At 39.6% G+C, this 72,089-nt stretch overlaps 1 protein-coding gene across 1 annotated transcript; it reads right to left on the bottom strand.

Annotated features, from left to right (window-relative positions):
• Positions 1-5,328: 5,328 nt before the first annotated feature.
• NXPE2 (neurexophilin and PC-esterase domain family member 2) lies at positions 5,329-43,773 on the bottom strand. The gene is made up of 6 exons (XM_027563675.1): positions 43,667-43,773; positions 42,522-42,627; positions 12,575-13,308; positions 9,343-9,404; positions 6,674-6,889; positions 5,329-6,292 (listed from the first exon to the last, which is right to left on the bottom strand). The coding sequence occupies exons 1-6, from the start codon at positions 43,756-43,758 to the stop codon at positions 5,757-5,759; spliced, it is 1,746 nt and encodes a 581-aa protein (XP_027419476.1). The 5' UTR covers positions 43,759-43,773; the 3' UTR covers positions 5,329-5,756.
• Positions 43,774-72,089: the final 28,316 nt, after the last annotated feature.

A 72,089-nucleotide genomic window follows, 5' to 3' on the forward strand; every position in this document is an offset into this window, starting at 1 on the left:
TTTAGAACAAGTGAACAGACCCTTACTATTCAATGCTGATTAATCACATTTAAATTAGAGCATTGACTTTGTTGAAGTGAGAGATGGGGTAGAACACATGTTGTAGAATGACACAGACACAGTTCAGTGCAATCAGAGAAGAGTAATCATAATAAAAGTGTAAACTCTATCACCTCAGAATTAGGTTAGAGGGACTTAAGATAACTTTGTTGGTAGGACAATGATAACTCATATAAGCATTTAAGAGTGCAATGATTGGAAGAACAGATAGATTTATTTTGAAAGCTTTCTATGTGATGATTTACAACCAAAGGAAAAGACTTCTAATATGTTTCTCTTATTTAGAGAAGCCTGATTCTAAGCTGTATGGATTGACATTCATACTGATGTTACAGCACTATAATTTCACTTCCTCTCCCTAAGAAAGACAGTACAAAAAAGAAATCACCCTGGAGTAACAACATTTCCACTCTTGTAACTTCAAGTGATCTTCATAGAACCATTCAATTCCAGTTTCTTCAGCATTACTGGTTGGGGCATAGACTTGGATTGCTGTGATACTGAATGGTTTGCCTTGGAAACGAACAGAGATCATTCTGTCATTTTTGAGATTGCACCCAAATACTGCATTTCATACTCTTTTGTTGACTATGAGGGCTACTCCATTTATTCTAAGGGATTCTTGCCCACAGGAGTAGATATAATGGTCATCTGAATTAAATTCAACCATTCCAGTCCATTTTAGTTCACTGATTCCTAAAATGTCAATGTTTACTTGTGCCATCTCCTGTTTGACCACTTCTAATTTACCTTCATTCATGGACCTAACATTCCGGGTTCCTATGCAATATTGCTCTTTTACAGCATCGGACTTTACTTCCATCACCTGTCACATCCACACCTGGGTGTTGTTTTTGCTTTGGCTCCATCTCTTCGTTCCTTCTGGAGTTATTTCTCCAATCTTTTCCAGTAGCATATTGGGCACCTACCAGCCTGGGGAGTTCATCTTTCAGTGTCCTATCTTTTTGATTTTTCATACTGTTCATGGGATTCTCAAGGCAAGACTACTGAAATGTTTTGCCATTCCCTTCTCCAGTGGACCACATTTTGTCAGAACTCTCCACCATGACCCGTCCAGCTTGGGTGGCCCTACATGGCATGGCTCATGGTTTCATTGAGCTAGACAAGGCTGTGGTCCATGTGATCAGTTTGGTTAGTTTTCTATGATTGTGGTTTTCATTCTGTCTTCCCTCTGAAGGATAAGAATAAGAGGCTTATGGAAGCTTCCTGATGGGAGAGACTGACTGTCGGGGAAACTGGGTATTGTTCTGATGGGTGGGGCCATGCTCAGTAACTCTTTAATCCAATTTTCTGTTGATGGGTGGGGTTGTGTTCCCTCCCTGCTGTTTGACCTGAGACCAAACTATGGTGGAGGTAATGAAGATAATGGCGACCTCCTTCAAAAGGCCCCATGCATGCACTGCTGCACTCAGTGCCCTGGACCCTGCAGCAGGTGACCACCAGCCCATGCCTCTGCTGGAGACTCCGGACACTCACAGGCAAGTCTGGGTCAGTCTCTTGTGGGGGTCACTGCTCCTTTCACCTTGGTCCCAGTGCACACAGGTTTTGTTTGTGCCCTGCAAGAGTCCATTTCCCCAGTCCTGTGTAAGTTCTATAATCAAATCCCACTGGCCTCCAAAGTTAAATGCCCTGGGGGTTCTCAGTCCCTTTGCCAGATCCCAAGGTTGGGAAATCTGTTGTGGGTCCTAGAACTTTCTTAACAGTGCAATAATTTCTTTGGTATAATTGTTCTGCAGTTTGTGGGTCATCTGCTCTGCATCTCTGTGGTGGGGTTAATGGCGACCTCCAAGAGGGCTTATGCCACAGGCTATGTGACCAGGCAGCTGCACCCAGAGCCCCTGCCCCTGTGGCAGGCCACTGCTGACCCATACCTCCACAGGAGACTCAAACACAGGTCTGACTCAGTCTTCTGTGAATGATGTCCTTTTCATCATAGGGAAATAGAATGCAAAAGTAGGAAGTCAAGAGATATCTGGACTAACAGGCAAATTTGGCCTTGGAGTACAAAATGGAGCAGGGCAAAGGCTAATAGAGTTTTCCTAAGAGAGCACACACTGATCATAGAAACACCCTCTTCCAACAACACAAGAGAAGACTCTACACATGGACATCACCAGATGGTCAACACTGAAATCAGATTGATTATATTCTTTGCAGCCAAAGATGGAGAAGCTCTATACAGTCAGCAAAAACAAGACCAGGAGCTGACTGTGGCTCAGACCATGAACTCCTTATTTCCAAATTCAGACTGAAATTGAAGAAAGTAGGGAAAACCACTAGGTCATTCAGGTATGACCTAAATCAAATCCCTTATGATTATTCAGTGGCAGTGACAAATAGACTCAAGGGATTAAATCTGATAGACAGAGTGCCTGAAGAACTATGGATGGAGGTTTGTGACATTGTACAGGAGACAGGGATCAAGACCATCCCCAAGAAAAAGAAATGCAAAAAGGCAAAATGGTTGTCTGACAAGGCCTTACAAATAACTGAAAAAAGAAGAGATGCTTAAGGCAAAGGAGAAGAGGAAAGACATACCCATTTTAATGCAGAGTTCCAAAGAATAGCAAGGAGAGATAAGAAAGCCTTCCTCAGTGATCAATGAAAGAAATAGAGGATAACAGTAGAATGGGAAAGACTAGAGATATCTTCAAGAAAATTAGAGATTAAAGGGAACGTTTCATGCAAAGATGGGCACAATAAAGGACAGAAATGGCATGGACCTAACAGAAGCAGAAGATATTAAGAAGAGGTGGCAAGAATATACAGAAGAACTGTACAAAAAAGATCTTCACAACCCAGATAATTACGATGATGTGATCACCAACCTAGAGCCAGACATTCTAGAATGTGAAGTCAAGTGGGCTTTAGGAAGCATCACTACGAACAAAGCTAGTGGAGGTAATGGAATTCCAGTTGAGCTATTCCAAATCCTGAAAGATGATGCTGTGAAAGTGCTGCACTCAATACGCCAGCAATCCTGGAAAACTCAGCAGTGGTCACAGGACTGGAAAAGTCAGTTTTCATTCCAATCCCAAAGAAGGACAATGCCAAAGAATGTTAAAACTATCGCACGATTACATTCATTTCACATGCTCGCAAAGTAATGCTCAAAATTCTCCAAGCCAGGCTTCAACAGTATGTGAACCAAGAACTTCCAGATGTTCAAGCTGGTTTTAGAAAAGGCAGAGGAACCAGAGATCAAATTGCCAACATCTGTTGGATCATTAAAAAAGGAAGAGAGGTCCAGAAAAACATCTACTTTTGCTTTGTTGATCATACCAAAGGCTTTGACTGTGTAGATCACAACAAACTGTGGAAAATTCTTAAAGAGATGGGAATACCAGACCATCTTACCTGCTTCCTGAGAAATCTGAATGCAGGTCAAGAAGCAACAGTTAGAACCAGACATGGAACAACAGACTGGCTCAAAATCAGGAAAGTAGTATGTCAAGGCTGTATATTGTCAATCTGCTTATTTAACTTCTATGCAGAGTACATCATGTGAAATGCCAGGCTGGATGAAGTTCAAGCTGAAATCAAGATTGCTGGGAGAAATATCAATAACCTCAGATATGCAGATGACACCACCCTTACGGCAGAAAGTGTAGAACTAAAGAGCCTCTTGATGAAAGTGAGAGAGGAGAGTGAAAAAGTTGGCTTAAAATTCAACATTAAAAAAACTAAGATCATAGCATCTGGTCCCATCACTCCATGACAAGTAGGTGGAGAAAGACTGGAAACAGTGACAGACTTTATTTTCTTGGGCTCCAAAATCACTGCAGATGTTGACTGCAGCCATGAAATTAAAAGACACCTGCTCCTTGGAAGAAAAGCTGTGACCAACCTAGACAGCATATTAAAAGCAGAGACATTACTTTGCTGACAAAGGTCCATCTAGTCAAAGCTATGATTTTTCCAGTAGTCATATATGGATGTGAGTGCTGGACCATAAAGAAAGCTGAGTGCCGAAGAATTGATGCTTTTGAACTGTGGTGTTGGAGAAGACTCTTGGAGAGTCCCTTGGACTGCAAGGAGATCCAACCAGTCCATCCTAAAGAAAATCAGTCCTGAAAATTCATTGGAAGGCCTGAAGCTGAGACTCCAATACTTTGGCCACCTGATGTGAAGAACTGATGACTCATTGGAAAAGACTCTGATGCTGGGAAAGATTGAAGGCAGGAGGAGAAGGAGATGACAGAGGATTAAATGTTTGGATGGCATCACCAACTCTATGAACATGAGTTTGAGTAAACTCCAGGAGTTGGTGGTGGACAGGGAGGCCTGGCGTACTGCAGTCCATGGGGTCCACTAAGCCCACAACTGAGTGGCTGAACTGACTGAACCTCAAGTATATTAATAGAAAGGGAGGATAATTTTATTTTGAGAGGACAATCTAGAGAAAATCTTATAAAGTCATTTGAAGTCGTCTCAAGGAGACCTCCTCTCATACTTTTAGGATCAGCAAGAACCAGGATTGTAGGGTCTGTACATTGACATAATAATAGTAGCTGGTTTTCTCAACATGTTTGCAGGTTTGGGCTGTGATTCCTGATTCTTACTGAAATCTAGAGAACAACTGGTTAACAAATTTCAAATAATTATCTTAAGTACAAAGACTGCTATTATGATTCCACTAGGTTTTCTTCTATATTTCACATTTTCTCTAAACTTCTCTAAACTTTAATCATTTAGACTGCTCATTTCCAGGCCTTATATTTCCTAAAATTAAACTATGAATGATGACCTTTTGCTGTTCTGTCATCACACTCAGCACTGGAAACAATCCTTTAAGTTTTATTTCCTCTTCATAGCAGTATTATTCACAATATCCAAAAGATGGAAACAACCCAAATATCCCCATCAATAGATGCCTGGAAAGACAAAATGTGTATAGACATAATACAATGGAATTTTTCATCTGCAAAAATGGAAGGAAATTCTGACACATGCTACAACATGTCTGAAACTCAAAAGACATTATACTGAGAAAAATAAGCCAGAACAATGGAAAAATACTGTATAATTCCACTTGTATGAACACCCGCCTCTGCTAAGTTGCTTCAGTCGTGTCCGACTCTGTGCAACCCCACAGACAGCAGCCCACCAGGCTCCCCCGTCCCTGGGATTCTCCAGGCAAGAGCACTGGAGTGGGTTGCCATTTCTTTCTTCAATGCATGAAAGTGAAAAGTGAAAGTGAAGTTGCTCAGTTGTGTCCAACTCTTTGAGACCCCATGGACTGCAACCTACCAGGCTCCTCTGCCCATGGGATTTTCCAGGCAAGAGTATTGGAGTGAGGTGCCATTTCCTTCTCTGATATGAGCTACCTAGAATGGTTTAATTCATAGAGACAGAAAGTAGAATGGTTGTTATCTGGGGGTAAGAGCAGTTGGGGAATTATTAGTCAATGGATACAAGTTTCTGTTCGGGATGATAAAAAATATCTGGAGATCATGATGGTGGTTGCACAATATGGTGAATGCAATTAATGCCATGGAATTGTACACATAAAATGGCTTAGGTTTTAAATTTTATATTATGTTTATTTTAACAGTAACTTTTCAATTTTGTTTCCTCCTACCTTGGATTGTATTAAACCACCCTTGCAGTATAAGTGAGGTCATCTATATAGAATGGCTAGCACAGGGTATTTTTGTTATTGCTATATTTTTCCTCTAGCAAATGTAGTTTAAGAACATGTTAATCTGATTTTCAATCACATAATCAGGTGGATGGATATTATTGGTGCTATCAGCAATAGTCATGTCCCAGGCATCAATAATACCCACATTGAGATCCATGAAAATATCCCTCATGATAAGATTCTGAATATAACCATGAAAATCACTAAACATCTCTGCATTATCAAACATCCTCCTAGTGTTTTCAGTTTTCAGGATCACCTTGGTTTCTGGGCTTCGCAAGAATAGCCGTTCTATGGCCTTTTGAACATTGATGGCCCTACGGATAAAAATTTTTATGGGGAAGGGTCTCAAGTGCTGACCAAGAGTGATAACAATGGCGGTGTCCTTGTCTCCTGCTATCCGGTCAATTTCCCGTGGGATATAATTATCATCCTTTACCGAGAACAGACTTTGAGTAACAAATGGATGACCATGCTTTTTCCACTGAATCAAAGTATGTCTTTCAGCATCCAGAAGCATATGTGTTTTAAAGGGCCCAACTCCATGAAGATCAAAATCTTTTAAGGCTGATGGGTAAAAAAAAATCAATAACTCTTTTAACAAAAGGAAAATAATGATATAATTTTTAGATGTACATATTTATAAAATTCTGACCAAGATCACTTCTAACTATAAAAACATTGCTGCCTATGGGAAGAATAGAACTTTACCAAATGCATTAAAATCTTAACAAAATTGTGAAATTATTACCAGCATAGAGACAGAGGAATAAAATGTTGATATTTGAGAACGAAAAGATAAAATTTAACTTTTGATTAAAAGCCCAAATCTAAATGTTTGATGCGTTTTAAAAAATAATTAACATTAGAAAAGGAAAATGAAGACTTCTATTATAAAAATAGCCTCTGAAGGCAACTATAATTTCAAAATAAAAATAAGACACGTACTTTTTACCATTTTTGGTAAATATTGAATCCACTGACGCAGTGTTGAATCTCCCATTAGGTAAATAAGTTTTCTCTTCAAGCAGTCATTTATAGTTTTTGTTTCATTTAATTCTATCTGTTTACAAAATGCTGCAATCCACTTTCTTTTCACAGTATAACCACTGGGGAAAGGACTCTTCATGCCGAGCCGACATTTTGCTTCTATGTTCTTACTCTCTGGTGATAAGAATTCCCACAATCAGCAATTTTTATTATCACAAATTATTTCAAAGACAGTTTCCTCATTTTCTTCCTCTTTTTCCCCTTTTCCCTCCACCCTTCTCTATTGCTTTGTCTTCTTCCTAAATATTTACTTAACAAGATCATGTTAAAGGGATGACTTAAAACTTATCACTTTTGAATAATCTCAGTAATGCATGGTATTCCCTAGAATGGGGTTGAGGCTCCCCAGGTGGCACAGTGGTAAAGAATCTGCCTGCCAGTGCAGGAGATACAAGACACACAGGTTTGACCCCTGGGTTTGGAAGATCCTCTTGAGTAGAAAATGGCAATCCACTTCAGTATTCTTGCCTGGAATAGCTAATGGACAGCGGAGCCTTGAGGGCTACAATCCATAGGGTCGCAAAGAATTAGACATGACTGGATGACTGAGCATGCACACACACAGAGGGGGGTTAGATTTTTCCCTTGTGAATTTTCAGTGTTTCCCAGGGCTTCATGTTATTCCTAAGGCCATGCAGTTGTGAGACAGCTAGCCAAAATTGAGGGAGAAATGCGTGGTGGTAAAAAGCAGCAATCAGTAGCCCAACTGAATATCATTTCCATGACCCTGGCCAGGCAGGACTGGACATCTCTTCCTCAAACTACTTACTCATGGAGAAAGTTTGAACACATTTACGAAATGACTGCTGCTTCTTATTCTGTATATATCAGAGCCATGTTTTCTAGTTCACAGGAAAACTCCTTCAGTGTTTCTTCCTTGTGCCCAAAACTGAACTTAATATGCTGTGTGGTCTGATTAGTGCAGAAAAAGAGAAGAACAATATCTGCTTTTTCTGAATATTCTGCTTTGCAGTGCTTAGTCGCTCAGTCATGTCCGACTCTGTCCTCTGTCAGGCTCCTCTGTCCATGGAGATTCTCCAGGCAAGGATACTGGTGTGGGTTGCCATGCCCTCCTCCAGGGTATTTTCCCAACCCAGAGATCGAACCCAGGTCTCCTGCATTGCTGGTGGATCCTTTATCATCTGAGCCACCAGAGAAGCCCGACTATTCCACTTTAAAAGTGGCCTAAGCTGAACTCACTGACTCATATCAAAATCTTTCCATCCATGTGTAACTCAGCTATTTTTATCTTTTGCCACTTTAAAACCAATCTTGGCATACATCAACATGAATCAGCCACATCACAATATTGTAATTATCCTCCAACTAAAATAAATAAATAAGTTAAAAAGAAAAAATCTTGGGACTTCTCTGGTGGTCCAGTGGTTAAGAATCCACCTGCCAATGAGGTGACGGTAGTTCAGTCTCTGGCCCGAGAAGATGCCACGTGCCACGGAGCAACTAAGCCCAAGAGCCACAGCTACTGATTTCTTGAGCCTATAGACTGTACTCTGCAACAAGAGAAGCCACCGCAGTGAGAAGCCCATGAACTACAAGGAATAGTAGCCCCTATTCACCACAACTGGAGAAAGCCCATGCGCAGCAACGAAGACCAGTGCAGCCAATAAATAAATAAATACACAATTTTTTTAAAGCCACATCTTTTTGTTATCTACCTACATCGCTCAGATTTGGGATATATGTTCAGGAACACACCATCTTATAAGACTTTACTAGAAATTACTATCTAGGCAAGAGGGAAACCAAGGAGGGGTGTTACACATTAATTGGCCTCAAGAGTCAAAGAACTTTCATTGGTGTAAAAGTGATGGATGGATGATGGTTGCCATGGCAGGGAAGGAATGTATCTTTCACCCATAGCCTGTGAGCTTTAGATCTGGGTTTCTGGTTTATTTATATCCCCACAGGGTTTAGCAAAGTTCTTTGCCTATAGTAGGTCCTCAATAAACATTTCTGAATACATGAGAAAAGGGCAGTGGGTAGATGTATACCCTATTGACTGTTAAAATGGAAGTAATCTGCTTCTTTGAAGTTCACTTTAATTTCAGTATAGCAGAAACATCACTTTGATAACTGAGATGGCTTTGAATTGACCACTGAAGTTTATGTGATAAAACTGAAAGAAATCCACAGGAATTTTCATTTATAGAACTTTAACTGAGATGGTTTGGCTGAAAGAGAGATTAGAAACCATCAAAGAAATTTCCAAGCTCTGTAGTTCATTTGAGACATTTTCACCAGTACCCAATTACTGGTTTTTCAGGAACAAATCCCAAGATGAAATACAAATACAAATAACCTGTACATTTTGAGAGAAGGCAGCTGAAATGAAGGGTTGCCTAGCCTTTTATAGCGGACTCAAGATGAAAATTGGTTTAAATTTATAAGAAAATAATTTCCAAGAATAAAACCCCTTCTGCAAAGCCCAAGATAATTAATACTATTTATCCCAGGAAATGAAAAATTGAAATGGTTAATATTCAATAAATATCTCTTAAAGTAAGGATGTCCATTAAATGGATAAATTTTGAACACAATAGACTTACTGCCACATGCTAAGACCTTGATGGAGGCAAAGTTCTTCATCATTTCAACCCCCACGTTGGACCTCCAAGAAACGAGAAAATAAATTAGCCTGATAACTGTTGAGACATTAAAGTAAGAATAAATCATGGGGGACTTAGAACAATCAAACCACTCTCAACTCTCTGTAAATACGTTTTTTCTTTATTTTGATATATTTTAGATATTATACAGAAAAGAAACAGGCCAGGATTCTGTAAAACTGTTCTCCTGCTAATGATAGGAATCCAGAGATCCAGAGAGTCACTCACCTTGTATGTGCAATTAATCAAGTATAAATCTCTTCGATTTTACCATCCAAATTATTTTTGACCACATTCTACCACATTTAGCACGCATAGTAATTTAGTCCTTCATGGATATTTTCTTAGGCGAGTACTTCTCTAATTCGAGTTTGCATCAGAATCATCTAGAGTGCTTGTTATAACTCAGATCACTGGGCTTCATCTTCAGAGCTTCTGATGTAAGAGTTCTGCAAACTTGAAGAGATATCTGTAGTTCTGTGGTCATAGCAGCATTATTGGCAATAGCCATGATATGGGAACAAGCTAAGTGTCTATCAATGGGTAAATAGATAAAAAAAAATATGGTTTATATGTACAATGGAATATTTCTCAGCCTTAAGAAAGTCCTGCCATTTGCAACAATATGGATGATTCTAGAGACCATTTTGCTAAATAAAATAAGCCAGATATGGAGAAGGAAATGGCAGCCCAGTATTCGTGCCTGGGAAACCATGGACAGAGGAGCCTGGTGGGCTATAGTCTATGGGGTCACACAGAGTCAGACACGACTGAAGTGACTTAGCAGCAGCAGTGTGAACTCTACTACTCATATCTCTACTTCCATGCATTGATGGACAGGGGAGGGGGGAGGGGTGTGGGGTAAGGGAGGGAGGGATAAATGGTTTGAATAGAGCAGGGTATGGAGGAAGTAAATGTGTCTTTGGGGAAGTAAAATGGAGTCGGGCAGATTATTGTCATGAACATAGCTCACTTGAGAAGCATCAGATCAGATCAGTCGCTCAGTCGTGTCCGACTCTTTGCAACCCCATGAATCGCAGCACGCCAGGCCTCCCTGTACATCAACAACTCCCGGAGTTCACTTAGACTCACATCCATCGAGTCAGTGATGCCATCCAGCCATCTCATCCTCTGTCGTCCCCTTCTCCTCCTGCCCCCAATCCCTCCAAGCATCAGAGTCTTTTCCAGTGAGTCAACTCACTGGATAGATATTCCAGCTACCTACTTGCTGGAGCTCCTTTTTCCTTCATTCACTGCATTCCAGCCTCAATGGTCCCCTTCATGTTCCTGGAAGATTCCAGTATGCTGTTGCTTCAGGTTCTAGTCCCCTTCTTGAAATAGTGTTCCCCTTAAATGCACATGGCTCACTTCCTCACTTCATTCAGGTTGCTGTTCAAGTAACCCATTCTCAGTTTGCTGCTCAAGATACTTACCTGACCATGCTTTTCATTTCGATATTTGGCAAAACTAATACAATATTGTAAAGTTTAAAAATAAAATAAAATTTTAAAAAAAGAGAGGAAAAAGAATATCATAGATGACTCCAAGAGCACAGGAGCATGCATATGAAAAATAAATAAATAAATAAAATAACATTCACTATCACATTCCGATCTTATTCTGATGACTCTATGTTACAAATCTCTTTGTTGTCTTTCTACCCCAGCCCAGAATGTTAAATTCTCAACACCTACAGCTGTGTCTGGAATATAGAAAGTGAGAACTATTTACAAATTGAATGAATGAATGTTGAAAAAAATTTGATTGGCCAAAAGGTTCGTTTGGGTTTTTCCATAAGATGTTATAGAAAAACCCAAAAGAACGTTTTAGCCAACCCAATCGTCACAGTTATTGGGTCACAGAGCTTACAGCTTGGCAGAGGATACAAAATGTTTATCTGAAATTTAATAGTGTAATGAGTATTTTGATTGGGGGAGAATAGAATACAATGGAAGGCTACGGGACTAGCAGTTTACCAAACAAAACGGAAATGATGTTAAGATGCAGGCTTGTGAAATGCCAGAGCTGAGAGAGAGCATGGTCCTTTTGTATAATTAAAGGAGTTCAATTTGAGTGACAGAGAGCAAGGTAGCTGAAAGGTGAGATAAGGGGCTTCAGAGAGAGACAAGCCCTTGTAAACATACTAAAGAGTTTAGATGTCATCCTTAGAGGAATGGGATCATATTAAGGATTTTAGGCAAGGAAAAGTAAAACACTGGTCTGAATGCACTATGGATAGGAAGGAAACCAGGCTGTGAGCAAGGAAACATCTCTGGAGATCGTTGCAATAATCTGAGGCAAGATGATAGTTTATACAAGGACAGAGGGAACAGCCATGGAATGAAATGGCTGGGTTCAGGAAATATTTGAAAGGTACAATTCATGGGATTTGGTGAGTCATTTGATGTCAAGGGTGAGGTAGACCAAATAATGACAACATTCACTCCCTGTGGGTTTTTTGTTGCTTTGTTTGTGGTTTTTTTTTTTGTCATTGTTGTTCTGTTTTTGTTTTTGCATAGCATCTATTAACACTCTGTAGGATTGGCATCCCATGGAATATATTATAGAAAATGTTGGTCTCCAGAAAATTACTGAATGTAAAAGTGTGACAAGCCATGGAAAACTATCAGATCAGACCAGATCAGTCGTTCAGTCGTGTCCGACTCTTTGCGACCCCATGAATCACAGCACACCAGGCCTCCCTATCCATTACCAACTCCCGGAGTTCACTCAGACTCACGTCCATCGAGTCAGTGATGCCATCCAACCATCTCATCCTCTGTCGTCCCCTTCTCCTCCTGCCCCCAACCCCTCCCAGCATCAGAGTCTTTTCCAATGAGTCAACTCTTCGCATGAGGTGGCCAAAGTACTGGAGTTTCAGCTTTAGCATCATTCCTTCCAAAAAAATCCCAGGGCTGATCTCCTTCAACCTATAGAAATTGCTTCATGGATTATACTCATTTTACAAATAGTCAGGATGACTAAAAGCACAGTTGAGAAGGGGACCTGTATGGGGCTCTGCTAATATATTACCATCCCAACTGACTCTAATTATAACCTAGTCAACATTATTGACTTAAGGGAGCTTGATTATGAAAAGTTATTAAGCAGAGTTGGTCTGAACCTAAGTCTCCCTCTTTGTATCAATAATAGTATTTGAAGGCCCATTTACCTGTGGAAAAGGGCCCATTCTTTCTGTCTAATATAGGAAATATTTGCACTCCTGGTGGTCACATGGGTCAGCGCCTCACAGGGAACACGGGGAGGCTTCAAGCAGTAGAAGGCTTCCTGGTCGCGATCGTCCAGGTACTCGCACAGTTCAGCACTGGTGTGAAGGGTCAGGCCACATTTAGAGAAGACCCGGGAGGGGCCGTTAGCAAACTGGCCTGTAAAGTTCACCCTGTCGTAGCCTTGGTTCCTGGCCCTCCAGAGAGCCGACACCCCTTCACTGGGGTGGATGAGCAGGACGGACAGGGACACCTGGCCCTCCCAGAACAGGGTGAAGCTCACAAGGTAGGTGCCGTTGTTGAAGTCTGTCACCTTTCCTGAAGCACCCGCCTTCAGGCCTGGGGAAAATATCCTGGCCCTGAGGAAATCCCCGCCATATTCCTTCCTGCGTCCCAGGTGGTCCCTCATCTCCAGCAGGACGTCCAGCCGGTCCCCCCTGCAGTACGTGTCCCGAGGGCTGAGGACGGTGGCTCTGCTGTGTGTGGCGCTGGTGGTGGAGCTCACGTTGGTGAAGGGTCTGGGTGGGACCAGCTGGTCTAGCTTCTCCATGATCCTCTGTATCCTCAGCTCAGTCTCAGTTGGTGAAATTTCTGGATTTGGTGGGGCTTCCAGGTAGGTGGAATTTCTGAATATGTTCCAATGATTGAGAGAAATAGAATTTCTCAAGCTGAACAAGAACTGAAGTATTGAGGGAAAAAGGATATATTATCAGCAAATAATATGGCTTGCTTTTCAAAATAAACTATTATGGGTTAGTTATATACATCTCGATTGATATAATCACACAGATAAAAAATGGATTCTAACTAGTTTTCAGTTTTGGAATCACAGGACTAATTTCCATGAAATGTAACTTCCTTAGTTACCAGCTGATGATTTCTGTTAGAAGTCATTGGCTTAAAAATTAAATATATGAAATAATTTTATACTACCAAATGATTGGCTGGTTAAGTGTTTTCCTTCACCAACTCTTCACTTGGCTTACTTTTCTTTATGAAAATCATATAGCCATATTATAGGCAATAGGGAAAACACCATGTTTTAAAAATATGATCTTACCTAAGCTTTGCTCTTTATGGTGTTTTTGAATTGTTATGTCCACTCCTTCTTTTTCCTTCCATGCATATAATTCATTTAGTTGTAACCATACTAAATATATAGTACTAACACATATTTGCAGATAATACCATGGATTTTAAACATTTTAATATTGTTAGATAATTTTCATGATCAGTTTTAATGGTTGCATGATACTCTGTCAAGAGGATGTAAAATGAATTCTGTGGCCAGTGACACTAGACAATTGGATTATAGTTATTCACTTCCATCTGACATTACATTTGGATAGTTTCCAACTTTCCAAACATAAGATACTTCTTTGAAGGATTCCTAGGGATGGGCATATCAGATCATATATTATTGAATTATCTGTCAACTAAAGAATATAAACATTTCTATCCTTAACTGTCAAATATATATCCTCAAGATAAGAGTTTTCATTGCCACCAGCAATATGTAAGACTAGCTGGCGTGCCACACTGCAGCAAAGTATGAGTTAAGTACAATGCTCCATTACAAGGGTACTGAAAGACATCTTTAATCAACTCAGAAGTTTATTTAGCTGACAAGGAATGCATGTTTTCTGCGGGACAATGAGGTAATTGGAGGAAACATCACCACCAGTTTAAAGTCTGTTCAGGTCCCAGGAATCTCTCAGGCCTCAAGGAAGTACATTTAGCTGTAGCCTAAAATGACATGAGTAAAGCCAGGGTTGGAAACAACTCCTGTTTGTTTCTTAATTGTCGTGTTTGTGGTTTGTTCTACTTTGTTTTGCTTTTTAAGTCAATTGCTGTTTAATACTTATACAGAAAGGCTTGAAGCTCAGATGTCTTATTTCCTCTGTCATAAAGATGCAATGCAGGATATGCAAGAGACGTGGGTTCGATTGCGGGGTCAGGAAAACCCCTTGGAGTAAGAAATGGCAACCTGCTCCAGTATTCTTGCTTGGAAAACTCCACGGAGGAGCCTGTCAGGCTACAGTCCATGGGGTTGCAAAGAATCAGACATGATTGAGCGACTAAGCAGCACTGCAGCTATAGTCAAAGATTTTTCTAGAACAAGATATTTAGTTATGCCAAAACAATATATAACATCACATATATCATATTCTGCCTCCCAGTTGGCACTAGTGGTAAAGAACCTGCCTGCCAAAGCAGGAGGCATAAGAGATGTGGGTTTAATCCCTGGGTTGGGAAGATCTCCTAAATGAGGGCATGGCAACTCCATTCTCCTGGCAAGAATACTGGAGAATCCCATGGACAGAGGAGTCTGGTGGACTACAGCCCATGGGGTTGCAAAAAGTCAAACACAAATGAAGCAGCTTAGCACACATGCATCCATTTCATATTCTAATAATTGGACTGTGGGCTGACTAAGAGAGTCATATAAAATCTGTCTTCTGACTGAGAAGTTTGGATAGCTTTCTGCTCACCGAGAGAAAGGAGTTGGATATCTCAGTTAATTAAGTTTCCCTTACAAAATTCATCATTTTAAATACTGTTGGTGAAATTACAAAACGTTGTCATTAAAACTATTTGCAAAGTTGACAGGTAAAAATGGAGACTTACTATTGTTTTAAATTACATTTATTTTAATACTAGTATGTTTCAACTTTATTTTCTCTCAAATATTGTATAAGAAATAGTGTTTTCTTCTCTTCCATATAGTTTATTTCATTTGTTCAATTTTTTATTCTGATTTCATTGATTTCAATGCTTTTTAATTTCTTGGTACATCAGTACTTTATATAACAAACATTTTAACATTTCATCTCTCAGTTTTTCAGAAAAAACTTTTTACCTGCAAATGTCACTTCTTGACATTTTTAGAAGTATTTAATGTTTACTGTAAAAGTGCTGAAAAATCCCTTTGTGATATACTTCTATTGCTTCTAATCTTAGACTGTTCCCCACACTTTCATTTTCTAAATATTCAATTCTATTTTTTAAACAAAATAAAATGTTTATTTAGTGAATAAAAATACCCGCTCAGTAGAGAGCAAAATTTTGAGAAAGTATTTGTTCTATAGGAATTAGCACTATTGGAAAATCATGAAAAATATGTCATTTCAAATTATAAACAAGTACCTTTGTACTAAGTCTATCAGGTACTAAGTCAAAGAAAAAAATCAACTATTTTATTAAGGAAAAACCTAGTCAGCCAAACTAGATCCTTTAGACTACCCATAATCATTCTAATTAGATTTAGTTAAATTAGCAGATTACCTGTTTTGAATTTATTCACTTTATTGCATTATTTTCATTCCTTTTTATTACCATATATGATCGTAATTTCACAATCTGGTAAATAATCACTCTCCCCAATTTTTAATCTTAAATTGGATAACAACTTTATTACTTCTTATTAAGATTATAGCACTTTTTAAATATTTACTTTGTTTATTTATTTATTTGGCTGCATTGGGTCTTAGTTGCAGCACACAGGATCTAATTTCCTGGCCAGGGATTGAACTCATGTCTCCTGCATTGGGAGCTGTAGTCTCAGCCACTGGACCACCAAGGAAGTCTCAATTGTAGCACTTTTTAAAAAAAGAAATTTTTTTTATTTTGTACTGGGGTCTAGTCAATTAATGTTGTGATCGTTTCGGTGAAGAGCGAAAGAACTCAGCCATGAATAAACATGTATCCACTCTCCCCAAACAGCCCTCCCCTCCAAGCTGCCAGGTAACATATAGCACTTTCAAATTAACAAATTTAACATCTAATGGCTTGGGCAATATCTACCCATAGAAAAAAACTTTTTAATACCTGGGTTGCCAGTGTCCTTGATGAACTGAGTGACTTCAGGGCTGATGAAGCAGATGTGGTCAGAGCAGTCATGAAGTTGACTGTTGACAAAGTGCTCAAAGGCAGACCCAGTAATACAGTCATTGAGCCAGCTTCGAGGATCCAGTAGTGAGATGTCTGACAGCCTCAGTAGACTATACATATAACTCAAGACTACCGGAACTATCTGGTACTGACTAGAGCCACTCAGAAATTCCAGAAGCTGCCTTGGGCCTACCACCCCAACCAACCTGAAAGCTGAAGATGAGTCTCAAGGTAAATAAGTCTAAAAGCTAAACTTCGAATTAGCCTGTGTACATGAATTTATGCTTCATTCTGTGTTTTCCCTCATACCTTTCAGTGTATGTGTACAAACCAAATGGATTAAATGTTTTAAAATATTTGGATACATTTTTTGTTTATTTTTTGGAGGACAATTGCTCTACAATATTGAGTTGGCCTCTGCCACACATCAACATAAATGAGCCACAGGTGAAAACAAATCTATAATGTATTCAAACAACTGTGATTGTACATATATATCAAAAGTATTAAATAAATAGATTTAGATAAAGAACAATCAAGTTACCTGTGAAATTATTAAGAGAGTTTTACTCCAAATCATGAAACCATGCCATACTATTATTGGTTTTCTGCTCCTGACTAAACATTTTCACTTCTTTTACTCCTTATTTTCTCTCCTTTCCTCTCTTCTCCCACATCTCTTCTCTCCTCTCCTCTCCTCTCCTCCTCCTTTTCCTTCCTTCTCTTCCTCCCTACTTCATTTCTCTTTTTTCCTTCTCTCCCCTTCCTTCTTCCATAAAATACATAGTGAGTCCATGCTATGCACCCAACCTTGGGTTAACTATGGAGACATGTGGAAACATAAGCAAGACGCACCTGATCTCCCCTGAATTTTTAAGTTGGAAGACTTAGATGGAAAATTAGAAAACAAAGTAAGAAATCACAACAGTATTAAATAACATTAATAATAATAATAATAAGCAAGCATTTTCTATGAGTCGATGCTGTTCTAATTGTTTTAATTGGATTTTCTAATGTAGCCCCATGACAATCCTTTGACACTAGTAGAACTGCTTCCCCTCTTCTACAGAAAGTGAAACTGAAGCCCTGAGAAAGTTAAATAACTTGGCCAGAGATGCAGAGCTAGTAAGTGATGGGAAGTATGATTCAAATGCAGGAAGGCAGACTCTAGAACCTGTAGTCTTAACCACTAAATTGTACTACACGCTGAAGAAGTTCTTTGGTCGACAATAAGGGAATAAATTAAAAAGCTTAGTTGGTTTATTTTTTACCATGAAGTCTTTTTTTTAATATATATGTATTTTGTGCTTTTTATAAACAATTTTGACCTACTTTAGCAGTGAACATTTCATCTTGATGTGGTTACTGTGAGTTGTCTTACTAAGTTTTAGTTCATGTTTATCTTTTAGGATATAGAATCTGGTTCTGTTTTAAAATACGCTCCAAATTTTGATTACAGGACTAGAAGATATTTTGGCTACAAACTAGATTGATCAAATAAATGTTCCAAATAAATGGCTTTTCAAATGGGTTTGGCAAAGGATATAAGTGTAGTGAAGATAAATTTCATGTTTAAGCAATGGTAGAGTGTTCCCTTAGGAGAAGATGTTTAATATTGCACAACTAGCATCTCCTGTGGCAATTTTGAGATAAATAAGAGGATCTTTCAGTTTGGAAACGGATGTGCTATCTACAGCTACAGCTTTATCTAAGGTTCATATTTCAAATTCTAAAGATGACGCTTCAGATACTCTGTGTGTGTATTACATATGTTTCAAGTGGTTTCTAATTTTTTCACGTGTAAATGTGCCAAATAATCCTAGAGGGGAAAAAAGGGTTCTTTGTATATTTTTGATAACATTTATTTATCAGATGTGTCTTATGCAAATATTTTCTGTCTGCAGCTTGTCTTCTCATTCTCTTGCCTTTCATAGGGCACAAGTTTACTTTTAAAGAGGTTCAGTTTATGAATTATTTCCTTTATAGATTGTGCCTTTGGTATGATATCTAAAATGTCATCTCCATACCCAAAGTCAGTATCATTTTCTCCTGTTATCTCTTGAAATTTTATAGTTTTACATTTTACATTTAGGTCAGTGATTCATTTTTAGAAAAGTTGTCTAGGTTTTTTTTGTTTTTTGTTTTTAAACATGTTCCAGTACCATTTATTGAAAAGACTGTCTTTCCTCCATTGTCAACCATTAGTTGACTTTATATATGTGGGTCTGTTTCTGGAGTCTCTACTCTGCTCCACTGATTTGTTCATCATTCTTTCACTAATATCATTCTGTCTTGATTACTGTACTATAGTAAGTATAGTAAGCTTTATAGTAAGTCTTGAAGTCAGTCTTCTGACTCTGTTCTTTACTCTTGATTTGGTTACCCTGGGGGTTTTGCCTCTCCACACAAACTTTAGAATCAGTTTTTTCATATTTTGTATGACTGGATTTTTAAATTCTTTTGTCTATATAGAATTCAAATAAGTGGATAGAAAGATCTACTCCACTGGCTCTTTTTTTCAATTGGAAGATAATTTCTATACAATATTGTGTTGATTTCTGTCTACTGGTTCTTATGGTATAGATATTCTTAGCCTTTACTGATCTCAATAATAATAATTTTAATTTAATTAATTATTTCTGACTAATTATGAGAGGATATGATTGTATATCCAGAAAAACCAACCTAGTGAAAAGAATGAATATACAAACTTATTATTAAAAAAAGAATAATTTGAAAGACATGTTAAGTAGAACTGCAAGGGCATTTCAAAGAGATTGTTGCAAACTTGGCCCCAGACTGCTAAAAATGGCTTTCTGAGGGGGAAATGGGAATTGGGGTTTAGTGGTCACAGAGTTTCTATTTGGAGTAATAAAAATGTTTTAGAAATAGACAGTGGTGATGGTTACACAATATTATAAATATTATTAATGTCATTGTGTTATAACATTAAAATTGTTAAAATAAAGTTTTATGTTATATTTGATCACAGTTTTTACAATTAATAATTATAAAACCAATTGTAACCCCAAAGTATTGAATTATATATTTTAAATGAGTGAGTAGTATGTTATATGAGTTATACCCCAATAAAATTTTTTGCCCTCTTGAAGAATGAATGGCTTCACAGAGCTGATGACATATAGTTCTCAAAAGATAAGAGGAAGGTTACCAGATAGAAAAAAGAAAAAAAGGCTTTTTAAGGAGAGCTATTTCTTGCACTGAGATTTTTATCTTTACAGAAAAGGACTGTCTTTACTACCTGTCTCTAAACTGTGGCCATAAGTCCAGAACCATTAACCTTTCATCAAGAACAATTCTTTGGAGGGGGGAGGAGCCAAGATGGCGGAGGAGTAGGACGGGGAGAACACTTTCTCCCCCACAAATTCATCAAAAGAGCATTTAAACGTCGAGTAAATTCCACAAAACAACTTCTGAATGCCGGCAGAGGACATCAGGCACCCAGAAAAGCAATCCAACTCTTCAAAAGGAGGTAGGAAAAAATATAAAAGACAAAAAAAGAGACAAAAGAGGGAGGGACGGAGTCCCGGGAAGGGAGTCTTAAAAAGAGAGAAGTTTCCAAACACCAGGAAACCTTCTCACTGCCGAATCTGTGCCGAGCTTTGGAAGCACAGAGGGCAACATAACAGGGAGAAAAAATAAATAAACAATTAAAACTCGAAGATTGCGAGTCCTACGGTAACTCCCCCAGCGGAGAAGCAGCGCAGACACCTGCACGCGCCATTAGCAAGCTGGGGCTGGGCAGGGAGACGCAGCGCGGGCTGCATCGCTTAGAGTAAGAATCTGGCCTGAATACCCTGAGCGCTATCTGAGCGAAATAATTTGGGCTAGCAAACCAGACTGTGGGATATCTACCAAGCGAAAAGCCAGCCCCAACCTAAGACACCGCCAGGCCTGCGCACGGAACAAAGAATTGAACAGAGATAGCTGGCTGCAGACCTTCCCCCTCCGGTGATAGGCAGCCAGAGCCGGAAGGGGGCAATCGCAGCCCCAGAGAGACATTATCTATAAACCTGTAAGCAGGCTTCTTTGCTAACTAAAACTTCTTGGGGGTCTGGACGGTTCACATCTGCCTGAGAAGGTACGCCGGTTTTACACCCAGATAACCAAGTGGCGGGGAGGCGATAAGTCGCAGCACTGGCGCTCGCCAAACACCTCATCACTTGAGCTGCTCGGACCTGGGAAGAGCAACAAAACTCAGGCCCAACTGAGTCTGCGCCTCTGAGGACTACCCGAGTGCCTGAACCTGAGCGGCTTGGACCTGGGAGGTACATGCAACCCAGAGCCAGCCTCGGATTGTTCCCAGCAGAACAACCTAGAGCCCGAGCAGTGTGGGCATGGAGGCTACACGCGCCGTGAGCGGGGGCAGACTCAGTGTGGCTGAGGCAGTGCGAGCGCATGCCAGTGTTATTTGTTTGCAGCATCCCTCCCTCCCTCCCCATAGCGCAACTGAACAAAGAGAAGAAATACAGCTACACCCATCAGAACACCGACACAAGCTTCCCTAACCAGGAAACCTTGACAAGCCACCTGTACAAACCCACACACAGCGAGGAAAAGCCACAATAAAGAGAACTTCACAAACTGCCAGAATACAGAAAGGACACCCCAAACTCAGCAATTTAAACAAGATGAAGAGACAGAGGAATAGCCAGCAGATAAAGGAACAGGATAAATGCCCACCAAACCAAACAAAAGAGGAAGAGATAGGGAAACTACCTGATAAAGAATTCCAAATAATGATAGTGAAATTGATCCAAAATCTTGAAATTAAAATGGAATCACAGATAAATAGCTTGGAGACAAGGATTGAGAAGATACAAGAAAGGTTTAACAAGGACCTAGAAGAAATAAAAAAGAGTCAATATATAATGAATAATGCAATAAATGAAATTAAAAACACTCTGGAGGCAGCAAATAGTAGAATAACAGAGGCAGAAGATAGGATTAGTGAATTAGAAGATAGAATGGTAGAAATAAATGAATCAGAGAGAATAAAAGAAAAACGAATTAAAAGAAATGAGGACAATCTCAGAGACCTCCAGGACAATATTAAACGCTACAACATTCGAATCATAGGGGTTCCAGAAGAAGAAGACAAAAAGAAAGACCATGAGAAAATACTTGAGGAAATAGTTGAAAACTTCCCTAAACTGGGGAAGGAAATAATCACCCAAGTCCAAGAAACCCAGAGAATCCCAAACAGGATAAACCCAAGGCGAAACACCCCAAGACACATATTAATCAAATTAACAAAGATCAAACACAAAGAACAAATATTAAAAGCAGCAAGGGAAAAACAACAAATAACACACAAGGGAATTCCCATAAGGATAACAGCTGATCTTTCAATAGAAACTCTTCAAGCCAGGAGGGAATGGCAAGACATACTTAAAGTGATGAAAGAAAATAACCTACAGCCCAGATTATTGTACCCAGCAAGGATTTCATTCAAGTATGAAGGAGAAATCAAAAGCTTTTCAGACAAGCAAAAGCTGAGAGAATTCTGCACCACCAAACCAGCTCTCCAACAAATACTAAAGGATATTCTCTAGACAGGAAACACAAAAATGGTGTATAAATTCGAACCCCAAACAATAAAGTAAATGGCAATGGGATCATACTTATCAGTAATTACCTTAAACGTAAATGGGTTGAATGCCCCAACCAAAAGACAAAGACTGGCTGAATGGATACAAAAACAAGACCCCTACATATGTTGTCTACAGGAGACCCACCTCAAAACAGGGGACACATACAGACTGAAAGTGAAGGGTTGGAAAAAGATTTTCCATGCAAATAGGGACCAAAAGAAAGCAGGAGTAGCAATACTCATATCAGATAAAATAGACTTTAAAACAAAGGCTGTGAAAAGAGACAAAGAAGGTCACTACATAATGATCAAAGGATCAATCCAAGAAGAAGATATAACAATTATAAATATATATGCACCCAACACAGGAGCACCGCAGTATGTAAGACAATTGCTAACAAGTATGAAAGGAGAAATTAATAATAACACAATAATAGTGGGAGACTTTAATACCCCACTCACACCTATGGATAGATCAACTAAACAGAAAATTAACAAGGAAACACAAACTTTAAACAGTACAATAGACCAGTTAGACCTAATTGATATCTATAGGACATTTCATCCCAAAACAATGAATTTCACCTTTTTCTCAAGTGCACATGGAACCTTCTCCAGGATAGATCACATCCTGGGCCATAAAGCTAGCCTTGGTAAACTCCAAAAAATAGAAATCATTCCAAGCATCTTTTCTGACCACAATGCAGTAAGATTAGATCTCAATTACAGGAGAAAAACTATTAAGAATTCCAACATATGGAGGCTGAACAACACGCTGCTGAATAACCAACAAATCACAAAAGAAATCAAAAAAGAAATCAAAATTTGCATAGAAACGAATGAAAATGAAAACACAACAACCCAAAACCTGTGGGACACAGTAAAAGCAGTCCTAAGGGGAAAGTTCATAGCAATACAGGCACACCTCAAGAAACAAGAAAAAAGTCAAATAAATAACCTAACTCTACACCTAAAACAACTAGAAAAGGAAGAAATGAAGAACCCCAGGGTTAGTAGAAGGAAAGAAATCTTAAAAATTAGAGCAGAAATAAATGCAAAAGAAACAAAAGAGACCATAGCAAAAATCAACAAAGCCAAAAGCTGGTTCTTTGAAAGGATAAATAAAATTGACAAACCATTAGCCAGACTCATCAAGAAACAAAGGGAGAAAAATCAAATCAATAAAATTAGAAACGAAAATGGAGAGATCACAACAGACAACACAGAAATACAAAGGATCATAAGAGACTACTATCAGCAATTATATGCCAATAAAATGGACAACGAGGAAGAAATGGACAAATTCTTAGAAAAGTACAACTTTCCAAAACTCGACCAGGAAGAAATAGAAAACCTTAACAGACCCATCACAAGCACGGAAATTGAAACTGTAATCAAAAATCTTCCAGCAAACAAAAGCCCCGGTCCAGATGGCTTCACAGCTGAATTCTACCAAAAATTTAGAGAAGAGCTAACACCTATCCTGCTCAAACTCTTCCAGAAAATTGCAGAGGAAGGTAAACTTCCAAACTCATTCTATGAGGCCACCATCACCCTAATACCAAAACCTGACAAAGATCCCACAAAAAAAGAAAACTACAGGCCAATATCACTGATGAACATAGATGCAAAAATCCTTAACAAAATTCTAGCAATCCGAATCCATAAACACATTAAAAAGATCATACACAATGACCAAGTGGGCTTTATCCCAGGGATGCAAGGATTCTTCAATATCCGCAAATCAATCAATGTAATACACCACATTAACAAATTGAAAAATAAAAACCATATGATTATCTCAATAGATGCAAAGAAAGCCTTTGACAAAATTCAACACCCATTTATGATAAAAACTCTCCAGAAAGCAGGAATAGAAGGAACATACCTCAACATAATAAAAGCTATATATGACAAACCCACAGCAAACATTATCCTCAATGGTGAAAAATTGAAAGCATTTCCTCTAAAGTCAGGAACAAGACAAGGGTGCCCACTTTCACCATTACTATTCAACATAGTTTTGGAAGTTTTGGCCACAGCAATCAGAGCAGAAAAAGAAATAAAAGGAATCCAAATTGGAAAAGAAGAAGTAAAACTCTCACTATTTGCAGATGACATGATCCTCTACATAGAAAACCCTAAAGACTCCACTAGAAAATTACTAGAACTAATCAATGATTATAGTAAAGTTGCAGGATACAAAATCAACACACAGAAATCCCTTGCATTCCTATACACTAATAATGAGAAAACAGAAAGAGAAATTAAGGAAACAATTCCATTCACCATTGCAACGAAAAGAATAAAATACTTAGGAATATATCTACCTAAAGAAACTAAAGACCTATATATAGAAAACTATAAAACACTGGTGAAAGAAATCAAAGAGGACACTAATAGATGGAGAAATATACCATGTTCATGGATTGGAAGAATCAATACTGTGAAAATGAGTATACTACCCAAAGCAATTTATAGATTCAATGCAATCCCTATCAAGCTACCAACAGTATTCTTCACAGAGCTAGAACAAATAATTTCACAATTTGTATGGAAATACAAAAAACCTCGAATAGCCAAAGCGATCTTGAGAAAGAAAAATGGAACTGGAGGAATCAACCTACATGACTTCAGGCTCTACTACAAAGCCACAGTTATCAGGACAGTATGGTACTGGCACAAAGACAGAAATATAGATCAATGGAACAAAATAGAAAGCCCAGAGATAAATCCACGCACATATGGACACCTTATCTTTGACAAAGGAGGCAAGAATATACAATGGATTAAAGACAATCTCTTTAACAAGCGGTGCTGGGAAATCTGGTCAACCACTTGTAAAAGAATGAAACTAGAACACTTTCTAACACCATATACAAAAATAAACTCAAAATGGATTAAAGATCTCAACGTAAGACCAGAAACTATAAAACTCCTAGAGGAGAACATAGGCAAAACACTCTCTGACATACATCACAGCAGGATCCTCTATGACCCACCTCCCAGAATATCGGAAATAAAAGCAAAAATAAACAAATGGGACCTAATTAAACTTAAAAGCTTCTGCACATCAAAGGAAACTATTAGCAAGGTGAAAAGACAGCCTTCAGAATGGGAGAAAATAATAGCAAATGAAGCAACCGACAAACAACTAATCTCAAAAATATACAAGCAACTCCTACAGCTCAACTCCAGAAAAATAAATGACCCAATCAAAAAATGGGCCAAAGATCTAAATAGACATTTCTCCAAAGAAGACATACAGAGGGCTAACAAACACATGAAAAGATGCTCAACATCACTCATAATCAGAGAAATGCAAATCAAAACCACTATGAGGTACCATTTCACACCAGTCAGAATGGCTGCGATCCAAAAGTCTACAAATAATAAATGCTGGAGAGGGTGTGGAGAAAAGGGAACCCTCTTACACTGTTGGTGGGAATGCAAACTAGTACAGCCACTATGGAGAACAGTGTGGAGATTCCTTAAAAACCTGGAAATAGAACTGCCTTATGTTCCAGCAATCCCACTGCTGGGCATACACACTGAGGAAACCAGAAGGGAAAGAGACACGTGTACCCCAATGTTCATCGCAGCACTGTTTATAATAGCCAGGACATGGAAGCAACCTAGATGTCCATCAGCAGATGAATGGATAAGAAAGCTATGGTACCTATACACAATGGAGTATTACTCAGCCATTAAAAAGAATACATTTGAATCAGTTCTAATGAGGTGGATGAAACTGGAGCCTATTATACAGAGTGAAGTAAGCCAGAAGGAAAAACACCAATACAGTATACTAACACATATATATGGAATTTAGAAAGATGGTAACGATAACCCTGTATACGAGACAGCAAAAGAGACACTGATGTATAGAACAGTCTTATGGACTCTGTGGGAGAGGGAGAGGGTTGGAAGATTTGGGAGAATGGCATTGAATTATTAATAAAATTTAAAAAAAAATAAAAATAAAAATAAAAACAACCCCAAAAAATAAATAAATATATAAAGTTATTACAAAAAAAAAAAAAGAACAATTCTTTGAGTCAAGAAGGCAATTAGTGTCAAAAAAGAAAAGAAAAAAAACCAAAAATTCTAACCTAAATATTTAAAGGACTTGGAGGAGCTCAGGGGAACAAACTAATAAGGAGAATCAGCCATCTTGGTTTCCTTCTTTCTGACAATCAGTTCAGTTCAGTCGCTCAGTCGTGTCCAACTCTTTGCACCCCCATGAATCGCAGCACGCCAGGCCTCCCTGTCCATCACCAACTCCTGGAGTTCACTGAGACTCACGTCCATTGAGTCAGTGATGCCATCCAGCCATCTCATCCTCTGTCGTCCCCTTCTCCTCCTGCCCCCAATCCCTCCCAGCATCAGAGTCTTTTCCAATGAGTCAACTCTTCACATGAGGTGGCCAAAGTACTGGAGTTTCAGCTTTAGCATCATTCTTTCCAAAGAAATCCCAGGGCTGATCTTCAGAATGGACTGGTTGGATCTCCTGGCAGTCCAAGGGACTCTCAAGAGTCTTCTCCAACAACCACAGTTCAAAAGCATCAATTCTTCGGTGCTCAGCCTTCTTCACAGTCCAACTCTCACATCCATACATGACCACAGGAAAAACCATAGCCTTGACTAGACGGACCTTTGTTGGCAAAGTAATGTCTCTGCTTTTCAATATGATATCTAGGTTGGTCATAACTTTCCTTCCAAGGAGTAAGCATCTTTTAATTTCATGGCTGCAGTCACCATCTGCAGTGATTTTGGAGCCAAAAAGAAATAAAGTCTGACACTGTTTCCCCATCTATTTCCCATGAAGTGATGGGACCAGATGTCATGATCTTCATTTTCTGAATATTGAGCTTTAAGCCAACTTTTTCACTCTCCTCTATCACTTTCATCAATGGTCTTCATTAATTTTAACTATGCAATCATGCTTCCTGATTTCTTTACAAAAACAAATATCCAATAGTTCTTATGATATAAAGATCCCAATAACAACTAAATAAAAGAAGAGTCTAGGCTAATAAATGATAAAGGTATTGTGGAAGATTTTGAAGAATTGGAACTAACTCTTCTTGGGACTTCCAGAGTGGACTTTCCATTGATTACTCAGGGTCAAGTTGTGTTTATTCATGGTTTTATTGGTGATGGCCTTTCTGATCAGTGTGGGGTAATAACTCATAGTTTTGATTTGCATTTCTCAGCTAATTAGTGATGCTGAGCATCTTTTTCATGGTGCTTTTCTGAATGTCTCTGAGGGACATTGTCACAACTGAAGCAGTGTTGGGGGGTGAGGAGGCTGAAATGTTGCTGCTAACATCTAGTGGGTAGAGGTCAAGGTGTGTCTTCTGACAATGCACAGGACAGCCCCCAACAACAAATAATTACTGGCCCAGTTGAGAGTTCTACAATTGAGAGACCTGCCCCACAAAAAAATACCTAAGAGTAGGAATTATAAAGGTGTATGGTAAGTGCATCTTTAACTTTACCAGAAACAACCAAATTGTTTTCTAGAACATGTGTATTTTTGACATTCTCACCAGCAATGAAAGTGCCATGTCTTTACCAGCAGTTGAAATTGCAGAGTTTTCATTTTTTGTATTTTTTTTTTTTTTTTGCCATTCTAGTAGGTACATAGGATCAGCTCATCAGAGTTTTAATTTGGATGTCTTTAGTGCCAAATCACATGGATTATATATTTTTATTTTGCTTACTTGCCATCCATTATATCTTTTTGGTGAAGGATCTATTCAAGTTTGGGGGCCTAATTTTTAATTGAATTATTTGCTTTCTTACTGTTGAATTTTGAGAGTTCTTTTTATACAATTGTCCCATGGACAATGTGGAGGTTGGGGGACCAACTCTCCACACAGTCAAAAATCCGAGTATAACTTACAGTCAGCTCTACTTACACTATGTGTCAGGTATACTAGAAGTATAACTCATAGTCATTTACAAACAGTAAATGCAACTCCTCCATACACTTGATTCCACATCCATGGATTCAATCAGCGGCAGATCCTGTAGAACTGGCATGTTTATTGTTGAAAACAATCCACATGTAAGTGGACCTGTGCTGTTCAAACTCATGTTAATCAAGTGTTCACTGTATTTTATAGATACAAGTGCTTTGTTGAATGTATAATTTGCAAATATTTTCTCCCATTCCTTTCCTTGTCATTTCATTCTCTCAACAGTATCTTTTGGAAAGAAAAATGTTTTAACTTTGATGAAGTCCCATATTATTATTTTTTTAATTTTATGGATCATGTTTTTAGCATTGTATCTAAGAAATCTGACTAACCACAGGAGGTTAAGATAATTTGCTTCCTTAAAACTTTTATGGGTTTAACACTTTATGATCCACTTGAGTTAATTTTTGTATAATTTGTGAGGTTTAGGTTGATATTCATTTTATTACCATACAGATGGCTGATGATTCTAACCACATTATAAAACTATCATTTTTCCATTGAACTTCCTTTCTACATTCCTCAAAAGTCAGGTCACCTTATTTGTGTGGCTACATTCCTGGACTTTCTATTCTGTTTTACTCACCTTTGTGTCTATTCCTTCATTAATTCTGTACTGTGTCAACTACTGTATCTTTATAATGAGTCTTGAATTATTTTAGTGTGGCTTCCAACTCTATTCTTCTTTTTAAAACTTGCTTTGTCTGTGCTACTTCCTTTGCTTTTCCATATAAATTTTAGAATTATCTTATCTAGATCAACAAAAATTCCTGTGAAGATTTTGTTTCAAATCATGTTAAATCTATAGTTTGATGACAGTTATATTGAGTCTTCCAATCCATGAACACTGTATGTGTTCAACACTGTATGAACATTTTTATGTATATAATATTTTTTTCAGTATTTTAAAGTTTCAGACTATAAATTCTGCCTTATTTGGTTGGGATTTTATCTCAGGATTTCATTTTTTAATCGCTTGTAAATGGCATTATGTAGATTGATGCTTTTGAACTGTGGTGTTGGAGAAGACTCTTGAGAGTCCCTTGGACTGCAAGGAGATCCAACCAGTCCATCCTAAAGGAGATCAGTCCGGAATATTCATTGGAGGGACTGATGCTGAAGCTGAAACTAATACTTTGGCCACCTGATGCAAAGAGCTGACTCATTTGAAAAGACCCTGATGCTGGGAAAGATTGAAGGCAGGAGGAGAAAGGGACGACAGAGGATGAGATGGTTGGATGGCATCCCGACTCAATGGACGTGGTTTGGGTGGACTCCAGGAGTTGGCGATGGACAGGGAGGCCTGGCGTGCTGCGGTTCATGGGGTCACAAAGAGTCTGACACGACTGAGCGACTGAACTGAACTGAAATAGCATTATGTGGGTTTTTATATCTGATTTTTCACTGCTAAAATTATGGTGTACAGAAAAAAACTGAATTTTGTGTTACCCTTATAGCCTATGACCTTGATAAAATTACGTAATAGTTCTGGGAGCATTTTTGTCGGCTCTTCAGGATTTTCTATGTGGCCGATCAAGTCACCTGGGACAAATAGAGCAAATAGGTTCGGTTTTATCCCCTCATTTCCAGTGTATGTGCTTTACTTCCTCTTTCTTCTCTTGCTACAATGGCCAGCCCTTCCAGTATGATGTTAAACAGAAGTGGTGAAAATGGACATCCTTGCCTTCTTTACAGTCTCGGGGATTAAGAATCCTTTTCACCATTAAGAATTATGTTAGCTCTATATTTGCTATGGATGTACTTTAATGGGTTAAAGAGGTTCTCTTTCATTCCTAGCTTGCTAAAGGTTTTGTCATAAATGACATGTGAATCTTATCAAATGTTTTCTGTATAAATTGATATGATCAAGTATTTTTTTCTTCTGTAGCCTGTTGACATGGTTGAATATTTTGATTGATTTTTAAAAACATTAAACCAGCAATTGTATTCCTGGGATAAAATCCAGTTAGTTATGGTCTATTAGTCTTGTTCTATATTGCTAGGTTTGATTTGTTAATATTTTGTTGAGGATGTTTGCGCCTATGTTCATAAAGCATATTGGTCTGTTATTTTATTTCCTTGTACTCTTTGGGCATCAGTATAATGTTGGCCTAATAACATAATTTAGGGATTTTCCTTTCTCTTCTATCCTTTAGAAAAAGAGACTGCGTAAAATTAGTGTTCTTTATTTTTTAAGTATGTGATAGAATTTTACCATGTAAAATGACTATCTGGGCCTAGATGTTTCTATTTTGGAAGAGTTTTAACTATTCAGAACATCTATTTATTCTTGGTGACTTTTGGTAGTTTATGTCATTAAGGTATTCATCCATTTTATCTAAGTTGCCAAATTTACATTCATAGAGTAGCTTGTGGTTTTCCATTATTATCTTTAATGTCTGTAATTTCCTTAATAATGTCTCTTTTGCCAATGCTAATATTGGTTATTTATACCTACTCTTTCTTTTTTCAATATCAGTTTGGCTAAAGTTTGATCAATTCTATTAATCATTTTAAAGAACCAACTTTTGTTCTATTGATTTTCTCCATTGTATTTGTTTCCAATTTTAATGATTTCTACTGTAATATTCATTATTTCCTTATTTCTGCTTTCTCTTCTTGTTCTTTAAGGTGGAAATTAGATTATTGATTTTGTACCTTTCTTCTTTTTTAAAATAACCACTTAATTTATAAATGAGTTATACATGAAAGAAAAAAAGAACAAATTCAAAAGTATAGTTGTTGACTCCTGCATTGCTCTTCTTTCACTTATAAATTTCACTCTACTACCTTAGCTGTACTGGAAACACAACAAATATTAATGTTATATTGCCATTTTTGTTTAGTTCAAAATGTTCTCTCATGTCCCTTGAAGCTTATTCTTTGATTCATGGATTATGGAGAATTGTGTCACTTAATTTCCAAATGCTGAGAGATTTACCAGTTATTGTTCTGTTACTGATTTCCAGTATAATTTCATTATGGTCAGAGAACAAACTTTGTGTAATTTCAGTCACTTTAAAGTCTATTAAGGTTTATTTTATGACTTTAGATATGTTCTATCTTGGTGAATGTTTTATGTGCACTGAAAATATATATTCTGCTATTGCTGGGTGAAATGTTCTGTAAATGTCAAACAGATTCAGTTAATTGTATTCTTTAGTTCTTCTATATTTTTGCTGACTGTTTTAGATTCCTAGGGCTGCCATTACAAATTGTCACTAATTTGGTGGCTTAAAACAACATAAATGTATTCTCTCACAGTTATGAAGGCCAGAATTCTAAAATCAAGATGTCAACAGATACGATTCCTTCTGGGGGTTCTGAAGGAGCGTATACTCCATGCCTCTCTCCTAGCTTCTGGTGGATGCTGGCAGTCCTTGGTATTCTTGGCCTACAGAAGCATCACTGCCATCTCTGCCATCAGATTCACCTTCCCCTTGTGCATCCTCTCCCTTCTTCTCTTTTAAAAGGACACTTGTCATGGGCTTTAGGGTCCACCCAGGATGATTGCATCTCAAGATTAAAATCAAAGATGCAATTAAAGTTGCTAATCAGCTGACCTTAAAATAGGGAATACTGCATTATATTGAATTACCTAGGTGGGCCAAATGTAACAAGGGTCCTCAAAAGTAAAACAGGGGAAAAAAAAAAAAAAAAAGGAGGAAGGCAAAGGAGGGAGGACCAGACAGCCGGCTAAGAAGAACTTGGCCCAAAGTTGCTGGCTTTCACTGATGGAGGAGCCAAGAAAAGCAGACAAATTCTAGAAGCTAGAAAAGGCAAGGGCATGTACTCTCCCACAGAGTGTCCAGAAAGGTGTACATACTGTCAACACCTTGACTTTAGCCCAGTTGAACCTCATTCTGGAATTTTGACCTCAAGAAACCTAACATAAAATACATTTGTATGGTGTAAGCCACCAAGTTGGTGATAATATGTCACAGCAGTGGTTATAATACAGTTATAACTACTGTCTTAAAGTTTTTGATGACTTCAACAGCTATGTGTCTAAGAGTTAGTAACTTTGCTTATTCTCCTGAAAGTTACAGTTTTCCGGGTTCCTCATATGCTAAATCGTTTTGGCTCAGATACTGGATATTTTAACTATTGTGCTATGAGGTTCGGGTCTTGTTAAACCCTAAAGATAATGTTGATTTTTTTTTTAACCAGGCAATCAAACCTAGTTAGGGTAAACCCATAACTTCCAACCTACTTTTTACAAGCCCTAGTTTCAAGGTCTGTTCAGTTCTGTAAGCCTTTGCCTGTACTGTTTGAATCTGTCCCATGCATCTAACATCCAGTGGCCACCCTGGGACCTGGGCAATGTCCAGCCTGTAGTTCAATTCCCCCAAGCCTTTAGCATGCTATTTAGGGTAAGAGTGACACGGGCTAACCTCCGCTTTGTGGGATAACCCTTTTGAGCTTTGTCTTCTCTGCCCACTCTATGGAATCCCTACTTTTGGCCCTTCAGCCAGGCAAATGGGGCAAGAAGAAGGTTTCGTAGCCTGCATGAGAAACTTAACATGTTTCCCTATAACTCCTGTAGCACCTGAATCAGGCAGGAGCATTTGAACAAGGCCCAGGTGGCTCAGTGGTAAAGAATCTGCCTGACAGGCAGGAGACGTGGGTTTGATCCCTGAGTCTGGGACATCTCCTGGAGTAGGAAAATGGCACTCCAGCATTTTTGCCTGGGAAATCCCACGGACAAAGGAGCCTTGGGGGGCTACCGTCCATGGACTCACAAAGAACTGGGCACATCTTAGCTACTAAACAACAACAATAACTGATAAAGGCAATCTAAGTACCTCATGAGGATCTACTCTTAAGGGATATGCACTTCGGGCAAGATTCAGGTTGCAATGAGATGTTTAATCTGAACAGTAGTATAGCAGTGAGCGAACAAAAACTATTTTTAGACAACTGTAAATTCACACATATATAAAAATAACAATAGAATAAAGTAAATACAAAAAAATAAGAATAACAGAGAGACCTCATGTATCCTTTACCCAGTTTCAACAATAGCACCTTGTAAAACTGTAGTAAAATGTCACAACCAGCATATTGACACTGAATATAATCAAGATGGGGCTCCCCTGGTGGCTCAGATATTAAAGAACCTGCCTGCAATACAGGAGACCTAGGTTGGATCCCAGGTCAGGAAGATCCCCTGGAGAAGGGAATGGCTAACAACTCCAGTATTCTTGCCTGGAGAATTGATGGACAGAGGAGCCTGTCAGGCTACAGTCATAGGGTCACAAAGAGTAGGACATGACTGAGAGACTAACACTCAGATAATCAAGATACAGAATATTTCCATCACCATCTGCCTCCTTCATATAGCCCTTTTTAGTCACACTTAGTCCCTCCCATTCCCACCCCTTCTTAATCCATTATCCTTTATTCTCCCTTCCTCCATTGTTTGAAGAATATTGTGTAGTGAAATCACATAATATATGAGCCATAAATATGAGCTAGGGAAAACAATTTTGTGCCTGACCCTTAAAATGAGTCATAGAAAGGGGAATGTCTCTTTAAGATAGATAGTAGTAGTAGGGCGGGGATCAGGATTCAGCACTCAATTTCTCCTACCCAGTTGCCTCATTCCTTTGACAACCTGTTTCAAAGATACTTATTTCAAATATAAATATTAAGGATATATATTTTTTTTCAAGTGTATATTAGAGATAAATATAGAGTAAATACAAATGCATATTAAATATAAATACTTAATTTAAATGCATTTATATTTCCCATATATAGGCCCTAATATATACTGTATTTTTCAGAAGACTCTAAGATCTTCTGAAAGATTTTAGAGTCTTCTAAGATATGTCTAACCAAATTTCACTAATATCACTACATAATCCTCCTATCATCCATCATGTTCTAATGATTGGTAGCTTCTATTCAACTCATTGACTGAAAATTTTGAAGAAATTGGCTTATATAGTCTTCATCATTAAAAATCCTGATAACCTCCAAGCAGCCCTCAACATCCAGGAGGCAACTCCTCCAATAACTGAATTTTTTTGTTCCTAAACTTTAAAAATCTAAAAAAGTCGTCAGGGACTTCCTGGTGGTCTAGAGGCTAAGACTCCTTTCTCCCAATGCAGGGGCGTGGGTTCGATTCCTGGTCAGGGAACTAAATCCAAGATCCTGCATACCACAACGAAGACTTGGTACAGCCAAATAAATAAATTTTTTTTTTTAATTCTTATTTTAAAAAAAAAGATCCAGTGCTTCCCTGGTGGCTCAGTGGTAAAGAATCCACCCGCCAATGCAGGAGACATGTTTGATCCCTGTTCCAGGAAGATCCCACATGCCGCAGGGCAGCTTAGCCCATGCGCCACAACTAAGCCTGTGCCCTAGAGCCCAGGGACCTGCAGCTACTGAGCCCTGAAATCCACATGTCCCAGAGCCCATGCTCAGCAAGAAGAGAAGCCACCATGATGAGAAGCCCATGTACTGCAACTAGAGAGCAGCCACCGCTCACCTCAGACAGAGAAAAGCCCACACAGTAACAAAAACCCAGTACAGCCAAAAATAAATTAATTAATTAAAAAAAATTTTAATCCAAATAAATTTTTTTAAGTAGTCATATAGCAATTCAACTTTCTGTTACCCTTCCCTACTTAATTTTTTTTCCCCACATTTTTTTCCTCTACTTCCTATTTACTTCTGTTAACTTCTTTCCATAGGAATTTAAATGTATTCACGTATCTCCCATATTATACAAAGAACTGCTATACTAAAACTTTTGCTTATTCCCTAAACCTACCCAGTTAAACTTCTCGGGAGTTCTTGTCAGTCTCTTTCTCTCCTCCCACTCACTTCACAGACCAGTGCTCTTTTTGTTCCTTGGGGCAATAGCTTTAGCAACATTTTTTTTTTCTTTTCTTAAATTTGTATTGCGGTATAGTAGATTTACATTGTGTTAGTTTCAGGTGTACAGCAAAGTGAATCAGTTATACATATACATATATCCAGAGCTGACTCATTTGAAAAGACCCTGATGCTGGGAAAGATTGAGGGCGGGAGGAGAAGGGGACGACAAAGGATGAGATGGCTGGATGGCATCACCGACTCAATGGACATGAGTTTGGGTAAACTCCGGGAGTTGGTGATGGACAGGGAGGCCTGGCATGCTGCGGTTCATGGGGTTGCAAAGAGTCGGACATGACTGAGCGACTGAACTGAACTGAACTGTTTCTTAGGTTCTTTTCCCATATAGACCATTACAGAGTACTGAGTAGAGTTTCTTGTGCTGTATAGTAGGCCCTTTCCTTTTCACTCTGTAGCTCACCCAAGGAATTGTCACCCACATCAATAAGCTAAGCTGCCATTTATATTCTGCTGCTGCTGCTAAGTCGCTTCAATCGTGTCCAACTCTGTGCGACCCCATAGACAGCAGCCCATCAGGCTCCCCCGTCCCTGGGATTCTCCAGGCAAGAGCACTGCAGTGGGTTGCCATTTCCTTCTCCAAAGCATGAAAGTGAAAAGTGAAAGTGAAGTTGCTCAGTCGTGTCTGATTCTTAGCGACCCCATGGACTGCAGCCTACCAGGCTCCTCCATCCATGGGATTTGCCAGGCAAGAGTACTGGAGTGGGGTGCCACTAAATCCATTTTTCTAAACAACATCTTTCTTAGCTTCAGCTTTGTATATTCAAGTCTACTGAAGCAACTTCTCCCTTTAGATGACCTAAAAGCACCTCCAACATAGACTGTTCATATCTAAACTTGTCTTTTTTCTTCCAAAACTATTTCTCTTACTCTATTCTATACTTCAACGAATGGCATCACCAGCTGGGCAGTTGTTATCTGGAATAATTCCTACTTAATTCCACATCCTCACCCTTGCCCCACAGTCAATTTATTCCTGTCAATTCTAACTCAAATTCCTTGACTTTTTTCCATCCTCATTGTTATACCTTATTTCAGGTCACCATTATATCTCACCAAGACCACTGAGCAGTCCTCATTTTGTAATTTAAAGAAATTTATTTGTTAAGCACCTACTATGTGCCAACCACTGTTCTGGGCACTTGGGATATACCAACAAATAAATAATGATAAAAATCCTTCTCTTATGGAGGTCACCTTACAGCAGGCCAAGAGAGACAATAATCAATGAACAGAGTAAATAAATAAATTATATAGTATTTTAGAAAGTGAAAAGTATTATCGTTATTTTTTAAAGTCAGAGTAAGGGAAATGCTAAGTGGTGGGGTGGGGGTCATTTCTAGTGCTAAATAAAGATGACATTTGAGCAAAGACCTGAAGGCAGAGCACTAGCTACATGAAAACTTGGAGGAAGAATAAGCAGAGGAATTGGCCAGTGCAAGAATACCTAGATCCTTTTTTATGAAAGGTCCTAAATCCTTTCATAAAAAACCCTGACTAAGACACTGAGCCAGGAAGTCTGAACCCCGCCATGTTTCCCCTGAAGTTGGGAGCATGGCATTTTTCTTTTAGAAATACAATCTCAGGATCTTGAACACAAAGATTATGTCCTATATTTCTGTATCCCTAATACCCAGTTCAGCCCTGACACACAATCTATACCCAACAAAGGTTTGTTGAATGAATGATTGGATCAGGCTGAGACTGGAGGCAGGGAAATTAATGAGGGGACTATTTCAACACCATAGATGAGAAATGACAAAGGACTTGACTAAATCAAGACTCTGGGGATGGAGATAAAAGGATAGATACAAGAGAAACAGGAGGTAGAATTTAGGAGATTCGTGACTGATTGCTTGTGCAGAGAGAATTGGTTTAGTTGACTAATGGGCTGAGGCAACACAGGAGACATAGGAGAAAGCACAGAGAATTTGTTTCCATATGATTCTGTTTTGCCAAGGAGGGAGGCAAGGAAGAAGATAACCTCTGTGTGCTTTTCTCTGTGTTGGTAACACTAGTGAAACTGAGGTGCAGATAACCAAGGAATGAATTCAAGAGTGAGGCACAGAAAAGATCTCAGATCTGGAAATACAAAGGCAGTGATTCTCAAACTTCAGTGAGTGTGAGAATCAGCTGGGGGACTTGTTGAAACTTTATCATTCTGTTCATTTTTATTGGGGTACAGTTGTCTTCTGGTCTAAAGTAAAGTTATTCATTTATATATATATATATATATATATATATATATATATATATATATATATTCTTTTTCAGATTCTTTTTCATTATAGGTTATTACAAGATATTGAATAAAGTTCCCTGTTCTATATAGTAGGTCCTGCTGTTTTTCTATTTGGCGGGGGGGCTGTGCTGCACAGCATGTGCTATCTTTAGCTCCCCAAGCAGAAATCAGTTCCCTGTTGTGGAATCAGAGTCTGAACCACTGGATCACCAAGGTCCCTCTATTTTGTATACAGTAGTGTGTATCTGTTAATCCTAAACTCCTAATTTACCCCTCCCCCATCCCTACTTTCCCTTTAGTAACCATAAGATTGTTTTCCAAGTCTGTGAGTCTATTTCTGTTCTGAAAATAACCTCACTTGTATCATTTATTATATTCCACAAATAAGTGATATCATACAACATTTGTCTTTCTCTGACTTGCTGAAGTGAACTTAGTATGATAAACTCTAGCTCCATCCATGTTGCTGCAAATGGCCTTATTTCATTCTTTTATATGGCTGGGTAATATCCCACTGAGTATGTATTCCACATCTTCTTTATCCATTCCTCTGTTGATGGACACTTAGGTTGCTTCCATGTCTTGGCTGTTGTAGACAGTGCTGTTATGAACATTGGTGTACTTGTATCTTTTCTGATTAGATTTTTCAAAACTTCATTTTAGGCTCAAGTCCAGAGATTTGTTTTTAGCAACTTTGGAGTAGGGCTCAGGAATCTGCATTTTACACACACATGCACAAACATGGGCATTTCAGTGTAGATTGTCCAGGCCTCACTTTAAGAAACACAAATATTTGTGGATGGGACCTGAGCATATGAATTAAAGAGTACAAGCATGAACAAGAAGAAGATTGATGGAAGAAATCTAGAAGACACATATTTACAGAGAGGGTTCACAGAGAGATGGAAGAAATCTAGAAGACACATATTTACAGACAGGGTTCACAGAGAGGAAGTTTCTGAGCTGTGGTTTGAGAGCTCTACAGTTTACCAGTTTCCATCATTGTCTGAACATCCTAGATTTGTGGTCCTTCTCATTTGGAGGTGAGGGTCTGTATTAGACCAAGGTGGAATAGATAACTTTGAAAAGAAGCTCGGCTCAAATTTAGAAGACGCTTGAATGGTTAAGGAGTTGATCTCTTCAGCACTACCCTCTGAAAGCCATTGGTGAAAGTTTTTGATCAGGACAAGAAGATGATGAAAACAGAATTTTTGAAAGATCAGATTTGTACTGAATGGTTGAGAAGAGGAAAAAGTAAAGCAAAATCAGTTCTTAAAAAGACTGAGGAAAAGGAAAATCAAGAAACATGAACTGAACTATGTAAAGAATTGCAACAGACCACGCAGAAGTGCCGCGGAGAGGAGCTACCCCACGCCCAAGGTCAGGGGTGGCGACCGAGAGTGCCAGGCTGTGTGCGTGTAGGAGGGCCGAGAGGAACTACTCCACGTTCAAGGTCAGGAGGGGCAACATCATCCAAAGTAAAGAGCAGCTATGAAGAGACACCCCACGTCCAAGGTAAGAGAAACCCAAGTAAGACGGTAGGTTTTGCAAGAGGGCATCAGAGGGCAGACCTGAAACCATACTCACAGAAAACTAGCCAATCTAATCACACAGACCACAGCCTTGTCTAACTCAATGAAACCAAGCCGTGCCGTCTGGGGCCACTCAAGACGGAGGGGTCATGGTGGAGAGGTCTGACAGAATGTGGTCCACTGGAGAAGGGAATGGCAAACCACTTCAGTATTCTTGCCTTGAGAACCCCATGAACAGTATGAAAAGGCAAAATGATAGGATACTGAAAGAGGAACTCCCCAGGTCAGTAGGTGCCCAATATGCTACTGGATATCAATGGAGAAATAACTCCAGAAAGAATGAAGGGATGGAGCCAAAGCAAAAACAATACCCAGTTGTGAATGTGACTGGTGATAGAAGCAAGGTCCAATGCTGTAAAGAGCAATATTGCATAGGAACCTGGAATGTTAGGTCCATGAGTCAAGGCAAATTGGAAGTGGTCAAACAAGAGATGACAAGAGTGAATGTCGACATTCTAGGAATCAGTGGCTAAATGGACTGGAACGGGTGAATTTAACTCAGATGACCATTATATCTACTACTGCAGGCAGGAATCCCTCAGAAGAAATGGAGTGGCCATCATGCTCAACAAAAGAGTCCGAAATGCAGTATTTGGATGCAATCTCAAAAACAACAGAATGATCTCTGTTCATTTCCAAGGCAAACCATTCAATATCATGATGATCCAAGCCTATGCCCCAAGCAGTAAGGCTGAAAAACCTGAAGTTGAACGGTTCTGTGAAGACCTACAAGACCTTTTAGAACTAACATCCAAAAAAGATGTCCTTTTCATTATAGGGGACTGGAATGCAAAAGTAGGAAGTCAAGAAACACCTGGAGTAACAGGCAAATTTGGCCTTGGAGTACGGAATGAAGCAGGGCAAAGGATAACAGACTTTTGCCAAGAGAATGCACTGGTCATAGTAAACACCCTCTTCCAACAACACAAGAGAAGATTCTACATATGGATATCACCAGATGGTCAACACCGAAATCAGATTGATTATGTTCTTTGCAGCCAAAGATGGAGAAGCTCTATACAGTCAGCAAAAACAAGACTGGGAGCTGACTGTGGCTCAGATCATGAACTTATTGCCAAATTCAGACTGAAATTGAAGAAAGTAGGGAAAAGTAAAGTAGGTCATTCAGGTATGACCTAAATCAAATCCCTTATGATTATACAGTGGAAGTGAGAAATAGGTTTAAGGGACTAGATCTGATAGACAGAGTACCTGAAGAACTACGGACAGAGGTTCGTGACATTGTACAGAAGACAGGGATCAAGACCATCCCCATGGAAAAGAAATGCAAAAAAGAAAATGGCTGTCTGAGGAGGCCTTACAAATAGCTGTGAAAAGAAGAGAAGTGAAAAGCAAAGGAGAAAAGAAAAAATATAAACATCTGAATGCAGAGTTCCAAAGAATAGCAAGGATAGATAAGAAAGCCTTCCTCAGCAATCAGTGCAAAGAAATAGAGGAAAACAATAGAATGGGAAAGACTAGAGACCTCTTCAAGAAAATTAGAGATACCAAGGGAACATTTCATGCAAAGATAGGCTCAATAAAGGACAGAAATGGTATGGACTTAACAGAAGCAGAAGATATTAAGAAGAGATGGCAAGAATACATAGAAGAACTGTACAAAAAAGATCTTCACGACCCAGATAATCATGACGATGTGATCACTTACCTAGAGCCAGACATCCTGGAATGTGAAGTCAAGTGGCCTTAAAAGCATCACTATGAACAAAGCTAGTGGAGGTAAGGAATTCCAGTTGAGCTATTTCAAATCCTGAAAAATGATGTGAAAGTGCTACACTCAATATGCCAGCAAATTTGGAAAACTCAGCAGTGGCCACAGGACTAGAAAAGGTCAGTTTTCATTCCAATCCCAAAGAAAGGCAATGCCAAAGAATGTTCAAACTACCGCACAATTGCACTCATCTCACACGCTAGTAAAGTAATGCTCAAAATTCTCCAAGCCAGGCTTCAGCAATATGTGAACCGTGAACTTCCAGATGTTCAAGCTGGAATTTAGATAAGGCAGAGGGACCAGAGATCAAATTGCCAACATCCACTGGATCATCGAAAAAGCAAGAGAGTTCCAAAAAACATCTATTTCTGCTTTATTAACTATGCCAAAGCCTTTGACTGTGTGGATCATAATAAACTGAGGAAAATTCTGAAAGAGATGGGAATACCAGATCACCTGACCTTCCTCTTGAGAAACCTATATGCAAGTCAGGAAGCAACAGTTAGAACTGGACATGGAACAACAGACTGGTTTCAAATAGGAAAAAGAGTACGTCAAAGCTGTATATTATCACCCTGCTTATTTAACTTATATGCAGAGTACATCATGAGAAACGCTGGGCTGGAAGAAGCACAAGCTGGAATCAAGGTTGCCAGGAGAAATATCAATAACCTCAGATATGCAGATGACACCACCCTTATGGCAGAAAGTGAAGAGGAACTCAAAAGCCTCTTGAAGAAAGTGAAAGAGGAGAGTGAAAAAATTGGCTTAAAGCTCAACATTCAGAAAACTAAAACCATGGCATCTGGTCCCATCACTTCATGGGAAATAGATAGGGAAACAGTGGAAACAATGTCAGATTTTATTTTTGGGGCTCCAAAATCACTGCAGATGGTGACTGCAGCCATGAAATTAAAAGACGCTTACTCCTTGGAAGGAAAGTTATGACCAATCTAGATGTCATATTCAAAAGCAGAGACATTACTTTGCTAACAAAGGTCCATCTAGGCAAGGCTATGGTTTTTCCAGTAGTCACATATGGATATGAGAGTTGGACTGTGAAGAAAGCTGAGCGCTGAAGAATTGATGCTTTTGAACTGTGGTGTTGGAGAAGACTTTTGAGTCCCTTGGACTGCAAGGAGATCCAACCAGTCCATTCTAAAGGAGATCAGTCCTGGGTGTTCTTTGGAAGGAATGATGCTAAAGCTGAAACTCCAGTACTTTGGCCACCTCATGTGAAGAGTTGATTCATTGGAAAAGACCCTGAGGCTGGGAGGGATTGTGGGCAGGAGGAAAAGGGGACGACAGAGGATGAGATGGCTGGATGGCATCACCGACTCGATGCACATGAGTTTGGATGAATTCTGGGAGTTGGTGATGGACAAGGAGGTCTGGCGTGCTGTGATTCATGGGATTGGAAAGAGTCGGACACAACTGAGTGACTGAACTGAACTGATGTAAAGAATTGGGGGGAAAAAAAACTGAAAAAGGCAAGGACTGACATGGAGATAATTGGATTGGAGGCTCAGAGGCCAAGGTTGGAGAAAATGCTTAGGCAGAATGGTTAGCAGTGCCAAACACTACATAGGGGCTGCAATCTACCTGTCACTCAAAAAATAAGAATAATAGAATGCATATTGTTAAAGGAATTACTGCTTAACAAAGGATGACCTTGAGATGGTACAGGGAGGGAGGTGGCGGGGGGTGGGTTCAGGATGGGGAACATGTGTACGCCCGTGGTGGATTCACGTTGATGTGTGGCAGAACCAATACAATATTGTAAAGTAAAAAAAAAAAAAAAAAGGATCCTCTCACCCACATCTATTGCTAAGATTACATGCTTTTAACATTTAATTCTTGCGTTAATCCCAGTGAACATTCCAACATTCCATTGTGACCTTTTCTGAAATGCTGAAAAAGGAAACAATACCTACCTTTGTATGGTCTTTGAGAGAGAAGGAAATGACCCAGAAAGCTAATATGAACATCCACATCAGCAGTAATTTATGAGCTATGGCATTTGGAAACAAAGCGAGGAGCCTATAAGAGAGGACAGGAAAAACAGTCACATGTTGAATCAAATAAACATGACATTGCTCTGCATACCTAGCTTCCTCCTCAGTACTTTTCCAGAATAGCTTATGTTCTAGACAGCTGCCCTTTTCTGGGTTTCCAGGATGTTCCATCGTAGGTTCTATTAGAAATCAGAAACAACTGTCCTCCCCAAAGAAAAGAACTGAACTAGGTGAAGCAGGATAGAACTCCTGGTTCCTAACTCTCAGATGAATTTTTCATTTGAGTCATATCAGGGATCTCGCATTAATGGCTTAGCAGTTGTTGCAGCAGCAGCAGCAGGTGTAGTGAGGTTTTACAGCTGTTTACCCTAAGAAACAGGTTTTTTTTTCTGATGCCCTCTAATGAATTCTGGTCTCTAAATCTCTCTCAGACACACACACACACACACACACACACACACACACACACGCATGCACGCACACACACACGCATATATGCATTATCTGGTATCCTGTCTCCCTGAAGCAGGTGAGGCTTCCTTCTAAATCTCCCTTTTGCTTTCTTAGGCAGCTTATTCCACCTCAGGTTTTTAATCGCCTCATGTTGAAGTAGTTTAGAAACATTGCCATAAAGGGCAAGAGTATATTCTTTAGAGAAGGTCACTGTTGAGTGGCCAGAATTTTAGTTTGTTTTGCAAACATAGAATGCCAAAAGTATGTGGCAAAGAGCTAAATTATGGCAACACTTCCCAAACTTCTTTTGCCTGAGACACACAGTAAGATCATATTAAATCTCATTTCAGGGCACACACACACATGTATACACACACATATCACAAGTTTCATAAACAATGCTTATTTGTACTGCATCCATTGTACTATGATATTTTCTAGTTATTATATTTATTCTATGTGACTATTTCATTTTAAAAGTATTTTTTTCATGCCCCAATAAAACTCATTTTCATCCCCTACGGGGTGGCACCATTTGAAAATCCCTGATGGGTCTATGGTTCTCCCTCCTGTTTCTGCCATTATACCTACAAATAAGAGTTGGACAGTACCTATGAATGAATGTCTTCTCCATCATATTCTCATATTCTCTCACAGGAATTACAGCCGTCCAGACTTTCTTCAGATAAAGCAGTCTTTGCATTTATTTCGGGACTGGACTTTGCCTATAAGCTTCATTGATCAAAAGCTGAAATGCCATTGGTGGCTCAAGTGTGACTCATAGGATCACAGCCCTGCCCCTGCTCACTTCACAGAACCAGAGAAAGAAGCCAGGAGGAGGAGGAAATTCATTTTAGAAAACAGACACATCTAATCCCAGCCCATGGTCACCTCTTACTGCAGTCTTACACTTTTTACGTATTTACATAATGAATTTCCCTTGCTTATGCCCTCATTTCCCTGTCACGTGGAATTAGTTACTTACACAATAGCAGAAGTATCTGAAAAACTGGAAAGAAGGAAAATAGCCTTTGACCACAGTTGCTGAATGACTAAGATTTGATTTGACTGGTTCTTCTCAACATTCAGGTTGTATTCTTTGTAAAGTCTTCCCCTTGCTCTAAGCAACTACATCGATTGAGCAATCCAACAATGATGATCTAGATTAAATCTCAGGCTGTAAAAGGAGGAGGCATAGGTCTTAATCACACCGTAGCCTGCCTCTGTAACAGGATAGGGGAGCATCCAAAAGAGAAAATTCTATGGACAGAGCCCATAGAATGGACTCCATGCTAAAATTCTATTGGCAAAGATTCAGACACGTCTGAGCGACTGAGTATGCATGCACACTTGCATAACGATAACTACAGAGATGAATATCTAGGTAGAGATGTGTATATAGGTGTTGTTCTTTAGGCACTAAGTTATGTCTGACTCTGCAACCCTATGGACTGTAGCCCATCAGGATCCTCTGTCCATGGATTTCCTGGACAAGAATACTAGAGTGGCTTGCCATTTCCTTCTCCAAAAGATCTTCCCAAGCCAGGAGTTGAACCCAGGTCTCCTGCGTTTGCAGGTGGATTCTTTACCAGTGAACCACCAGGGAAGCCCATATATAGATAGACATATGTTTATTTCACATACATACTATGATGTACACATAACATTTGTGTGTTTGCATCTGTATTAATCTATACATATAACTGTATGGCTATCAGGACTGTGATCACAGCATGTAGGAGACTGGCACAGAGATTGAGTAGATAATTTCTAAAGGAATATATTGAAAGAAAAGAGTTCTAGATCCTGCCAATCCTTCCCTGCCCCTTCTAAGGCATATTTCTGTCTATTGCCTTGTACTACTCAAATTCTGACAATGATAATAGTGCATCCAGGATTCTTAAAGTAAACCCTAACAGCCTTCTCTCATGTAGAAATAAGTGAAAACACTTGGCTCCCTAAATTTTTGATGATAAATGTATGCTCCGAGCCACAGCATAATTCCCACAGTCCCTTAGATAATAGCATAGTAAACAGACAAATGCTTTGTACCCCTAAAATATGTAATTAACTCATTTTGTTTATATAAGAGTTGCTGAGCTAGTTGGGATAGTTACTACCACCCTGAGACACAGAGAGGATCTACAAAACTGGCCTGAGGTCACCGCGTCAGCAACTGAGCTGCAGTTAGAGCTGAGGTGAGGCTAACTGAGGCTAGCCTCTGAGCTGAGGCTAGAGCTCCCAGCCCTGGACTTGTGCAAGCCCGCACTCCACAGGAATGGGTGTGGTGGGTTCAGCGTGTGTCTCCACATCACAGAGACCAATTTGAAAGGAAAGAAGTGTAATGAAGGAGAACTATTTTTGGTTGATATAACAAAGCCTTGGCTTTTGCTTCTCAAATTAAAATTACTTTGCTCAATGGCAGGGATGGTATGAAGCCACATTCGAGGGGAAGAGGGTACTTATATACTTCAAAAGTACACTTTTCCTATAGTGTTAATTTTACTCAATGATTTGGTGGGTGAGGGGGGATTAAAAATATTTAATTGGAAAATAACTTAGACAATTTTGTCAATTTAAACTTTAGCATACCCCAAGGGAAATGCAACACTGGCATAAAAAGAAAAGATGGCCAAGGAATCTTACCCCCTTAGTGGGGTCTTTTTCACTCACATCCAGAAGTCCTGGAAGCTTAAATTCCCTTCTAGTCTGCTTTTGGAATACATTCACAGAGAAATTTGAGCTAAATGCAGAAAAACTCCCCTGGCACACACTCAGGAAACTATGACAATGTGTCAGCGTGTTGCCAGCACTCTGGTGGGAGAGGCGGCCTTGACCTCATAAACATAAACATCCAGTCTGGCAACAGTGGGAGAAGGGGATGAACATTTGCCCTCGCCAGAACATTAAGAACCCATTCCTGATATTTCCATCCATTTGGACAGACCTTAATGATTTTTTATAAAAAGGTACCCAGTCTCCTCAACTTCTTCCTGTTCGAGAAGGCCTGGCTTGGTGTGGTGCTGCCTAGACAACGTAGGTAAGCTTCTCTGATTCTGGGGTTCAGTATTAGAAAGGCCACTTACCTACAGATATAAGCCACCTTCTCCAATGCCAGATTTCTTATAAGTAACAGTGAATTTTGGGGTGGGGCAATGTTTTCCATTTGCTTTTTTCTAATTCCTCAACTGTGTGCCGTCAATTACATGATGCTGATACATCTTCTCAGTTAATTCTTTTTTTTAATATTTATTTATTTCCTTGGCTGCACAGAGTTTTCACTGAGGCACACCAGATCTTCCATCTTTGTTGCAGTATATGAGATCTTTTTTAGTTGTGGCATGAGGGATCTTTAGCTGTGGCATGTGAACTCTCATTTGAGGCATGTGGGATCTCGTTCCCTGATCAGAGATCAAACCCAGATCCCCTGAACTGGGAGAATGGAGTTTTAGCCACTGCACCACCAGCAAAGTTCCTTCATTTCATTCTTATAAACTTGGAGAGTTAGAAAGCATCATCCCCAATACATAGACAGAGAAACAAGGCTCAGAAAAATTAAATAACTTGCATTTTCTTGCATAAGCCCATGTCTAGGTCTGAGTCTAAACTCGAGGGAGGAGTATAAACTGTGGTCATGGATCATATCTGATCTGTGGCCTGTTTTTGTAAGTAAAGTGTTCCTTGGAAGACAGCCATTCCTATTTGCTTACATATTGTCTAGGACTGCTTTTCCTCTGAAACAGCAGATTTGAATAATTGTGATAGAGAGCATGTGATCCAAAAGGCTAAAATTTTTGCTATCTGGCCATTGACAGGAAAATTTGCCTTCGATATTGTGTCTAAGCAGTCTAATAACTTATTAGATTAGTAAGAGTGAAAAATCCAGGAGGCTACAGGAAGAAAAGGAGGGTGTACTCACTAAGAGGAGCAGTGAGGTGGCAGAGAAATTACAGCTAATGACAAGCTGTAATGTATGCCCATGGGTCTGATTCTCTAAAGTGGTGAAAAGGGGAAGAAGATCACTGGATTGAAAAGGCAAGAAACTATGAGGGTTTAGATGTCAGATGTGTCATCCAGATGACTATTGAAAACACGTGGAATGAAAGCAAAATTTAGGGTGGAAAGAAGGTCATGAACTCAATACTAAACTCAATTACAATGTAAGGGAAAGATTGATACATGGCAAATAAAGGAGGGTGTGATGGGTATTAGCAGAAGAGAATGATCCTCAAAAATTAGGGGGAATTCTACAGAAGAAAATGGAGATTTAATTGTTTGAAAGCAGCTCTGTTGATGGCAGCCCTCGCTTTCTACTGGCTCCTTGCCACTTACACAGATATATCTAGTACCCAGTAATCACCTAAGGCCATCACAGATCATAGTGATCTACTGGCTGACATGTCCTTTTGTATCACTAACAAATTTCTGTATGTGTGTGGGTAGTCACTCAGTTGTATCCAACTGTTTGCAATCCTTTGGACTGCAGCCCACCAGACTCTTTTGTCCATGGGATTCTCCAGGCAAGAATACTGGAGTGGGTTGCCATGACCTCCTCCAGGGGATCTTCCTGATCCAGGAATCGAACCCATGTCTCCTGTGTCTCCTGCATTGCAGGTGGACTCTTTACCTGCTAAGTCATCAGGGAAACCTTATAAATTTCTAGGCATTTTTATTTGAATTGCTGTTAAAGGCTGCTTGCATATCTTGGCTATTGTAAATAGTGCTATAATTTTGAAGCGACACCTACAGGAAGATTCTTTACCACTGAGCCACCAGGGAAGCCCTATAGTGGAATATTACTCGGCTATAAATAATGAATTTACAGCCACATGGATAGACCTAGATATTATCATACTGAGAAAAGTAAGGCAGAAAAAGACAAATATCAAATTATATCACTCATATGTGGAATATAATTTTTTAAATGATACAAATGAACTTATTTATAAAACAGAATCAGACTTACAGATGTAAAAAACAAGCTTATGGTTCCCAAAGGGAAACAGGTGGGGAGGGATAAATCAGGAGCTTAGGATGAACATACATACTACCATCTACAACATTCAGAAAACGAAGCTCATGGCATCCGGTCCCATCACTTCATGGCAAATAGATGGGGAAACAGTGGAAACAGTGTCAGACTTTATTTTTTTGGGCTCCAAAATCACTGCAGATGGTGACTGCATGAAATTCAAAGGCGCTTACTCCTTGGAAGAAAATTTATGACCAACCGAGATAACATATTCAAAAGCAGAGACATTACTTTGCCAACAAAGGTTTGTCTAGTCAAGGCTATGGTTTTTCCTGTGGTCATGTATGGATGTGAGGGTTGGACTGTAAAGAAAGCTGAGAGCCAAAGAATTGATGCTTTTGAACTGTGGTTGTTGGAGAAGACTCTTGAGAGTCCCTTGGACTGCAAGGAGATCCAACCAGTCCATTCTAAAGGAGATCAGTCCTGGGTGTTCTTTGGAAGGAATGATGCTAAAGCTGAAACTCCAGTACTTTGGCCACCTCATGTGAAGAGTTGACTCATTGGAAAAGACTCTGATGCTGGGAGGGATTGGGGGCAGGAGGATAAGGGGACAACAGAGGATGAGATGGTTGGATGGCATCACTGACTTGACGGAGGTGAGTTTGAGTGAACTCTGGGAGTTGGTGATGGACAGGGAGGCCTGGCGTGCTGCGATTCATGGGGTCGCAAAGAGTCGGACACGACTGAGCGACTGAACTGAACTGAACTGATATACAAGTTGGATAACTAACAAGGACATACTGTAAAACACAGGGAACTCTACTTAATACTCTGTAATGGCCTATATAGGAAAAGAATCTAATAAGGAATGGATATGTGGATACATACAACTGATTCACTTTGCTGTACATCTGAAACAAACCCAACATTGCAAATCAACTATAATAAAATTAAAATTTTGAAAACAACAACAACAAAGAGTCATTTACCAAACATCACAGCATCTGCTGCTCCACCTGCACATAATTCAATGAGGATCTGCAGACAAATAAAAATGTGTGTAACTAAACAAAAAAACATTTGTTGTTAAAGCGACTATATAGGAGACCTCCAAGGTGACGTTCTAAGAATCTCCCCACTTCAAATACTACTATCACATTCAACTTTCTACATATAATATTCATATCACACTAGGAGAAAATAACAAAGCAGTGCTGCAATGTAGATTCTGCTCCCTTAGCTCCCACCACCAGTACCTATGTGAACTCTCTCTGCACCAATCTCATGGTGGACTGGCTTAAACTTTAACCTTAGAAAACCACAAGTGACTGTATTTAGTGGGTTTTGGAGTTTGTTCAGGTACAGACAAAACCAAGAATGGTTTCCAATCTATGTTTCATGTTTAGTACCATCCAACCCAAAACACAGTGATTGATTTTCCCTCAATTTGTTTCTAGTATGTGATGCCTTTTGCTATTTGGACATATATCCCACATAACTGTAAATTTTTTGTTTTAACAGCTTTATCAAGTTATAATATCCATTCGGTAAAATTACCCACTTTAAGTGCTTAGTTCACTGACTTTTAATAAATGTACTTAATTATCAAACCATTATAAAAATCAATTTTAGAATATTTTTATCACCCCCAAAGACTCCTTGTCTGCATATTCACACCTCCAGCTCCAGGCAACCACTAATCTTCTTCCAGTCACTTGGCCTTTTCTGGATATTTCATATAAATATTAATTGTTCAATATATGGTATTTTATGCCTGGCTGTTTTTTCTTAGCATATGTCTTATATTTTTATTATTATTATTGAACTATAGTTGATTTACAATATTGTGCTAATTTCATGTGTACAACAAAGTGATTCCTATACAAATATTTCTTTTCAGATTCTTTTCTGTTATATATTTTCTCTTCAAGAGTTTTGTAGATTTGCTGTAACAATGGGACTATAATCCATTTTGAGTTTGTCTTCATATAAGCTATGAGGAAGTGTACTAACTTTATTTTTGTGTGTGAATATGCAGTTGTCCTGTGTGGATTGCAATAAACTGTGGAAAATTCTTAAAGAAATGGGAATACCAGACCACCTGACCTGCCTCTTGAGAAACCTATATGCAGGTCAGGAAGCAACAGTTAGAACTGGACATGGAACAACAGACTGGTTCCAAATAGGAAAAGGAGCACGTCAAGGCTGTATATTGTCACCCTGCTTGTTTAACTTATCTGCAGAGTACATCATGAGAAACGCTGGGCTGGATGAAGCACAAGCTGGAATCAAGGTTGCTGGGAGAAATATTAATAACCTCAGTTATGCAGATGACATCACCCTTATGGCAGAAAGTGAAGAGGAACTAAAAAGCCTCTTGATGAAAGTGAAAAAGGAGAGTGAAAAAGTTGGCTTTAAAAAGCTCAACATTCAGAAAACGAAGATCATGGCATCTGGTCCCATCACTTCATGGGAAATAGATAGAGAAACAGTGAAAACAGTGTCAGACTTTATTTTGGGGGGCTCCAAAATCACTGCAGATGGTGACTGCAGCCATGAAATTAAAAGACGCTTACTCCTTGGAAGGAAAGTTATGACCAACCTAGATAGCATATTCAAAAGCAGAGACATTACTTTGCCAACAAAGGTCTGTCTAGTCAAGGCTATGGTTTTTCCAGTAGTCACGTATGGATGTGAGTTGGACTGTGAAGAAAGCTGAGCACCGAAGAATTGATGCTTTTGCACTGTGGTGTTGGAGAAAACTCTTGAGAGTCCCTTGGCCTGCAAGGAGATTCAACCAGTTCATTCTAAAGGATATCAACCCTGGGTGTTATTTGGAAGGAATGATGCTAAAGCTGAAACTCCAGTACTTTGGCCACCTCATGAGAAGATTTGACTCATTGGAAAAGACTCTGATGCTGGGAGGGATTGGGGGCAGGAAGAGAAGGGGACGACAGAGGATGAGATGGTTGGATGGCATCACCGACTTGATGGAGGTGAGTTTGAGTGAACTCCGGGAGTTGGTGATGGACAGGGAGGCCTGGCGTGCTGCGATTCATGGGGTTGCAAAGAGTCGGACACGACTGAGCGACTGAACTGAAGTGAACTGAACTGAGCACCATTTGTCAAATAAGCTATGCAAACTATGTCTCTGCTCTTTAATATACTGTCTAGATTGGTCATAGTTTTTCTTCCAAGGAGCAGGCATCTTTTAATTTCATGGCTGCAGTCACCATCTGCAGTGATTTTTGTAATCCAAGAAAATAAAGTCTCTTACTTTTTCCTTTATTTCTCCATCTATTTGCCAGGAAGTGATGGGACCAGATGGTATGATCTTAGTTTTTGGAATTTGAGTTTTAAGCCAACTTTTTCACTCTCTTTTTTCACTTTCATCAAGAGGCTCTTTAGTTCCTCTTCGCTTTCTGCCATAAAGGTGGTTTTCATCTACATATCTGAGGTTATTGTTATTTCTCCTGGCAATCTTGATTCCAGCTTGTGCTTCATCCAGCCCAGCATTTCACATGATGTACTCTGAATATAAGTTAAATAAGCAGCATGACAATATATAGCCTTGACATACTTCTTTCCTAATTTTGAACCAGTCTGTTGTTCCATGTCCAGTTCTAACTATTGCTGCTTCTTGACCTGCATTCAGTTTTGCAGGAGGCAGGTAAGGTGTTCTGGTATTCCCATCTCGTTAAGAATTTTCCACAGTTTGTTGTGATCCACAGGGTCATTAACCTATGAAATTACCCAGCCCATAAAAACTAACCATGCCACATTTAAAGGCTGTTGCACTTGCCCTTTGCAATGGGCAAAGTGCCCCACACACTCTGTCTGTGGAGTATGTTTCTGTCTTAATAAGTATACTTATTACATATCATTTTGTCTCTCACTGAATTCATTCTGTGATGAGACATTAAGAACCTGAACTTCATTAGGTCCTAAAACCAAATCTCAGTTGGAAGACCATGGGTTTTGGCTAGATTTGAGTCCCAGCCACGTGGGTTAGAGTCCCAAGCAGGATTTTGACTGGGTTCAAGCCCCAGCCATGTGGGTTCAAGTCCCAAACTGGGTTTTGGCTGGGTTCAAGTCCCAACACATGGGTTCAATTCCCAATCTGAGGTAAATGGTTTCAGAATCTTTTATTAATTTCATTTTCAGATTTTTCATTGGTAATTTATAGAAATATTATTGGTTTTGGTATATTGACCTTATACTCTATAGCTTTGCTGAACTTATTTACTTTTTCTAATAGTCTGGAAGTGTATTATTTTATACTATCCTAGTTGGAGCTGGCTGAGCTTCTTGGATATGCAGATTAGTGTTTTTCATTAAATTTGAGAAAGTTTCAAGTTATTTCTTCTAATAGTTTTTCTATTTTTTTCTTTCCCCTCTCCTGTGGTTTGCCTATGATGTGTATGTTCACGTACTTAAAATTGTGCCACATACCTATGAGAACATATCTATTTTTCTCATGATCTTTCTCTCTATTCCTCTATAATCTCTATCAATGTATCTACAAATATAATTTTCCAATTCAAATATACTATTGAGCTTTTCACTTCAAGTCAACTAGTGTACTTTTCCAGAGAAGGCAATGGCACCCCATTCCAGTACTCTTGCCTGGGAAATCCTATGGATGGAGGAGCCTGATAGGCTGCAGTCCATGGGGTCGCTAGGAGTCAGACACACCTGAGCGACTTCACGTTCACTTTTCACTTTCATGCATTGGAGAAGGAAATGGCAACCCACTCCAGTGTTCTTGCCTGGAGAATCCCAGGGACGGGGGAGCCTGTTAGGCTGCCGTCTACGGGGTCACACAGAGTCAGACACGACTGACGCGACTTAGCAGCAGTGTACTTTTCAACTCCAAAATTTGTGTTTTGCTATTTTAAAAATAATTTTTCTTTATGGATGATCTCTTTGATGAGATATTGCCATAATATCTTTCTTTAATGTCTTTTAGCAGAATTTCCTTTAGTTCTTTGAACATCGAGGCATACCCCTACTAAATCTGATAACTTGGTCCTATCTAGGGCAGTTTCTGTTGCTTGCCCTTTTTCTTTTTTCCTGTTTTAGGGTCATGCTTTCCTGTTTCTTTGCATGTCTCTTTTTGTTGCTGCTGTTGTTTTTGTTGAAAGTTGAACATTTGAGGTAATATACTGTAGTAACTCTATGCACTGATCTCCCTCTGTGGAGCTGGATACTGATGCTGTTTACTTGTTTGTTTAGTTGTTTACTTGACTATTTTAGTAAAGATTATTTCTCCTGGAGAATGCAGCTTTTACTCCTCAGAAGGCGTAATCCTGGACATGCACACAATCACCCTGAATTGACAGTGATTTTAGGAAAATTTCTTGGCTCTTTGACTATCTCTTATCCTGATCTGTTAAGCTGTCTGCATCTATTGACACAGCACCCTAACAGCTCGAGTAATTGCTGACTGATTACTTCATTATTTTTGACCAGTCAATTAAATGTAGGCCCCTTTGCATGGGCAGTCTTTGAGACTAGTCATTGCAATTTGTTCCAATTCCAGAGGGCTCTTAGTTTCCTCTTTCTATGGGTTTTCTCTGGTAAACTTGTCAGTCTGTGGTTTAATTTGTTGCTCTCATGTAACTACCAGCCTCTTCCTAATTGCCTACCACCAGTAGCCACTGTTTTTGAGAGTGTCCTTAGCCTTGAACTTTCCAAATAAACTCAGTTCTCTCAGTGAGAACTTTGGAGCACTCTGTTCTATGTTCTGCCTTTCTGAAACCTCTGCAATTTGCTCCAGAACTGAGGACAGGGACAGTGGCCCACTTTCCCCAGAGTGACGTGCTAGCTTTGCACACAGATCTTCTCAGCTTGTCTCTCCCAACAAGGAAGTTGGATGGGAGTGATATTTGGGCCCAGAATTATTAGTCTACCACACCTGGAATACAAATTCGTGCCCTACAAGTAGAGGCTAGGAGGAGGAAGGGAGTCTTCAATTTCTCAGTCATTCTGCCTGGAATAGAATTTCTGCAACATAGAGCTGGAGGGGGTGAGAAATGCTGGTGTTTGACCCTTCTGGGGAAGATACCCTCTACTGGAAGCTGGGGAAAGGGAAGCCCTGTGTTCTTGGTTGTGCCCACCAGAACAGAGTTTCCATCATTCTCATCTGGCGAGGGGGCAGGTACGGGGCGGGGCGGGTGGAGAAAAGAAGCATTTCATGTTTCAAATGCCATAAAGTCTTGCTGTTCTAACCAAGATTCAGCATATTTTCTTTTTTAAATGTTTATTCCTTTACTGTATTCCCTTAGGATAACTTCCAGAGACATTAAATCTGTGTTTCATTATTTTCACGAGTTACAGTTGTTTCACTGGGAAGAAGGTCCACACATCGCCCCTCAAACCACTGTTTCAGAAGTTGTCTCTGGATCGTTCTGTTTTCAAAATCATCCCTGATGGTAGAGCTTTTCTGTGAATCTCGAAATCAGCTTAGCCCTGTCCAGCTGCCATTCCTCATGGCTACTGCTCCATGGTGCTGGGAGTGGAATGAGCATCTTTGAGTTAAAATGTCAGAGATTCCACTCTTCTTATCAAGATCCAGTTGTTTTTCTCAAATACATGCTTCTCTGTTTGTTGTATGCATTTGGTTAACTTCTGAGTTCAGAAATAGTTGTTTTTAATAATTTTGTCCAGTTGGTTTTGGGGGGAAGGATTTTCCAAGGTTCCAGTTCCACTAACCCATCAGTCATGTCCCAGTAGTCCCATTTTATACCTGTAGTGTCCATTAAAAGACTGACAAACTAATTACTGACATTTTGTAAAGACAATATAAAAACAAGTCACAACCCCTATCCTCTCCCATTATCTTCCTATGTTGTCCCTTTCCCCACTTGTCTGCCCAGGTTCTAAATTACCTTGTGCACACTCATGCCCTCATTGCTTTGTTGTTTCTCTTCCTTCTGTCTGGGATACCCTTCACTCTCTCACCTGGTTACTCCCTACCTGTATCAATCCGGGACCATTCAAGAAAACAGAAACCATACACTAGGTATTTCAACAGAGAGAAGTTAAATTAGAGAAAAAGTGAAACAGATATTGGTGGATTCAAAAAAACCAAGGGGAGGAACAGTGAGGTACATGAGACAGTAACTGCAGAAAGCAGTCATCACCCTAGGGCTGGGGGAGCCTAGGAAAGAGGTGGGATTATCAAACCCCATAAGCTTCACAGAGGGTCCCGGTGAAGTAGGGCTCAAGAGACTAAAGGGGGAATTCCTTTATGGATGTTGAAAGTTAGAGAAGAGGGCAATAAGGGTAGTTCCTTTTTTAAAGATTTTATTATTTTTATTGGAGGATAATTGCTTTACAATATTGTGTTGGTTTCTGCTATACAGCAGAGTGAATCATGATGTATAGTGTATAGTGTGTTTTCTTTTAATTGACAAATGAATGGCCTCCCACTAAATAAACACTTAGAAGTCTGTTACTTCAGAGTGTCGCTTCAAATCAGTGTTTTAAGAGAGACTTGCCTAGTTGCTATTATAATTAGATTAATAAAGAAGCCCTTTCTCCTTTTATCTTCACTCTGCTACTCTGTTTCTCAGTCTTCTGACTTGTAAACTGCGGGGGGAGGGGGGGGCGGGAGGCGGGGGTGGAGAATTAGAAAAATCCAGACATATTCCTTTCAGTTCTAGAAGAAAATAACCAGCTCAATTGCTCTCTGTTGAGCAGAATCTTGATCTTCATAAAAATACCTGTGGATACTTAGATAACTCACTAGCCCATAGGACTCTCATAACACAGTAGAACAGCACCCAGAATGTAGTAGTAGATGGTTAATAAAATTTTGTTGAATAAATGAAAGAATGACCATTTTTATGGACTGAATGTGTGTGTTCCCTCCTCTCAAATTTACATGTTGAAATTCTAACCCTCAATGTGAGGGTATTAGTAGATGGGGCCTTTGCGAGTTGATAAGGTCATGAAAGTGGAATCCTTATGATGGAATGACTGCCCTCGTGAAAGAGACTCCAGAGAGCTCTCTGGCCTTCTTTCTGCCACATGAGGACTCAGCCAGAAGTCAGTCTATAGCCCAACTGAGGGCTCTCACCAGAACCCAACCATGCTGGCACCCTGATAGCACACTCCCAGCCCTCCAGAACTGAAAAAATACGTTTATATATTTTTAATAAATACATTAAAAAATGAATGTTTAAAGCCTTCCCAGTCCATGGTAATTTGTTATAGCAGCTCAAATGAGCTAAGGAAAGTAGGTGCCTAAGTTCAGAGGTGGAGAGCTTAGGTGTTCTTCAATATTTTCCAGTTGAAAAATAATCCACAGCATGAGAGTTGTGAGTTAAGTTTTATTTGGGGAAAAATATGAGGACTATAGCCTGGGAGACAGACTACCAGATAACTGTGAGGACCTGCTCCAAAGAGGTAGGGGAGTGTCAATATACGTACGATTTTGGTGAAGGGGTACGGGCAGTCAAGCACACATCTCCACAGAAGGTTCCTGCTAGTCAAGAGAAGCAGATGTCTCTGTTAATGATTTTAGTACTTTTCTAGTTATAATGATTTTACTTTTCTAGTAAAAGATAGGATGCATAAAATCTTTTCCTGAAAAATATCTAACTTTCTTAAAGCCTCTTCTGCCAGTTTTTCCCAGAGCCTCGAGTGCCCCATTCCTGATCCGTGCCCTAAACTCCTTTTAGATGCATTGAAGGTCAGCACTTACAATGGCTAGTGAATTTATCCCTGCAGACGCAGATGGGGAGTGACAATTTTTAGTTGCCACTTCCAGTGCTGCATTTGTGTGTCTGAGGCACGTACATACAGGGTGTTTTCTGTGCCTGTCTCAGCCCATCAATAACCAGTGTTGTAGACAAGCCCTTGTGGTTCTTACTGTGAGTGCAAGTCACCCTTCAGCAGTAACTGTCAGGAAACTTTGGAAAAATAAAGGTTTATTACTTTCAGGACCTGAAACTTACACAGTACATCTGCAGTCAGGAGGTTATAGGCAGAGGGTGTGGTCCTGGAGTTCTGCTTTTATTGAGGTCAAGGGTGGGGGCCTAGTGTCTTTCAGCCTCCCCCTTTATTGTTAAATTTAAAACATAAGAGTAGGAATGTAAAATGTGAGAAGACAAAAAAACCCAAAAAGGCCCAAATGGTCAGTTTTCATAATCAACCAAGATCTTTAAAACAAAGGGGCCTAAGTTGGGGGAGGTGGCCTGGTTCTTTATCTGGCTTTGTGCGGGCAACGTGTTTATTCAACACACCATCTCTAAAGGGGTTACCTCCGCAAGTAAAACTGGATGTGTGTAGGCGTGTGTTTTACGTATGTTTCCTATAGAGGTGTGTATATTCTAAATGAGGTGTTTGTTTTTCCTTTGGTCATTTTGTCCATCATGACAGAACAAGAATTCTGTTCAAGCAAAGGCTATAAATACAAAGAAAACACAATTACATGAAGAGAACATTCCAAGACAAGCTGTTTACTAGCTAGTAAAAGTTTATCACATACATACTTTGACAATCTAGAGTGAGGTTGGGGTCTCTAAGACCTATTTAGAAACTGTTTGGCAAAACTATACCTGATTTTTCACATGAAGAAGCCAAAGTTGAAATCAATTATATGATTTACTCAAGGCCATATAGCTGTTTCAACTATGGATTTCGGATAGAACAAGTCTCTTAATTACCGGTTCATCAACACAGCTGAGCACACAGGCATTCACACAGTGGATCTCAGTTATACTGTTACCATTTCTGGAAAGAAACAAAACAAAACCTGTCTTTTGTTTGAGAGTTCAGAGAAAACATTTTAAAACAAATCAGAACTGACCTGGGGATGTACCTTTTAAATCTTGATAATAATCATCAAATTGGATTTTTTTAGGGGGAAGATTTTTCCCTATCCCTTGATTAAGGATAATTATGATGCTATGAGGTTTTCACTGTGAAGAAGACCTTGACATTGGCTCCAGGCTAGCAAGAAATGTTATAAAACTGAAAATGGTGATGCTTAAAATGAGAAAGGTGATCTTAATAAAAAAAAAAGTATGAACCTTCTACAGGAGAGAGAATGTGTGTTCCTTTCAAAAAAGCAAAGGGTAGGAGCCTGTGAGACAAGGCCTGGGTTGGGAGTAGTCCTCTCTGATGTCTAGAAGGTGCCATAAATCATAAAGAAAGGAGATAGTATCAGTGGAAAGAGTGGCTTGATTGTTCGGAGATGTGGAAAGAGACTTCACAAATCTGGAAAATGTGCTGGAGGGCCAGAAAGGCTGAATGCTGGGCAGTTCCTTGTAAGATGCGGGATAGTGTGGAACATCAAGTAGGGTAGGGACGTTGGAATCAAAAAGATATTCCTGACTTTGCTACAAGTGCAGTCTCTTTTCCTGTAAAATGAGAATGATAATAATGGCACACAGGTTTGTCATGAAGATTATTAATGTTTCAGTGCAAGAAAAGGTCCTAATGCAGTGTCCGTGTTCAAAAATAGTAGCTTTACTTAGAATGAGGTGGCGTAGGAAGGGGAATTCCAAGGAGGAGCTTCAAATCTTGATGGTCAGCCCTTCTCTGAATCCCTAGATCTTGAGCTTGACTTTGCCACCTACACACTCAGCCTTTCTAACTCCAAATTATAAATTCTTTCTAACATGCCAAACTATTTCCCACCTACACTGACTCAGCAATGGGCTCTTGCTGTCCATGGCCAGCCCAGTAACTCTCAATGTTAACTACGTGGGCTTCAGAGAAGATGTTGAAGTATTTTAAAAGCTACAAGTCTTTTCTCATGCTTTGAGACCTTCAGACTTTACAAACCCTTCTATTTTTAGAATTAACATATTAAGTTCTACCATGTGCACATATTCAGTTGTGTCTGATTCTTTGTGACCCCATGGACTATAGTCTGCCAGGCTCCTCTGTCCAAGGGATTCTCCAGGCAAGAATACTGGAGTGGGCTACTATTTCCTCTTCCAGGGGATCTTCCTGACCCAGGGATCAAACCCACATCTCCTGCATTGGCAAGTGGATTCTTCATCACTGAGCTACCTGGAAACCCAAATACTACCATAATCCCCAGTAAATTATGACTACCAAAGGGACCAAAATCATATACTATGCCCATAAATTCTTCAAACTTTGAACAAGTTCAAGCCATACATTTTTTGTTAATAAATCATCAAGATGTGATACACTGACAGCATGCTAATTGCAGAGCTTGTTGGAGGGAAAAAAATCAGCCTTTCAAATTAGTTGTCATATAACTGATGAGAAAAACTTTTTGATCTAATCTTAAACAGATATGCTGTGTTTTACCAAGATAATAGCATTATCATAAAGAAAATGAGAATGACATTACATATCCATAATGAAACTCTGTGTTTTCATTGGAAAATGAAAGCTAACAAATAAGATAATATATGATATCATGTATCTAAGTGTATACAAAATTATATGCCTATCCCTTTATTTATTTATTTTTTAGTGTTCAATATTGTGTTTTTTTTTATTTTATTTTATTTTTAAACTTTACATAATTGTATTAGTTTTGCCAAATATCAAAATGAATCCGCCACAGGTATACATGTGTTCCCCATCCTGAACCTTCCTCCCTCCTCCCTCCCCATACCATCCCTCTAGGTCGTCCCAGTGCACTAGCCCCAAGCATCCAGTATCGTGCATCGAACCTGGACTGGCATCTCATTTCATACATGATATTTTACATGTTTCAATGCCATTCTCCCAAATCTTCCCACCCTCTCCCTCTCCCATAGAGTCCATAAGACTGTTCTATACATCAGTGTCTCTTTTGCTGTCTCGTATACAGGGTTATTGTTACCATCTTTCTAAATTCCATATATATGCGTTAGTATACTGTATTGGTGTTTTTCCTTCTGGCTTACTTCACTCTGTATAATAGGCTCCAGTTTCATCCACCTCATTAGAACTGATTCAAATGTATTCTTTTTAATGGCTGAGTAATACTCCATTGTGTATATGTACCACAGCTTTCTTATCCATTCATCTGCTGATGGACATCTAGGTTGCTTCCATGTCCTGGCTATTATAAACAGTGCTGCGATGAACATTGGGGTACACATGTCTCTTTCCCTTCTGGTTTCCTCAGTGTGTATGCCCAGCAGTGGGATTGCTAGATCATAAGGCAGTTCTATTTCCAGGTTTTTAAGGAATCTCCACACTGTTCTCCATAGTGGCTGTACTAGTTTGCATTCCCACCAACAGTGTAAGAGGGTTCCCTTTTCTCCACACCCTCTCCAGCATTTATTGCTTGTAGACTTTAGGATCGCAGCCATTCTGACTGGCGTGAAATGGTACCTCATAGTGGCTTTGATTTGCATTTCTCTGATAATAAGTGATGTTGAGCATCTTTTCATGTGTTTGTTAGCCATCTGTATGTCTTCTTTGGAGAAATGTCTATTTAGTTCTTTGGCCCATTTTTTGATGGGGTTATTTATTTTTCTGGAGTTGAGCTGTAGGAGTTGCTTGTATATTTTTGAGGTTAGTTGTTTGTCAGTTGCTTCATTTGCTATTATTTTCTCCCATTCTGAAGGCTGCCTTTTCACCTTGCTAATAGTTTCCTTTGTTGTGCAGAAGCTTTTAATTTTAATTAGGTCCCATTTGTTTATTTTTGCTTTTATTTCCAATATTCTGGAAGGTGGGTCATAGAGGATCCTGCTGTGATGTATGTCGGAGAGTGTTTTGCCTATGTTCTCCTCTAGGAGTTTTATAGTTTCTGGTCTTACATTGAGATCTTTAATCCATTTTGAGTTTATTTTGTGTATGGTGTTAGAAAGTGTTCTAGTTTCATTCTTTTACAAGTGGTTGACCAGTTTTCCCAGCACCACTTGTTAAAGAGATTGTCTTTAATCCATTGTATATTCTTGCCTCCTTTGTCAAAGATAAGGTGTCCATATGTGCGTGGATTTATCTCTGGGCTTTCTATTTTGTTCCATTGATCTATATTTCTGTCTTTGTGCCAGTACCATACTGTCTTGATAACTGTGGCTTTGTAGTAGAGCCTGAAGTCAGGTAGGTTGATTCCTCCAGTTCCATTCTTCTTTTTCAAGATTGCTTTGGCTATTCGAGGTTTTTTGTCTTTCCATACAAATTGTGAAATTATTTGTTCTAGCTCTGTGAAGAATACCGTTGGTAACTTGATAGGGATTGCATTGAATCTATATATTGCTTTGGGTAGTATACTCATTTTCACTATATTGATTCTTCCAATCCATGAACATGGTATATTTCTCCATCTATTAGTGTCCTCTTTGATTTCTTTCACCAGTGTTTTATAGTTTTCTATATATAGGTCTTTAGTTTCTTTAGGTAGATATATTCCTAAGTATTTTATTCTTTCCGTTGCAATGGTGAATGGAATTGTTTCCTTAATTTCTCTTTCTGTTTTCTCATTATTAGTGTATAGGAATGCAAGGGATTTCTGTGTGTTGATTTTATATCCTGCAACTTTACTGTAGTCATTGATTAGTTCTAGTAATTTTCTGGTGGAGTCTTTAGGGTTTTCTATGTAGAGGATCATGTCATCTGCAAATAGTGAGAGTTTTACTTCTTCTTTTCCAATTTGGATTCCTTTTATTTCTTTTTCTGCTCTGATTGCTGTGGCCAAAACTTCCAAAACTATGTTGAATAGTAATGGTGAAAGTGGGCACCCTTGTCTTGTTCCTGACTTTAGAGGAAATGCTTTCAATTTTTCACCATTGAGGATAATGTTTGCTGTGGGTTTGTCATATATAGCTTTTATTATGTTGAGGTATGTTCCTTCTATTCCTGCTTTCTGGAGAGTTTTTATCATAAATGGGTGTTGAATTTTGTCAAAGGCTTTCTCTGCATCTATTGAGATAATCACATGGTTTTTATTTTTCAATTTGTTAATGTGGTGTATTACATTGATTGATTTGCGAATATTGAAGAATCCTTGCATCCCTGGGATAAAGCCCACTTGGTCATGGTGTATGATCTTTTTAATGTGTTGTTGGATTCGGATTGCTAGAATTTTGTTAAGGATTTTTGCATCTATGTTCATCATCAGTGATATTGGCCTGTAGTTTTCTTTTTTTGTGGGATCTTTGTCAGGTTTTGGTATTAGGGTGATGGTGGCCTCATAGAATGAGTTTGGAAGTTTACCTTCCTCTGCAATTTTCTAGAAGAGTTTGAGCAGGATAGGTGTTAGCTCTTCTCTAAATTTTTGGTAGAATTCAGCTGTGAAGCCATCTGGACTGGGGCTTTTGTTTGCTGGAAGATTTTTGATTACAGTTTCAATTTCCGTGCTTGTGATAGGTCTGTTAAGATTTTCTATTTCTTCCTGGTTCAGTTTTGGAAAGTTGTACTTTTCTAAGAATTTGTCCATTTCTTCCACGTTGTCCATTTTATTGGCATATAATTGTTGATAGTAGTCTCTTATGATCCTTTGTATTTCTGTGTTGTCTGTTGTGCCTGTCCCTTTAAAGAATATGTACCTTCAAGGAGCCCCTTTCTTCATGGCGTGCAGTCTGACAAGATCAAATGTGGAAAATGACACTCCCATCCAGATTTTTTCAATTCAATTTATTGAGATATAATTTATATACAGTAAAATTCACCAATTTTAGTATGCAATTCTGTGAGTTTTGACAGTCAAATGGCCATGACCACAATCAAGATATGGAACAATTCCATTACCCAAAACATTATCTCATGTCCCTTTGTGGCCAATCCTTGCTCCAACCCCTGGTGGTGGTGGTGGTTTAGTCACTAAGTCATGTCTGACTCTTGGCAACCCCATGGACTGTAGCCCACCAGGCCCCTCTATCCATGGGATTTTCAGGCAAGAATACTGGAGTGGGTTGCCGTTTCCTTCTCCAGGGGATTTTCCTGACTTAAGAATCGAACTCCAGTCTCCTGCATTGCACACCCCTAACCTATTTTCTACTCCCATCATTTTCCAGAATATCCTATAAGCCTTTTTAGTCTAGGTTCTTTTTCTTAGCATAGTACATTTTAGATTCATATGCTGTGCATCTCTCAGAAGTCTGTTCCTTTTCTCTGTTGAGTAGTATTCCATTATATGGGTGTATCTCAGCTTGCTAACACAATTGAAGGACATTTGAATTATTTCCAGTTTTTTGGCAGTTGTAAATAAACTTTCTATATACATTCATATACAGGTTTTTGTGTGAGTATCAGTTTTCATTTCTCTCGGATAGTGGTCATTCTGAGTAATATGAGAGGTCTATTTTAACATTATAAGACATTTCCAAACTGGTTTTCACAGTGACTTCACCATTTTTGCATACCCTATTAGCAATGTATGAAAGTTTCAGCTGCTCCACAGTCTTGTCAGCACTTGGTACTCGCAGGGTGTTTTTTAGACATTCTAATAGATGTATAGTCATATACCATTATACTGGGATTGGCCAACAAGTTTGTTTGGGTTTTCCATAAGAGGGTATAGAAAAACCCGAGTGAACTTTTTGGCCAACCCAATAATTTTAACTTTCACTTCCTAATATTTGGTGATGCTGAGCATCTTTTTATATGTTCATTTATTCTCTGTATATGTTCTTTGGTGAAATGTTTAAACTTTTGCCAATTTTTAATTGAGTTGTTTATTTTCTTCTGCCTGCAATGCGGGAGACCCGGGATATAAATGTTGATATATATATAAGTTCTGGTCCAAGTCCAAAGGCTGGAGAACAAGAAGCACTGATGTCTATGGGTAGAAAAATATAGGTATCCTGTCTAAATTAGAAAAACTAAATTCACCCTCCCTTCATTTTTTTATTCTCTTCCAGTCCTCAGTGGATTAGGTGATGCCCACCCACACTGGTTAGGGATGAGGGCAATCTTCTTTACTCAGCCTGCCTTGAATCAGTAATCTCTTCTGGAAAAATCCTCACAAAATACATCCAGAAATAATATTTTACCAGTTATCTGGGCATCCTTTAGCTCAGTCAAATTAACACAAAATTAACCATCATAGCCATCAAAGATATACTTCATCTCTGTAACTACCCCTGTCATTTAACTCCAATATCTGGGTTATCTATGAACCTGATTCTGTTGATTGCTTTGCTCTTTACCATGGATTATTTATTCTCACTTTTTCTGTATTTCCCTCATATTTTATTCATTGCCATGAACAACATTTAGAAGAGTATAGACCAAAACAAATAGTATTTGTGCATAGAAATGATATACCTCTTCTAGGCCCTTAGGCTGTGTTGGAGGCCAGGGTTGGGTTAGGTTTAGTCAGTAGTTGAGCTGAGTTTTGGCTTTTTGTTGCTGTGGTGACCTTGGGTTCACCATCAGCTTCAAATTTCCCTAGAAAGTTAGGGTGGTGGGTATCATTTATTTTATTTTGTTACTCAGTTAAACATTATGACTTTAATTAATTTTTATTGGAATATGGTTGCTTTAAAATGTTGTGTTATCTTCTGCTGTACAGCAAAGCAAACCAGCTGTACATATACATATATCCACTCATTTTGGATGTCCTTCCCATTTAGGTCGCCACAGAGCACTGATTAGTGTTCCTTGAGCTAGATGCGCATGCTCAGTCACTCAACTGTGTCCAACTCTTTGAGACCCCATGGACTGTGGCTCACCAGGGTCTTCTGTTCATGGGATTATCTGAGCAAGAATACTGGAAGGGGTTGCTATTTTCTCTTCCAGGGTATCTTCTTGACTCAGGGAAGGAACCTGTGCAAATATGGCTCCTGCATTGCTGGCTGATTCTTTACTGTTGAGCCACCAGGGAAGCCCCCCTGAGCTATACAGCAGGTTCTCATTATTTATCTATTTTATACACAGTACAGTGTATATATGTCAATCCCAATCGCCCAGTTCATGGCGGGATGAATTGGGTATTGCTTAGACAGAGGACTTTTCTTGATGTCGCTATTTCACTCTTTCGCCCTTCCCTTTTCTTGGTGTTGCTATTTCACTCTTAGCTTTGCCCTTCCCTTTGCGCCTGTGTCTCCAAGCCACACTCTTCACCTGGCCCCTTCTCCTGTGGCCCACCGCGGTTGCCTCTCAGTTGGCCCTGCCCGGCCTGGTGGGGAGAAGAAATGGCACTTTCTGTTGGTCTGGCTCAGCCTCTATCTTAGGCAGGCCCTGTGCTCCTGAACTGGTCCAGGGGTTGGAGGGTACCATTCTCAGTGATCCTGGCCCCTCCCCACAGCATCCCTTGCATGTATGCTAAGTCACTTCAGTTGTGTCCAACTCTGTGTGACCCTATGGACTCTAGCCCGCCAGGTTCCTCTGTCCATGGGACTCTCCAGGCAAGAATACTGGAGTGGGTTGCCATTCCCTTCTCCATGAGATCTTCCCAACCCAGGGATCGAACCTGTGTCTCTTATGTCTCTTGTATTGGCAGGCATGTTCTTTACCACTAGTGCCTCCTGGGAAGATCACAGCATTAGGAAATCTCTAATGGCCTGTGTCCTCCCTTCCACACTCCCCACAGGAGTCTACAGTTTTCTTTCTTCTGCACTTCCCCAGCCAGAGTCAGTCTTCACATGTACTCTGGGAAGGATTCACTGTCCTCCCCCAAGGACACAGGCTTTTGTTCTTAGGAGAGGAGAACGCAGGGGAGGCTTGGTGCCTTTCCTATCAAGGGGCTGCCTTCTCCTCCAGGCCTGCACCACCAAGAGAGACTTTATCCAGCCTCCTGCCCTGACCCTCATCTTTCTCATGAGTGCTTGGTGGAGGCCCACAGAGAAGAGCTGGCAGGTAGGTACAAACTCTCATGTGTCTTCAGCCCCAGAAGTTCTCTACCCTTACACTAGCTCATACTCAGCTTTCAGAAATTTGTTTAAAAATAATTTTTAATTCTTACCCATCCTTCACCCCACCACCCAACCACCAAAAGTGAATCACTGTTTGTGTCCCTTCTGTTCTTGGACTACTTTGCTTTTCTTAGATTTTTAAGTTAGATAACTGGCCTGTGGCCCTGGTTTCTGAGAGTTATGCAAAAGTCATCTTTCTGTAGATGATCTGGAATTTCCTATCACTGTGGGAGAGATGCGGAGACCACTCTAGTGTTCTGGCCTGGAGAATCCCAGGGACCGGGGAGCCTGGTGGGCTGCTGTCTCTGGGGTCGCACAGAGTCGGACACGACTGAAGCGACTTTGCAGCAGCAGTGGGAGTGATGATGTTCCTGGTGGCCAACTCCACTGTAAGCTGATGTTCTAAGTCTCCTGGGATTTATTTCAAAGGAAAAAAATGGCTTTAGGAAGACAAAGATCCTTGGACCAGAGAAGAAAACCTTAATTTAAGGAAAGCTTGTGTTCAGTGTGCTGATTGGACATTAACTTTCCGCAACTAAAAGTAATCATGTGTTATATTCCCTTTTGATTGAGAAAGATGATATTAAAAGAGACTAAGAAGTTTTGCCCAGAATGCAAATTTGAGATGGTGTTTTAACTGATAATAGTTTATTTATCTAGGTGTGAGTCACTCAGTCGTGTCCAACTGTTTGTGACCCTATGGACTGTGGCCTGCCAGGCTCCTTAATCCATGGAATTTTCCAGGCAAGAATACTAGAGTGCATTGCCATTCTTCTCCAGGGGATCTTCCAGACTCAGGGATTAAAGCTAGTCTCCTGCATTGCAGGCAGATTCTTCACCATCTGAGCCACCAGGGAAGCGCATATTTATCTAAATTAGTGGGAAAATATACTATAGAAAGTATAAGGACAGGTGTTCATAAGCTTATTTGTTTAATGCCACAGAAAGCTTTTATAATCTATGAACCTTTTCTCAAAACAATGTTAAGTGCATGAATTAAAATATACAGGATTAAAAAGAAATTAATTACACTGAATTTTAGTGTTCAGAGCATTTAAAAAATGATACAGAAATTTATGCCCTTCAAAGTTACCACTATTAAACAACAATTGATAATAATTTAAAAGTAGTAGTGTAAGTAAATGCTGTTTTGTGAAATCTGCAACAACTGGGACACAATATGAAATATTTTTGACTTTTAATGGCTTCAATATCAGATATTACTCATACTACTGAGCTTTATTATCTCCATACAAAATTCTTTAAATGCAGACTTTCAGTGAGATGTTAGTGAAAATAAAGATGTAACTGATTCCTATCTAAATTCGCAGATGCCTCTGATTTCCATCTATAGATCCCCCAAGGGGACTCTTGGATTAAGAAACATCTGTGCTGGAAACAGAAACCCATCAAAAACAATCAAAGATAGAGGGAGGAAAGTCAGAGAAGGCTTTTGGGAAACTCCAGGTAGAGATCACAGTATCTTCAAAAGCACGTAGATGAGGAGGAATGCACTACATTCAGAGAACTGAAAGTAAATGAGTATTTCGGGACACAACCCTATGACTACGCCTAGTTACCACTTACTGAAGACTCTTTAGGTGCCAAATACATACTGTATTAGGTATGTTAGAAACACTGTTCATGTAATTAGGTCCTCAAAACATCTCTTTGAGATAAACATACTTAATTTTCCTTTTAAAGGGGAGGAGATTTGGGTCCAGAGATTTTAAACAACTTTCCAAAAATCAAGTAGCTTGTATATTGCAAAGCATGTAGATAAACCCAGATCTATTTTATTCAAAGCTCATGAGAGGCTTTGGATGTGCCTTCATCTGTGTGAGAGGGAAGCATTTCAGTCTGCAAATTCTCTGGGGTAAAAAGTCTTGAATGCCAAACTAAGGAGAGTGACTGTGCCCTTAAAGCCAGTGGGGGCTGAAGAGTGGCCTCTCCTTTCAAGCTTCATCTTCTGCCTCTTCACGGGCACCTTAGTCCCCTTGTACCACCACCGTGCCTGAACATAATTTAACCTTCCCATCTTTTTGCTTTGTCCATGCTCTCCCCTCTGCCTGGTATGCCCTCTTTCTGGGTATGCCTTTGTCTCCTGGTTAACTAGGACTCATCTTTCAAGACTTCATGGGGATCTCCTCTCTAGTTCACAGACATAGATATCATCCTTATTAAAGAAAGCTAGAATCATAAGCTTTCTAGAGGCAGGTGGAAAGGGAACCAGATAAGGGGAGCCCTAACAAGAAAAGAGAATGCAATACGGTGTCATGAGCAGCAAAGGGTGAAACATGTTTAAAGACACTTTCTAGGTCAGAAAAAAAAACGTGACATCAAATGAAGAATCAAGAGGAAAATTAGATGGTTTATTGTCTGTGTAAAAAGATTGTTGAGCTTGCAGGGACATAAAAGTAGCATATGCTGACCGAAGAGGAAACCATTTCTTTGAACAACCCTGTCTGGAGTCAGCCCTACCTAATATGTTTATAATGTTTGCTTAAGATTCCTTTTGCGTCTCTAATCTGTAAATGTTAAGTCTTGAACAGCAGTGTTCTATTTTAGCATCCAATTCTCTCAACCCTTTTATAAATTCAAAATTTATAAAACCAGGAAGTATTGGTATACATGCTTCCTAGAAAATCTTCTATCAAAAATGCATTCATTTCACCAGCACTTAATGAGAACCTAAAAATACGCAGGACACTCATGGGACAGGCATTGATGAGTTCTACAACAGAGGAACCTCTGAGATTGAGATCCTACGCGGAAGTAGCAAATTTGTACCTTATGGTGATGCTTTATTTGCTCTAGATTTTTAACAATATAAAAAATCAGAAGATTTCACATAATCATCTGGATTTCTGGCTTCAGCTGAAAAATTGGTGAATTGACACCACTAGGCTTGCAGTCCTAAATGGAAGAGGCTGGAGCTAAATGGTCGGCCTTTTACAGACGAGGCACATGGTTTGCAGTGTACCACGGGCACTACCATACTGCCAACCTTGGGGGTCTCAAAATGGAGCGCCATTCTTGACATTGCCCTGTCTCTCATCCATCACATTTAATGAGGAAACAAGTGAATTCTGTCTCTACAATATCCTTCGCTTCCAGTCTTCCTTTTCATTCTACATCAAGGACTTTATTACCCACCTGATGAGAATTATAATAATAATAGCTAACAAACCTAGACAGTATATTAAAAAGAAGAAATATTATTTTGCCAACAAAGGTCCATATAGTCAAACCTATGGTTTTTCCAGTAGTCACGTAGGAAGAATTGATGCCTTCAAATCGTGGTGCTTGAGAAGACTTTACAAATACTGTAAACCATGAAAATAGCTTCAAGCTTGGGTACAAAGCCTCCTGGTACCTTGAAGCTTTTCCAAGATGTAGAAAGAAATAGAATGCTTTAAAGGGATCATTTGCCATTCCAGATCCTCAACTGCCATAAATATTCTTTCCTAAAATAGGTCTCCTCGGAAGAAAAGCTATGACCAACCTAGACAGCATACTAAAAAGCAGAGACATTACTTTGCCAACAAAGGTCCATCTAGTCAAAGTTTTGGGTTTTCCAGTAGTCCTGTATGGATGTGAGAGTTGGACTATAAAGAAAGCTGAGCACCGAAGAACTGATGCTTTTGAACTGTGGTGTTGGAGAAGACTCTTGAGAGTCCTTTGGATTGCAAGATCAAACCAGTCTATCCTAAAGGAAATCAGTCCTGAATATTCATTAGAAGGACTGATGCTGAAGCTGAAACTCCAATACTTTGGCCACCTGATGCAAAGAACTGACCCATTTGAAAAAACCCTGATGCTGGGAAAGATTGAAGGCAGAAGGAGACGGGGAGGACAGAGTATGAGATGGTTGGATGGCATCACCGACTTGATGGACACTGAGTTTGAGCAAGCTCCAGGAGTTGGTGAAACACAGGGAAGCCTGGCATGCTGCAATCCATGGGGTCACAAAGAGTCAGACACGACTGAGTGACTGAAGCTGAACTGAACTGAAAATGGGTCTTCCTGGTAACTCAAGTGATTTCTCAGCATTCTCCTTGACCATCACCTTTCTCTCACTGACTATCTCTCACCCATCCTCAATCTTATGAGGGTGCATGGCCCCAGAGTATAAAACACTCCAGAGAGTAAACAAAAGGACAATTTGAAATATTGGTGTAGATGCTGGGAAGAGTCAATAGCTTTTTCAGCTGGGTAACAAACATTTTGAGGCCCAAGCCAGTTCCAAGTTCCATACCAACCGACAGAACGATGGAGTGCCATTGCTGTCTGACAACACCCTAATAACTTTTCCTTACTGTTGTAATTAATCTGCAGTGTACCACAGACTTCAGATTCTTTGTTGCCTACACTTAGGCTGGGGGCCGAGGTGCAGGAGGGTCTTTCCTCAGTGTCCCTTCCACCCTCTCTGCTGTCAGCAATCTCTGAGGCCAAGGTGACCGTGCTCCCCCTCCACTGGTTGTAGACGCTACTGTGCCCTTGTTCCTGGGAACTAAGCCTGGGGTGGACTAAGCACAGGAGAGAGTCTCTGTTTTCTGCTCTAGCCTCTGTCTTAGGCAGGTCCTCTGTGCCTGGGTCTTTGAGAGAGCCTTTCTCAGAGTTCCTGCTCTTCTTTCCTATAGCAACCACTCTCTGCCTTGTAACCATGATTGGTCTCACAGAGGTTCCTTCCCTGTTCTGGGTGGTAGCAAACTTCTGCCTACTGTCAGTATAAATCCTGAGTCCATTATGGCTTCCTTTATCTTCCCTAGATGAAGGAGTCTTATTCTCCTATCTCCTGTCTTTGCACAATTGGATCTTTGCTTGTGTTCTGGGAATGTGAACGTCACATTTTCTACTCTCAAGGCAGAACAGTTTGAATTTCTAACCTGTTTGCAGCTTCTCCTCAAGTGACTGAAATTTTGCTGAAGAGCCTGGGGAAGTCTGCAGGGTTTAATGCCAATCCCTTAGTGGCTGCCAATCCCTTCCTTCATGCCTGCTCCAAGTAAGGATACTCTCTCAATCTCCTGCCTTGTCCCCAGTCATCCTCGTGAGTACTAGTGATGAGCCACAAGGAATAGTTTATAGGTGACTGTCCCCACTGTTTTCTGGAATGCTCATCTATTTCAAACCAGCACATAAGCCCTCACTTGTGTGTGTTCAGTCGCTCAGTCACTGACTCTTTGCAACCCTATGGACTATCCTGCCAGTCTCCTCTGTCCGTGGAGTTTTCCAGGCAAGAGTACTGAAGCAGGTTGCCAATTCCTCCTCCAGGCGATCTTCCCAACTCAGGGGTTGAACCCACCTCTCCTGCATCTCCTGCATTGGCAAGCGGATTCTTTAGCACTGAGCCACCTGTGAAGCCCAAACCCACACTTGGCCTGTAACATTTTGTTTACACTTTTGCTGGTCTCTTCTTTCCTTTTACTAATGCTCTCTTCTCTTTTTCCTGTATGAAACCAAATATGAAAGGGTTTGTGTATCTCATCTCTTCTTGAAGGAGATTGCCCCTCCTTGGAAGTTGGATCATTTGGTTATCTTGCTACTTGAGTTCTCTTATGTACTCAAGAAAATCACACTTTTGTAGATTATCTGACCTTTTCCCATTGTGAGGATAAGAGTGTGTTTTTTGCAGCTTGCAACATTTTCTGTAGAAACAGATGTCTTTGTTGACTTTTAAAAATAGTATTTTATTGAGACATGAAAACATTACATATAATGTAGTTCACTCATTTCAAGTGCACAGTTGAATCCTCTTTCCAAATGCACATGCCTATTCACTGCCCCACCTCAGTTGCTGTAACTGAGACAGTGTTGTAACCTGCAGGAGTGTGTGAGAACATGGACATGACTTGGTAAACATTAGCCAGAGACAAAAGGTGTTGTGTGCACCTGGATTCACCTTTCCCTTCAGTCAGTTCAGTCACTCAGTCATGTTCAACTCTTTGTGATCCCAAGGACTGCAGCATGTCAGGCTTCCCTGTCCATCACCAACTCCAGGAGCTTGCTCAAACTCACATCCATCGAGTCGGTGATGCCATCCAACCATCTCATCCTTAGTCATCCCCTTCTCCTCCTGCCTTCAATTTTTCCCAGCATCAGGGTCTTTTCCAAGGAGTCAGTTCTTTGCATTAGGTGGCCAAAGTATTGGAGCTTCAGGTTCAGCATCAGTCCTTCCAATGAAAATTCAGGACTGATTTCCTTTAGGATTGACTGGTTTGATCTCCTTGCTGTCCAAAGGACTCTCAAGAGTCTTCTCCAACACCACAGTTCAAAAGC

The sequence above is a fragment of the Bos indicus x Bos taurus genome, chromosome 15 (assembly GCF_003369695.1).
Source record: "Bos indicus x Bos taurus breed Angus x Brahman F1 hybrid chromosome 15, Bos_hybrid_MaternalHap_v2.0, whole genome shotgun sequence".
Classification (NCBI taxonomy): domain Eukaryota; kingdom Metazoa; phylum Chordata; class Mammalia; order Artiodactyla; family Bovidae; genus Bos; species Bos indicus x Bos taurus.

Excerpts from the sequence above, each read along its gene's own strand:
- NXPE2 (XM_027563675.1), bottom strand. The coding sequence starts at position 43,758 with ATGCAAAGACTGCTTTATCTGAAGAAAGTCTGGACGGCTGTAATTCCT. Across the intron at positions 42,628-43,666 it reads GAGAAGACATTCATTCATAG|GCTCCTCGCTTTGTTTCCAA; the intron begins GTACTGTCCAAC and ends CCTCTCTTATAG. Across the intron at positions 9,405-12,574 it reads GAATGGGCCCTTTTCCACAG|GTCCAACGTGGGGGTTGAAA; the intron begins GTAAATGGGCCT and ends CGTTTCTTGGAG.